This window comes from Arachis hypogaea, chromosome 20, assembly GCF_003086295.3.
Source record: "Arachis hypogaea cultivar Tifrunner chromosome 20, arahy.Tifrunner.gnm2.J5K5, whole genome shotgun sequence".
In the NCBI taxonomy this organism is placed as follows: domain Eukaryota; kingdom Viridiplantae; phylum Streptophyta; class Magnoliopsida; order Fabales; family Fabaceae; genus Arachis; species Arachis hypogaea.
The window spans coordinates 126,610,352-126,682,440 of NC_092055.1; the positions used below are offsets into that span (position 1 = coordinate 126,610,352).

General features: G+C 36.1%; 3 protein-coding genes, 1 non-coding gene and 1 pseudogene across 4 annotated transcripts; 3 read left to right on the forward strand and 2 right to left on the reverse strand.

Moving 5' to 3' along the window:
• Positions 1 to 20,806: 20,806 nt before the first annotated feature.
• Positions 20,807 to 20,914, forward strand: LOC112787449 (small nucleolar RNA R71). Its single transcript, XR_003194863.1, has one exon. It is a non-coding gene; the product is annotated as a small nucleolar RNA R71 (small nucleolar RNA).
• A 7,262-nt stretch (positions 20,915 to 28,176) lies between these two features.
• Positions 28,177 to 31,116, reverse strand: LOC112786315 (sugar transport protein 10-like; annotated as a pseudogene).
• Positions 31,117 to 49,457: 18,341 nt separating this feature from the next.
• LOC140183216 (uncharacterized) lies at positions 49,458 to 52,232 on the forward strand. Its single transcript, XM_072231241.1, has one exon. It carries the CDS (start codon positions 49,458 to 49,460, stop codon positions 52,230 to 52,232), a length of 2,775 nt encoding a protein of 924 aa, XP_072087342.1.
• Positions 52,233 to 60,582: 8,350 nt separating this feature from the next.
• Positions 60,583 to 62,218, forward strand: LOC112783460 (auxin-responsive protein SAUR72). The gene has a single exon (XM_025826421.3). The coding sequence runs from the start codon at positions 61,506 to 61,508 to the stop codon at positions 62,031 to 62,033; it is 528 nt and encodes a 175-aa protein (XP_025682206.1). The 5' UTR covers positions 60,583 to 61,505; the 3' UTR covers positions 62,034 to 62,218.
• Positions 62,219 to 63,738: 1,520 nt separating this feature from the next.
• Positions 63,739 to 65,663, reverse strand: LOC112783461 (uncharacterized). The gene is made up of 3 exons (XM_025826422.3): positions 65,340 to 65,663; positions 64,385 to 64,516; positions 63,739 to 64,080 (listed from the first exon to the last, which is right to left on the reverse strand). Exons 1-3 carry the CDS (start codon positions 65,481 to 65,483, stop codon positions 64,003 to 64,005), a joined length of 354 nt encoding a protein of 117 aa, XP_025682207.1. The 5' UTR covers positions 65,484 to 65,663; the 3' UTR covers positions 63,739 to 64,002.
• Between the last annotated feature and the right edge of the window lie 6,426 nt (positions 65,664 to 72,089).

Genomic DNA, 72,089 nt, shown 5'->3' on the forward strand with positions numbered 1-72,089 from the left:
ATAAAGATAATCAAAATCGTCCCCGAAAGATACACGATTGGTCACGTTAGTCCTTTCGTTAGTTGGATGATGATGTGTCACGTTAAGTGCCACGTGGCATATGATGACGTGGAGGGCTAATGCCACGTGTCACAAGATGATTGGTTGACATGTCAGATCGATGACACTTTAGGGTAACAAATACATACATATATATATATATATATATATATATCAGCAAAATATAATAATGTAAGAAAAATATTTTAGAATAGAAAAGAATAAGAGATATTTTGACAAGAATTAAAGGAGAGAGATAATTTTATTGAACAAATTTTTAAGAAGAAAAGATACAATTACTAATTTTTTGATTGTCAATTACATTTCTATTAAAATTAGTAGTATCAAAAAATATTTTAAATTTAATATTATCAAGAAAAAATAAAAAAAATTATATAAGGACTAATTTGATTAATTTTTAAAATTTTAGGGATGAAAATGACTTACGTCTGAACTTTCAAGGACTATTTTGATTATAAATAACTTTTTTACATGTCAAGTGCCACGTGGCATGCCAAGTGTCACCGATCTGACATGTCAACCAATCATCTTATGACACATGGCATTAGCCCTCCACGTCATCATATGCCACGTGGCACTTAACGTGACACGTCATCATCCAACTGACGGAAGGACTAACGTGACCAATCGTGTATCTTTCGGGGACAATTTTGATTATCTTTATCTTTCGAGGACCAAAATGAAAATCGGGTATCTTTCTGGGACGATTTTAGCTATTTACTCGTTTTATAACCTCTCCTTTAATTGTGCTTAAGAGTGAAAACATGCTTTTTAGGACTTAGAATAGCTAAATTTAATTCACCTTGATTCCATTAGATGCCTTGATATGTTTGTTAAGTGATTTCAGATTTAGGAAGCAAAGATTGGATCAAGGAAATGAAGGAAAAGCATATAAAAATGGAGAACTCATGAAGAAATGAAGGAATTGCAAAAGCTGTCAAGCCGACCTCTTCGCACTTAATCGGTCATAACTTGAGCTACAGAGGTCCAAATAATGCAGTTCCAGTTGTATTGGAAAGCTAACATCCGGGGCTTCAAAACGATATAAGATTTGTTATAGTTGCTACACGTATGGTGATACGTACACGCACTGTACGTGCACGTGTCGTTGCTGCCATATGATCCACTTAAAGCAATACGTGGCCAGCGAATTCTAAAGCCTTGTGGGCCCAATCCAACTCATTTCTGATGCTATTTAAGCCAAGGATTGAAGTGGAATCAACATACTTTAGATAATTTTGATCATTAGTTTAGTTTAGAGTAGTTTCTAGAGAGAGAAGCTCTCACTTCTCTCTAGGATTAGGAGTAGGTTTTAGATCTAGATTAGGAATTCTTAGATCTAGTTTAATTTCATGTTTTGATTTACTTTTCTTTTATCAATTCTTCTTCTACATCTCCTCTCTCTAGCTTTGCATTTAATTCATTTAATTCTTTACTTTTATGTTGATGCACTTTTGTTCTTTCCTTTTCCTTTTAATGCAATTTATGTTTTCATGTTCCTTTATTGTTGATTTGATTTGTTGTTGTTTAATTCCTTGCAATTGAGTAGTATAGATTTACTTTCCTTACAATTTTACTATGCTTTCCTTTTATGCCTTCCAAGTGTTTGATAAAATGCTTGGTTGGATTTTAGAGTAGAATTTTATGCTCTTGGCTTGGGAAGGTAACTTAGGAACTCTTGAGTTACTAATGTCCAAGTGATTGACGATTGGGAGCCATTAACGCTAGATCTCACTAATTGACTTGGTGGAGAACTAGGACTTATGGACTTGGATTGACATAGCTCATTTGACTTTCCTTGGTGGAGAGCTAGGACTTATGGACTTGATCCTTGCCAATTCTCATGTTGTGGTTAGTGATTAGGATAGAGATCCTTGACCACAAAATCTTGCCAAGACCTTTGTAGTTGTTAGTTTATTTTCATTGCCATTTATCTTTCATGTCTCTTATCAAAAACCCCAAAACATGCTCCATAACCAATAACAAGACACTTTATTGCAATTCCTAGGGAGAACGACCCGAGGTTCAACGCTTCGGTTTAAAAATTTTATGGGTTTGTTACTTGTGACAAAAAAATTTTTGTATGAAAGGAATATTGTTGGTTTAGAAACTATACTTTACAACGAGATTTCATTTGTGAAATTCTAAACCGTCAAAAGTCTACTCATTAGATAGCTTTTTAGATGTAATAATCATGGGAGTTGGGACAGGTTTGGCATCACTCATTGCTGCCCTTGACAAGAGATCCTTGATGTATTTGCTTTGGCAAAGATGAGAAGCTTCTAAAGGTAGTTTTTCTGCTTCAATGCCTAAAAAATAGTTAAAAGTTCCAAGACTCTTTATAGAAAATATGTTATCTAGATTGTGCATAAGCTATAAAATATGTTTTGGATAATTCTGTGAGACTAAATTGTCATCAACATACACAAGAATACAAATAGAAAAGGATGAGGAATGATGCACAAATAAAGATGGGTCAGAACAAGTGCTTTTGAAACCAAAATTTGCAAGAGTTGTAGATAAAGTAATATACCAAGCTCAAGAAGCTTGGCATAATCCTGATATAGCTTTATGAAGTTTACACACTTGACTAGGATTATCATTTGTAAAACCTAGAGGTTGCTATAGATAAACAACTTCATTTAATTTTTCATTCAAAAAGGTATTATTAAAACCAGTTTAATATATTTTCCAATTAGAAGAAATAGAGTTATAATTACTTGAATAGATGTTGGTTTGATGACAAGAGTAAACACCTCATCAAAATCAACTCCTTCAATCTAATGATTTTTCAAAGTTGCTAACTTTGCTTTGTGTTGAAGAATAGTGCCATTAGGGTTCCTTTGATGGCAAACACCCATTTTGAGCTAATAATGGTGCTATTAAGAGGTGGAGTAACAATGCCCAAGTATTTGTCTTGTGTATAGCCTCAAGTTTAATTTGCATAGCTGATTTTCAATGAGGAAGAATGAAGAAAGTCTTGATTATCTTTGAAACATTCTGTAGATATTGAGGATCATAAATGGATATTGTTGTTGTATTAAGCAATGATTTTGGTTTTGAGTTTTCAAATTTTGACCGTGTGATTATGTGATGAGTATTTGTCGAAGAACTACTGTGTGATATTAGTAAAAGAATAATTTCAAAATCCAAAATGAGTATAGAGGGTGTTGAATTTTGTTATGAGGGTGGAAGTGGTTGAGATATAGTAGTTGAGGATGGATAATTAGAACAAGAATAAGGGATTGAAGTGTTATGCTGAGGTGATGAGACCAAAAGAGAATCATTAGAATTATTAGTACTCTGATTAGAGGATGGATGATGAGAATTAATTGGCTACAAAATAGGCAAAGGCAAAGAAGTATGAGTAAATTTTTTAGGAATAGGTGATGTAGTATTCAATGGAAATAAAGTAGAATATGAAAACTTGTTCTCATCAAATAAATTATCTGTGTGATAATGATCTTTTCAGGTTGTGTAAGACACTTGTATCGTTTATGGTTGGATGCATAACCTAAGAACATTGCCATTTGAGATTTGTAGTTCAATTGTTGTCAATATATCGTCTCATAAGAGGAAAACATGCACAACTAAAAGTCTTTAGAAATAAATAATCTGGTGCATGATAATGAATCATCTCATAAAGTGATTTATTAGAGAGAGTTGGAGTAGGAAGGCGATTAATGATGTATATAGCTGATAAAAAAGCATCATCCCAATGTGATTTAGGGATAGATGTTGTTGCTAACAATCCCAAACCAACTTGAACAATATCCCTATGCTTCTTTTCGACCTTACTATGTTGTTGGTGGACATATGGACAAGAAAATCTATGACATATACCATGGTTAGTGAGAAAGAAAACAAAAGCTTGAGAGAGATACTCCCTTCTATAATCTTATTAGAGTGCCTTTGTCCTACGTATAGTGCAATTTTTCATTTGAAATTTGTATTGCATAAATGCTTGTACACCTGTGATTTTAAATGAATCAAGAAAATTCAAGTATATCGTGTAAAAGCATTGAGAAAAGAGATATAATATAAAAAATATGGTGTGAAAGAGATGGAGCTGGATCCCAAATATCTATATACAGCATTTTAAGAGGTTGCTAAGATTGAAATTTATCATTGGAAAATGGGAGAGCATGCATTTTAGCCATACAACTAAATTCACACAAAGTATCATTGCTTGTTGAATAAGAAATTGGTATATGACAACTTGAAAGAATCTGATTCAGTACTTTAGATGAAGCATGTCCTAGACAATCATGCTACTGTAGATATTAAGAATACTTTGTACTATGCACCCTAGGAGCACACAAATCTGTAGAGATAGGTGGCATTAAATTACAAGAAAAAGAGAAAATCTGATATACATCTTGATCTTATTTAACAAGATTATCACTACTATGTGATTTATTACAAGAAAGAGTAGAAAATTGAATATAAGCACAATCAGTTTTGTGTGGACATGAAATAGCAACAAATTCAAAAGTATAGACTCCATTTCTATGTACTCCTTATAGGAGAATTTGATGATTGGCCTGTGAAATTACAAAGCGACGATCATCATGAAATTGAAAATAACAATCATTATCCTTTTTGAATTTTTGAACACTAATTAGATTTTCACACATTTCAGGTGCATGTATAAGATTTTGAAGTAAAAGTTTTTTACTAGTATCCAAAAAAATCAAATAGCTATGTCTAATATTAGCAATTTTAGTACTGGATCCATTATCTAAAAGGATATGGTCAGAACCTATGAATTCAGAAGCAGTGAGTAAATTTTATTGATCTAAAGTTATGTAATGCGAAGCACCTATATTCGGATTCCAGGATATTTCAGAAAAAATGGAGTGAGTTACCATATATGCTCTAGGATTGTTGTATGAGGATGGTGGTGGTGGTGGAAGAGCTCAAATTGAATTTTGAGAATCTATGCTAGGCTGATTTGATTAGAATTAATGGCCAAATATGTGAAAACATGAAATAACTGTCTAAATTTTCTATAAACTTGACATTGAATTCTTGATGGAGATGATCTTTGAAATCTGAAAAATCTATCTGCACCTCTTTCTGCTCTTCTAGCTCTTCTTCTAGAAAAGCCTCTACTATTTTCTCTAGCATAAGAATTATATGTTTGGGTGAAATTAGATTGGATATCCCTGTTTCCACTTTTCTAAATCTTTCCAGCATGTCTTCATGACCAAGAAGTAGTGATTCAACTTCAAGAATGCTTATTGAATCACATTTAGACATAACCGAACTAAGAAACAAAGCATAATCTTTACCGAGTCCCTGTGAAATGGTTTCAATATGATCATCAATGGACATCACATGTCCTAAAAAAGAAAGAATGTCCACGATCTTTTCACTACAAGAAAACCATGCTTTTGCTATGCTTTTAAAGTATGGTAAAAAGTGGGAAAAAGCATAGCAACAACTTCTCGCCATACTTTTTGAGCTATCGGCACATTTTTAAAACGGTCACATCTACAAGCGTGTCGGTTGCTCTATCGTCACGTTTTTGTCAATCTATTGACACACTTAATTTTTTTTGTCTCGCTTTTATCGATCGACCCGCTTAAAAGCGTGATAGTATGTATAACTCTGTAGCCATGATTTTAGAGCATGCTTTCTGGTGGACATATAGCTACGTTTTTAAAGCGTGCTAATAGTCGAAGATATGGCTACACTTTTAAAGCGTGCCAGTATTCGAAGATATGGCTATGCTTTTGACGCGTGCCAATAGCCGAAGATATAGCTACGCTTTTGAAGCGTTCCAATAGTGTGGTTATGGCCATGTTTTTTTAGCGTGGCTATTGATGACTACTGTATAATATGGCCACTCTTTTTAAGCGTGACTATAAGTTAGTTAAAAAAATCTATTGTTCTTTTTTATTAATCTTCCTAATAAAACCTTGCAAAATTCATATATAATTTTAAATCATAGTTTAAAAGAGTAATACAGACAATGACCAAAAAATTATTTAAATAATTTTAAATCAATCAATCCAACATACATAAACTTGTCACCCAAAAAAATAAATTTTGATTACATGATAGCATTCTAACAAAGTACCAAAAATCAAAGTCATAACAACTACCCATGAATTTTTAATGCAAGAATTACAATTCCAACAACTATCACATCTACTTCCTTTACATACTTTTTTACAACATATAAAACTTCAGGATAGTATTATCATCCATTGTGAGCTCCATTGTTTAATTTTCACCACTGTGCTGCATAATTTTAAATATTGTTATATTATTGCATCTTGTATTTTACCAAAAAAGTAAGAGCATATATTGAAGATGACACGAGGTATTCTCCAGTACACAAAAAAGAGGTGGTGGTATAAGATATATATAATTTTATTAAAGTTTTAGCACATTCAGAAGAGTCATGAAGGCTACAAAGAAAATTTCAAGTAATTGTAATTTATTGAACTTTTGGCTTTTGCAACTTGATAAAATATTAATATGCCAATCTATTAGTGAGCCATGAATAATATCGTCTTTTTAATTATCCTATTTATACACTAACAACATAACTAACACATATTCTACCACACAATGCATAAACACCACTAACTAACAATTAACTGATTCCTAACATAATCAAGTAACAGAAACAGTTGCACACTCTAATCCATTCTCTTGATTTTTTAATGCATTAATACATAGGTTTAGTCAACTTTATTATTTGCAAGAAAAACCAAAAATCAGCAATGCACAACCAGAAAATTCAATAACCAACAATGCATATTCAGCCAGCAACAGTAGCATGAACTACAAATAGAAAATTCAACATGGAAAATAGAATTCTATAGTCCAGAGCAACAAGGCAGTGACCACCTCTTTTTTTTTTATCAGTATCTCTCTGACAATAATATAAAAAAGATAGTTACTTACATTATTGTTGGGTAAAATGTGAGTTGATTCGGAGGAGCGGGGAGTATTTCTTGGTCTGCTACTTGATGCATCCAAAGGAGAATTTCGGGCAGCTTACACTAGGGCTGCTACCTCGTCGTCACTCATTCCAGGGTTGATTTGGTGCAACATTACCTTTAATAGACCACATACGCCATCCATCTTCTTCTCTAAGAAAAATTATATATCTATGTTTAGCCTCTACTTTAATTTTTATTTCAAATATTTTATTTGAACACATAACCTATCCTTACACATGTCCCATATTATTTGATTTATTTCTCCACAAAACTAAATTATACTAAGCAATCTAGCAGCAGATTAATTAAGTACTACAACAACAGTAAAGCAGAAGCAGAATAATAAAGGTTGCAGCGAATAGCAATTCGGCAATAGATAATTAGTATCACAGCAGTAGCAAGGCAGCAAAGCAGCATCACAGGAGCAGCAGAATAAGAGAGGTGGCAGCGATAATGAATAGAAAACTATTGAAAGCCTGAAATAAAATAAACTTCGACTTAAATAAATACTAATAACTAATAAGTAACTTTATTAAAAACAACTGCAGCATAACAACAGAGTTCAAACAAATTTCTAATTGTTTTATACAAGACCAAACCACCAGAGCCATTTACAGGGTCATGCATATTGCATACCCCCAAACCAGACCAGAATAGCAGATTATTAAAAATGCATATTGCAGGACCAGACCAGACCATATTGCATATATAACAAGCCTTATATATCCGCAAGTAAATGAAATTTTACCACTTTCTTATTCTATATATACCAGATTCTACCATTGTTGAATCCGGGTCACGTGTGATGGAAATGAAAAACCAATAGAACGGTATTTTGAATTACAACAACAATTAATAACGAATTATTTAAATAACTTATCCCATGTAACATGGCAAAAAAAAAAAGGAAAGAACTAAAGTATAATGTGCTCAATTGTATAATGTTCTCAACTCATCAACACATGTTCTCCTCCATTCTGATATCTCAGTAAGAATAGTGTAACGACCCAACTTCCAAAACGTCATGATCGTACCAAAAGTAAGGCCTTACTAACATGCTTTCCTTATTAACTATTTAATATTGAGCCTTTAGTTCAATATCGCGTTTCAATCTTTAATAAAATACTAGAAAATTGTTTTCAACTCATTAAAAATCATATATCAAACATCACCAAGTAATAATATTCATTTAATTAATAATAACAATAAATCTTATACAAGTAAATCAAATCAAAAATAAAATTCAGATACAACACCTATCCCTCTGTATAAAATAAAAATCTTAAGCAACAAGCGAAGGAACTCTATGAAAGTAACTTAACTTATAAATAAAGTCAATAATCACCCGCAGCTTCAAACCGAGTCTTCGAACCTGTGTCACTGAAAGGGTGGAAGATATTGGGGTGAGAACAAACTCCACGTTCTCAGTAGGGAAGGGAATACCATCAAAGCAAAGAAATATTTGCAAATAGAATTAATTTTATTATAAAAACAGTTTATCCATAAAACAACTTTTTGGAAAAGTTGTGTAAAAACTTACTTTGAAAAGTCGTAAAGTTTTCTTTAATTTACAAATTAGTAAAGTGAAAAGTTTAAAGGAATGAAAAGGACTAAAGACATGCCAAAGAACTTTCTACCCACCAACTTACTTCGCCCAATTCTATCTAACTAATACATAAATTAGAATAATAAGACAATACCTAATCCATCCCACCTCAACCTCCATCACCACAAATTAGAAACCATCCTCATCACGCCTCCACCAAAGAGGATCTCACAGGTAAACAAACACATACAAGGCAAACAAAGAAATCACAGATAGAATTCAGGTACATCAAGTAAAACAAATAGCAGATAAACATGGCTAAGCAATTAGGCAAACCAAAACAAATGCACACTCAATCAAAACATACGAATACATATGATGCATGCCTATCCTATGGCTGATGAGTCTCATCTGTCGGTTATCAAGCTAACTCGACAAGTCCGGTTTGCTAAACCCTTGAACTGTCCCCCGATGCCCATCCCCATGAGTCTATGCATAGTTTTTTCTCATATATATATATATATCAAATCGCTCAATGGGGGTACCAATCCTGAGAATTTATAAGTGCTCGGTCACCCTTACGTTGTAGGGTCAACAGAGTATCAAGTCTCAACCTGGAAAACGTGGTGGCAAGGCACGATACTTTACCCAGGGAAACTCGCATCTCAGATAATTCAAATAAATAAGCTATATGAATATTTCAATCATAATTCATCAATATCCACACCATTCTCAATCATGTCTCATTCATCACGAGTCTTGTCGTCAATATCATAACCAACGTCATCAATCACAGTCATCGTCCCACATCACTATAATTAACCAGAATCATCACCAGATCTCAAACAACCCAATTGTCACTAAATCACACCTCAATTTCAAAGACAACATTCAAACAACTCACTAAACTCGCCTCCAGATCAACACCATACATTTTTCATCATATTTCTTAAAATAACTTTCTTCCTCTTAACTGTTATGTTCAATTTCATTAAAAACCTTAAACTTACTTTCCTATTCCCAAACCCTTGAATTTATACTCAATTTACTATTTTAAAGTATTTTGCTAGTTAATCAAATCTCTTTTCATCGTTAGAAATCAAATGAGTTTAAAACCACAAGTTAACCAAATCATAAGAATCCAATTCTCTTTAATAATCTTTAAAAACATTCAAAACATACTTCTTTTATTAAATTTACTTAAATCAAAATCATTTTCGAAATCACAACCAAAACTTCTTCAAAATTCTTAGAAAAATTCCGGCAGCACCTCCCCTAAAAACTGGAGTTTGCCACCCATTACGGGTCTGCTCTTTTCAACATCGACTCAATCAAAACCAACATTTCAAATTAACGTTTTCAAATCCATTTTTCATAATCAATAAGAACCAATTTCAAACAAAGGTTCAAAATCAACATATTCAATCATTTTTGCCAGAAACTCAAAAATTGACAAATCAATAATCAATTAAGCCACAACTTCAATCACAGCAGGAAATCATTTCAAGCACAGAAATTAATTCACTTGCATTAATCCATTAAACTCATCAGGTATTCAACCCCAAAATATTTTAACTTTAAAACAATCCCCTACCTCAATTAGCCAAAATCGTGGAATTTAAATGTGATAATCACCTTTTCTTCCTAATTTGCAGCAGTGTCAATTTTCCTACGGTAATGACAATGGTTGCATTAATTGTAAAATTATCCTGGGAGAGAGTTTGACAACACAACATAGGGTGCTCGTCATGAATTTTTGCGTTGAGCAAAAGTTGAGGAAAAGACATCATACGAAGAACCCAAGGACGAGGTGGTGGCGGATGAAAGGTGAGGAACAAAGAAGCTTCCTAAGATGGGTAGGAGAAGAGGCAAAGTGGGATGTGAATGGAAGCGTGGAAGAGATGTGGAGGGAGATGGTAGAAGTTATTAGAAGAACAACAAAAGATATGTTTGGTGAATCTAAAGGAATAGGACTAAGAGACAAGGAGTCCTGGGGTGGAATGCGAGTGTACAAGAAAAGATAAAGATAAAAAGGGAGTGCTTCAAAGAGTGGTCTTTATGTCACAATGCAGATAATTGGGAAAAATATAAGGCGGCTAAGAAAGAGACAAAAGTGGCTGTAAGTAAAGCAAGAACAAGAGCATATGAGGGTCTCTACCAGTCTTTGGACACGAAAGAAGGGAGAAAAGGTATATATAGAATCGCAAAGAGCCGTGAAAGAAGAACGAGAGATTTGGATCAGGTTAAGTGCATAAAGGATAAGGATGGAGAGGTGTTGGCTCAAGAGGAGAAGATTAATGAAAGGTTGAAGAGCTACTTCTACGAGTTATTTAATGAGGGACAGAAGACTCTTCCAAGCCTTGGTCGGTTATGCACAAGGAAAGAAGATCAAAACTTTGACTACTATCGAAGGATTCGAGACTTCGAGGTAAAAGAGGCTCTAAAGCAGATGAAAAATGGCAGGGCAGTAGGACCTGATAATATTATGATTGAAGTTTGGAAGGGTCTTAGAGAAAAAGGCATCAACTAGTTAACCAAGCTTTTTAATGAGATTTTAAGGTCAAAGAAGATGCCTGATGAGTGGAGAAAGAGCACCTTGGTACCTATCTACAAGAATAAGGGGGATATACAAAGTTGTGGAAACTATAGAGGGATCAAGCTTATGAGTCACACAATGAAGTTATGGGAAAGGGTGATAGAATGGAGGTTGAGAAAAGAGACACAAGTAACAGAGAACCAATTTGGATTTATGCCAGGCAGATCTACCACTGAAGCGATATACCTATTAAGAAGGATGATGGAGAGGTATCATAGTAATAAAAGGGATCTATATATGGTGTTTATTGATTTGGAAAAAGCGTATGATAGAGTACCAAGGGAGGTCTTATGGAAGGTTTTAGAAAAGAGGAGAGTAAGGATCGCCTATATTCGTGCAATTAAAGACATGTATGATGGGGCCACAACTAGTGTGAAGACTCAAGGTGGTGTGACAGAGGAATTTCCTATTGGTATAGGATTACACCAGGGATCATCCTTAAGTCCATACCTTTTCACGTTAGTCTTGAAAGTACTCACAGAGCACATCCAAGAGCCTGTTCCATGGTGCATGCTTTTTGCTGATGATATCGTCCTTATGGGAGAGTCAAAGGAAGACCTAAATAAGAATTTGGAGTTATGGAGAGAAGCTCTAGAAGTGTATGGTCTGCGCATAAGCCATAGCAAGACGGAATATATGGAATATAAGTTCATTTTGAGAAGGGAAAACCCTAATATAGAGGTGAAGATTGGAGAAAATATCCTACGAAAAGTTAAAAGTTTTAAGTATCTTGAGTGCATCATACAGGATAATGGAGAAATTGAACAGGATGTAAATCATAGGATCCAAGCAGGTTGGTCAAAATGGTGGAGTGCATCTGATTTTATATGCGACAAAAAAGTGCCTTTAAAACTTAAAGGTAAATTCTATTGCACCGCTATAAGACCGGCTATGCTTTATGGTACGGAGTGTTGGGTGGCTAAAGGGGAGCACAAGGATAAGCTGAGTGTGGCAAAGATGAAGATGTTGAGATGGATGAGTGGTCATACGCGATTGGATAAAATAAGGAACGAAGATATAAGGGAGAGAGTTGGAGTAGCACCCATTGTGGAAAAGATGGTTGAATCGCATCTCAGGTGGTTTGGACATGTGATAAGAAGACCGATAGAACATCCAATCAGGAGAGTGGATGAGATGGAAGATGGACAAGGGGCAAAAGGCAGAGGAAGACCTAAGAAGACCATCCATGAGGTGGTCAAACGAGATCTACATGTAAACGGTCTCTCTGTTAACATGATACATGACAGAGCACAATGGCGTTATTTGATTCATGTAGCCGACCCCACTTAGTGAGACAAGGCTTTGTTGTTGTTATTGTAATGACAATGGTTGCAGCAGGATTCGAATTTGATGAAATCAAATGCAGAAACAACACTGAAAGTTCAAGACAACACCGAAACTAAAATGGAATTAAAACCAGAACAAATAGATAAATGAAACCAAGGCAGGTTAGCGTGTAAAAGTGAAACAGAATCAAGGAAAAAGGCTAGACTAGGGTAGTGACATTGAACTTGAATTGGGGAAAGACAATAGAAATTCCAGGGCATTCGGGCGATGACTGTGACGGCAGCTACAACCACCACGACGTAGCCACACAAGCAGCAGTCCTAACAACCTCCACGGTGGTTCTGGCAGCGGCAAAATCTCCACCAATGCTTCTAACAATAGCTTACAACTCAGTGACGGTCAGGCAGCAGCAAAGGACCCACTTCATCCTCTCTCGTCATCTCCCTTTCTCTTGCGAAGGACTCTCAGCGATGGCAGCGTCTCTAAGGCAGCGTGGTGGCGTTAAACCCTAGTGGCGGCGAATAGGTGAGAAAATGGTAACGGGAACGCTCCCATCCCTCTCATCTGTCGCGCTTCTCCCTTTCTCTATGTCATTCATTCTCTGCCTCAATCTCCCGACTCGGCGGCGGCTCGGCAGGAGCGGTGCGACGGTGATAGCGACAGTCTGAGGCGACAACGACGGAGCACGACACCAATGGCTTCGTGGCACCAGCGGAGTTCGGCAGCTTCTCACTTCTCCCTCTCTGCGACAGCGTTGACGCCCTTCTTCCTCTCCTCCGTCGATCTTTCTCTTTCGTCTGGCTTTGCTTCTTGCCGGTGACACAGTGCGGCGACGGTGGCAATGACGCCCACCAGCGCCGCCTTCCCTTTTCCCTTCTCCTTTGGACTCCCCCCTTTCTTCTTTCTTTCTTTCTTCCCCGTTTCCATGTCTCCCTCTCCGTTCTTCCCTTTCTTTCATTTCTTTCTCTTTTTCTTTTCTTGTTTCCTGAAGCAATTATGTGTTAGGTTTGGGTAAGGGAAATGTGGTGGGGGTAGAAGGTTAGGATTAGGGTAGTTTATGTAATTTTAATAAAATTAGGGGTACAGAGTATTAATTAAAAACCTAATTTAATCTATTAAAATGATTTTGAAAATATTATTTGATTATTAATTTACTAATTGACTTTTAATCAAATATTTTAATTTAAAATTAAAAATAATATAATTAATTTTCTTTGTTTATAAAATTAAAGTATTAAATTCTAAAATCTCAATTATTTAACTAAATTGTATAAAATTCTTATTCTTTTACAACTGTTAAGCTGTATAATTTAAATATAAAAAATTATTCAATAATTATAAAATTAAGTAAAATTTTTAATTTAATTGTCAAAATTTGATTTATTACTTTTAATAAAATAATTTCTAAAAATAAAGTCTTTAATGAATAAATAAATTGAAATTAACTATGGCAAGTAAAATAATAACAACAACAAACAAATTCAGCATAATGACAAATATCCATAACAGAGTGACAAATATCCATAACAGTATTTTGAATTACAACAACAATCAATAACAAATTATTTAATTTTGTGACAACTCACAAAATGAATTAAAAAAAAAATTAGCTAGAACAACAAACCTTTTCTAATGCATGCCGAAAATGCTCCACAGGGGTAGCAGTTCTCGATATTTGATGAGAGAGTAAGTGGTACGCGGAATCGTGATTACACTTTAATTATGTAAAATTTATTGCTCTTTCTTTCCCTGGAAATGGCGCCAAAAACATGATGCCAAGACCATGGTTCACAACTCCGTGTAACTAACCAGCAAGTGCACTGGGTCGTCCAAGTAATACCTTACGTGAGTAAGGGTCGAATCCCACAGAGATTGTCGGTATGAAGCAAGCTATGGTCACCTTGCAAATCTCAGTTAGGCAGATATAAATTGATAATGGTGTTTTCGAATAATAATTAATAGAATAGGGATAGAAATACGTATGTAATTCATTGGTGAGAATTTCAGATAAGCGAATGGAGATGCTTTCGTTCCTCTGAACCTCTGCTTTCCTGCTATCTTCATCCAATCAGTCTTACTCCTTTCCATGGCTGGCTTTATGTGATACATCACCACTGTCAATGGCTACTTTCGGTCATCTCTCGGGAAAATGATCCAATGCCCTGTCACGGCACGGCTAATCGTCTGGAGGCATCACCGTTGTCAATGGCTTCATCTTATCCTCTCAGTGAAAATGGTCAACGCACCCTGTCACGGCACGGCTATTCATCTGTTGGTTCTCGATCATGCTGGAATAGGATTTACTATCCTTTTGCGTCTGTCACTAACGCCCTACAATCGCGAGTTTGGAGCTCGTCACAGTCATTCATTCATTGAATCCTACTCGGAATACCACAGACAAGGTTTAGACTTTCCGGATTCTCTTGAATGCCGCCATCATTCTAGCTTACACCACGAAGATTCTGGTTAGGAGATCTAAGAGATACTCATTCAGTCGAAGGTAGAACGGAAGTGGTTGTCAGGCACGCATTCATAGGGAATGATGATGATTGTCACGTTCATCACATTCAGGTTGAAGTACGAATGAATATCTTGGAAGTGAAACAAGATGAATTGAATAGAAAATAGTAGTACTTTGCATTAATCTTTGAGGAACAGCAGAGCTCCACACCTTAATCTATGGAGTGTAGAAACTCTACCATTGAAAATACATAAGTGAAAGGTCCAGGCATGGCCGAATGGCCAGCCCCTAAAACGTGATCACAGGATCAATAATACAATCCAGGATGTCTAATACAATAGTAAAAGGTCCTATTTATAATAAACTAGCTACTAGGGTTTACATGAGTAAGTAATTGATGCATAAATCCACTTCCGGGGCCCACTTGGTGTGTGCTTGGGCTGAGCTTGAGTGTTGCACATGTAGAGGTTCTTCTTGGAGTTGAACGCCAGTATTTGTGCCAGTTTGGGCGTTCAACTCTGGTTTTGGATCCTTTTCTGGCGCTGGACGCCAGATTTGGGCAGAGAGCTGGCGTTGAATGCCAGTTTGTATCATCTAAACTTAGCCAAAGTATGGACTATTATATATTGCTGGAAAGCCCTGGATGTCTACTTTCCAACGCAATTGGAAGCACGCAATTTCGAGTTCGGTAGCTCCAGAAAATCCACTTTGAGTGCAGGGAGGTCAGAATCCAACAGCATCAGCAGTCCTTCTTCAACCTCTGAATCTGATTTCTGCTCAAGTCCCTCAATTTCAGCCAGAAAATACCTGAAATCACAGAAAAACACACAAACTCATAGTAAAGTCCAGAAATGTGAATTTAACATAAAAACTAATGAAAACATCCCTAAAAGTAACTAGATCCTACTAAAAACATACTAAAAACAATGCCAAAAAACGTATAAATTATCCGCTCATCACAACACCAAACTTAAATTGTTGCTTGTCCCCAAGCAACTAAAAATCAAATAGGATAAAAAGAAGAGAATATACTATAAATTCCAAACTATCAATGAAACATAGCTCCAATCAGATGAGCGGGACTTGTAGCTTTTTGCCTCTTGAATAGTTTTGGCATCTCACTTTATCCATTGAAGTTCAGAATGATTGGCTTCTATAGGAACTCAGAGTTCAGATAGTGTTATTGATTCTCCTAGTTCAGTATGATGATTCTTGAACACAACTTCTTTATGAGTCTTGGCCGTGGCCCTAAGCACTTTGTTTTCCAGTATTACCACCGGATACATAAATGCCACAGACACATAATTGGGTGAACCTTTTCAGATTGTGACTCAGCTTTGCTAAAGTCCCCAATTAGAGGTGTCCAGGGTTCTTAAGCACACTCTTTTTTTGCTTTGGACCTTGACTTTAACCGCTCAGTCTCAAGTTTTCACTTGATACCTACACGCCACAAGCACATGGTTAGGGACAGCTTGGTTTAGCCGCTTAGGCCAGGATTTTATTCCTTTAGGCCCTCCTATCCACTGATGCTCAAATCCTTGGGATCCTTTTTATTTGCCCTTGCCTTTTGGTTTTAAGGGTTATTGGCTTTTTGCTCTTGCCTCTTAGTTTTAAGAGCTTTTGGCTTTTTCTGCTTGCTTTTTCTTTTCTATTTTTTTTTGCCTATATTTTTTTTTCTGCAAGCTTTGTTCTTTGCTGCTTTTTCTTGCTTCAAGAATCATTTTTATGATTTTTCAGATTATCAAATAACATGTCTCCTAGTCATCATTCTTTCAAGAGCTAACGTATTTAACATTCTTAAACAACAACTTCAAAAGACATATGCACTGTTCAAGCATACATTCAAAAAACAAGAAGCATTGTCACCACATCAATATAATTAAGCTAAGTTCAAGGATAAATTCGAAACTCATGTACTTCTTGTTCTTTTGAATTAAAACATTTTTCATTTAAGAGAGGTGATGAATTCATAGGACATTCATAACTTTAAGACAAAGTTACTAACTACTAATGATCATGTAATGAAGACACAAACATAGATAAGCACATAACATAGAAAACGAAAAACAGAAGAAATAAGAACAAGGAATGAATCCACCTTAGTGATGGTGGCGTTTCCTTCTTGAGGAACCAATGATGTCCTTGAGCTCTTCTATGTCTCTTCCTTGTCTTTGTTGCTCCTCCCTCATTGCTTTTTGATCTTCTCTTATTTCATGAAGCATGATGGAGTGCTCTTGATGTTCCACCCTTAGTTGTCCCATATTGGAACTCAATTCTCCTAGGGAGGTGTTGATTTTCTCCCAATAGTTTTCTGGAGGAAAGTGCATTTGAGGCATCTCTGGGATCTCATGGTGATGAGCTTCATACGCCTCTTGAGCTCCATGAATGGGCTCTCTTGCTTGCTCCATCTTCTTCTTAGTGATGGGCTTGTCTTCTTTAATGAGGATATCTTCCTCTATGTCAATCCCAGCCAAATTGCATAGGTGGCAAATGAGGTGAGGAAAGGCTAACCTTGCCATAGTGGAGGACTTGTCAGCCACCTTGTAGAGTTCTTGAGGTATAATCTCATGAACTTCTACCTCTTCTCCAATCATGATGCTATGGATCATGATGGCCCGGTCTATAGTAACTTTAGACCGGTTGCTAGTGGGAATGATTGAGCATTGAATGAACTCCAACCATCCTCTAGCTACAGGCTTGAGGTCCAATCTTCTTAGTTGAACCGGCTTGCCTTTGGAGTCAATCTTCCATTGAGCTCCTTCCACGCATATGTCCATAAGGACTTGGTCCAACCTTTGATTAAAGTTGACCCTTCTAGTGTAGGGGCGTTCATCTCCTTGCATCATGGGCAAGTTAAACGCCAACCTCACATTCTCCGGACTAAAATCTAAGTATTTCCCCCGAACCATTGTAACATAGTTCTTTGGATCCGGGTTCTTACTTTGATCATGGTTCTTGGTGATCCATGCATTGGCATAGAACTCTTGAACCATTAGGATGCCGACTTGTTGGATGGGATTTGTTAGAACTTCCCAACCTCTTCTTTGAATTTCACGTCGGATCTCCGGATACTCATTTCTTTTGAGTTTGAAAGGGACCTCAGGGATCACCTTCTTCTTGGCCACAACATCATAGAAGTGGTCTTGATGGGCTTTGGAGATGAACCTTTCCATCTCCCATGACTCGGAGGTGGAAGCTTTTATCTTCCCTTTCCCCTTTCTAGAGGATTCTCCGGTCTTAGGTGCCATCAATGGTAATGGAAAAACAAAAAGCTTATGCTTTTACCACACCAAACTTAGAATTTTGCTCGCCCTCGAGCAATAAAAGAAAGAATAGATGAAGAAGAAGAAGAAATGGAGGAGAGGGAGAGTGGGGAGTGTTTCGGCCAAGAAGGGTATAGAGGGGTGTGTTGTGTGAATTTGAGGAAGAATGGAGGGCTTTATATAGGGAAGGGAGGGGGGAAAGGTTTCGGCCATATGGGTGGGTTTGGGTGGGAAATTGGTTTTGAATTTTGAAGGTAGGTGGAGTTTATGAGGTATGTTTATAGGGAAGAGTGGATGGATGTGAGTGGTGAAGAGGTGATGGGGAAGAGAGTTTGAGGTGATTGGTGAAGGGTTTTTGGGGAAGAGTATTTATGGGGTTGTGTGAAAGAAAGTGGTGAGAAGAAGTGAGTGGAGGTAGGTGGGGATCCTGTGGGGTCCACAGATCCTGAGTGGATCTTGTGGGGTCCACAGATCCTGAGTGGATCCTGTGGGGTCCACAGATCCTGAGGTGTTCAAGGATTTACATCCCTGCACCCATTAGGCATGTAAAAATGCCTTTGCACACAACTCTGGGCGTTCAGCGCCAGGTTGGTGGCCATTTTGGGCGTTCAACGCCCATTTGTGTGCCATTTCTGGCGTTGAACGCCAGAACCATGCCTGTTCTGGTGTTCAGCACCCAGAAGCTGCCCATTTTGGGCGTTCAGCGCCAGAACCATGCTCTGTTCTGGCGCTGAACGCCAGAGAGATGCTCCTCCAGGGTGTGATTTTTCTTCTGCTGTTTTTGATTCTGTTTTCAATTTTTATATTTATTTTGTGACTCCACATGATCATGAACCTATAAAGACATGAAAAACAATGAAAATAAAAATTAGATAAATAAACATTGGGTTGCCTCCCAACAAGCGCTTCTTTAATGTCAATAGCTTGACAGTGGGCTCTCATGGAGCCTTACAGATGTTCAGAGCATTGTTGAAACTCTCCAACACCAAACTTAGAGTTTGGATATGGGAGTTCAACACCAAACTTAGAGTTTGGTTGTGGCCTCCCAACACCAAACTTAGAGTTTGACTGTGGGGGCTTGGGTTGACTCTGTTTTGAGAGAAGCTTTTCATGCTTCCTCTCCATGGTTGCAGAGAGAGATCCTTGAGTTTTAAACACAAGGGAGTCCTCATTCATTTGGAGGACTAATTCTCCTCTGTCAACATCAATCACAGCTCTTGCTGTGGCCAGGAAAGGTCTTCCTAGGATGATGGATTCATCCTTTTCCTTTCCAGTATCCAGGACTATGAAATCAGCAGGGATGTAAAGGCCTTCAACCTTTACTAACACGTCCTCTACTTGTCTATAAGCCTGTTTTCTTGAACTGTCTGCCATCTCTAATGAGATTTTAGCAGCTTGCACCCCATAGATTCCCAGTTTCTCTATTACAGAGAGGGGCATGAGGTTTATTCCTAAACCAAGGTCACACAGAGCCTTAAAGATCATGGTGCCTATGGTACAGGATATTATGAACTTTCCAGGATCCTGTCTCTGCTGTGGCAATGTCAGTTGATCCAGATCACTTAGTTCATTGATGAACAAGGGAGGTTCAACTTCCCAAGTATCAATGCCAAACAATTTGGCATTCAGCTTCATGATTGCACCAAGAAACTTGGCAGTTTGCTCTTCAGTAACATCCTCATTCTCTTCAGAAGAGGAATACTCATCAGAGCTCATGAAGGGCATAAGGAGGTTCAATAGAATCTCTATGGTCTCTAGATGAGCCTCAGAGTCCTTTGGTTCCTCAGAGGGAAGCTCCTTATTGATCACTGGACGTCCCAGGAGGTCTTCCTCCTTGGGATTCACGTCCTCCTCTCCTTCTTTGGGTTCGGCCATGGTGCTTATGTCAATGGCCTTGCACTCTCCTTTTGGATTCTCTTCTGTATTGCTTGGGAGAGTACTAGGAGGGATTTCAGTGATCCTTTTACTCAGCTGGCCCACTTGTGCTTCCAGATTTCTAATGGAAGACCTTGTTTCATTCATGAAACTTACAGTGGCCTTAGATAGATCAGAGACTAAATTTGCTAAATTAGAAGTATTTTGTTCAGAGTTCTCTGTCTGTTGCTGAGTAGATGATGGAAAAGGCTTGCTATTGCTAAACCTGTTTCTTCCACCATTATTAAAGCCTTGTTGAGGCTTTTGATCCTTCCATGAGAAATTTAGATGATTTCTCCATGATGAGTTATAGGTGTTTCCATAAGGTTCACCTAAGTAATTTACCTCTGCTATTGCAGGGTTCTCAGGATCATAAGCTTCTTCTGCATAAGAAGCCTCTTGAGTACTGTTGGATGCAGCTTGCATTCCATGCAGACTCTGAGAGATCATATTGACTTGCTGAGTCAATATTTTATTTTGAGCCAATATGGCATTCAGAGTATCAACTTCAAGAACTCCCTTCTTCATAGGCGTCCCATTACTCACAGGATTCCTTTCAGAAGTGTACATGAACTGGTTATTAGCAACCATGTCAATGAGTTCTTGAGCTTCTGCAGGCGTTTTCTTTAGGTGAATGGATCCACCTGCAGAAGTGTCCAGTGACATCTTTGATGGCTCAGATAAACCATCATAGAATATATCCAGGATGGTCCATTCTGAAAGCATGTCAGAAGGACACTTTTTGGTCAACTGTTTGTATCTTTCCCAAGCTTCATAGAGGGATTCACCTTCTTTCTGTCTGAAGGTTTGAACATCAGCTCTAAGCTTGCTCAGCTTTTGAGGAGGAAAGTACTTGGCTAAGAAAGCCGTGACCAGCTTATCCCAAGAGTTCAGGCTGTCTTTGGGTTGAGAATCCAACCATAATCTAGCTCTGTCTCTTACAGCAAAAGGGAAAAGCATGAGCCTGTAGACTTCAGGGTCTACTCCATTAGTCTTAACAGTATCACATATCTGCAAGAATTCAGTTAAGAACTGAAAAGGATCTTCAGATGGAAGTCCATGAAACTTGCAGTTCTGCTGCATCAGAGAAACTAATTGAGGTTTCAGCTCAAAGTTGTTTGTTCCAATGGCAGGAATGGAGATGCTTCTTCCATGTAAATTAGAATTAGGTGCAGTAAAGTCACCAAGCATCTTCCTTACATTATTATTATTTTCGGCTGCCATCTCCTCTTCCTGTTCGAAAATTTCTGAAAGGTTATCTCTGGATTGTTGTATTTTAGCTTCTCTTAGTTTCCTTTTTAGAGTCCTTTCAGATTCTGGATCTGCTTCCACAAGAATGTTCTTATCCTTGCTCCTGCTCATATGACAAAGAAGAGGGCACAGAAAAATAATAATAATAGTAGAGATCCTTTATACCACAGTATAGGGATCCCTGTGTGAGTAGAAGAAGAGGGGGAGACAAAGAATGTAATGTAATGGAAGAAACACAACTGTGAGGAGGGTTGAGATGTGAGATGAGATGTTAGTAGATGAATAAATAAATAGAATAAGATGGGAGAGGGAGAATTTTCGAAAATAATTTTTGAAAAAGGGTTAGTGATTTTCGAAAATAGTTTTTGAAAAAGGTTAGTAATTTTCGAAAAATTTTGAAATCAAAAATAAAAATAATTAGTTAATTAAAAAGAAATTTTGAAAAAGAGGGAAGATATTTTCGAAAATTAGAGAGAGAGAGAGTTAGTTAGGTAGTTTTGAAAAAGTTAAGAAACAAACAAAAAGTTAGTTAGTTAGTTGAAACAAATTTTGAAAAGATAAGAAGTTAGGAGGTTAGAAAAGATATTTTGAAACCAACTTTTTGAAAAAGGTAAGATAAGAAGATATTTTAGAAAAGATATAATTGAAATTAGTTTTTGAAAAAGATTTGATTTTTTTTTAATCACAATTAATGACTTGATCCACAAGAAATCACAAGATATGATTCTAGAACTCAAAGTTTGAATCTTTCTTAACAAGTAAGTAACAAACTTGAAATTTTTGAATCAAAACATTAATTGTTATTGTTATTTTCGAAAGTTTGATATAAAAATAAGAAAAAGATTTTTGAAAAATATTTTTAGAATTTTCGAAAATAACTAAGAATTTTGAAAAAGATTTGATTTTTGAAAAAGATTTTGAAAGAGATAAGATTTTCAAATTGAAAATTTGATTTGACTCATAAGAAACAACTTTAATTTTTAAAATTTTTTGAAAAAGTCAACTCAATTTTCGAATTTGATGAGAGAAAAAAAAGGGAAAGATTTTTTTGATTTTTGAAATTTTTATGAAAAACATGAAAATTATGCAATGCATGAAATTTTTAGATCAAAACAATGAATGCATGCAAGAATGCTATGAATGTCAAGATGAACACCAAGAACACTTTGAATGTCAAGATGAACATCATAGACACAATTTTGAAAAAAAAAATTTATGCAAAGAAAACATGCAAGACACTAAACTTAGAATTCTTTAATGCTTACGCACTAAGAATTCAAGAATGCATATGAAAAACACCATACAACACAAAACAAAAAATCATCAAGATCAAACAAGAAGACTTACCAAGAACAACTTGAAGATCATGAAGAACACTATGAATGCATGAATTTTCGAAAAAAGCAAGATGCATATGCAAGTGACACCAAACTTATGATATGACTCAAGACTCAAACAAGAAACACAAAAAATATTTTTGATTTTTATGATTTTCTAATTTTTTTGGATTTTTCGAAAAATTAATTGAAAAAGAAAAATAAGGATTCCAAAACTTTTAATATGAATTCCAGAAATCTTGCATTCTTAGTCTAAAGCTTCAGTCCAGGAATTAGACATGGCTCACTAGCCAGCCAAGCTTTCCATGAAAGCTCCGGTCCAAAACACTAGACATGGCCAATGGCCAGCCAAGCTTCAGCATGTAATTCAGACATGACATGCCTGACATACCCTACAGTCGTATAACAGCTGATGGTTGGAAGCCTCAGTCCAAAAGAATTTAGACATGACTTTACAGCCAGCCAGGCTTCACATGCTTCATGAAACACTAGAATTCATTCTTAAAAATTTTGAATCTAAATTTTTTTTTTGAAAACATTTTTATATATTTTTTTTCGAAAACAAAGGAGAAAATTTTGAAATATTTTTGAAAATTTTTTTGAAAAGAAAACAAAAAGAAAATTACCTAATCTGAGCAACAGGATGAACCGTCAGTTGTCCAAACTCGAACAATCCCCGGCAACGGCGCCAAAAACTTGGTACGCGGAATCGTGATTACACTTTAATTATGTAAAATTTATTGCTCTTTCTTTCCCTGGAAATGGCGCCAAAAACATGATGCCAAGACCATGGTTCACAACTCCGTGTAACTAACCAGCAAGTGCACTGGGTCGTCCAAGTAATACCTTACGTGAGTAAGGGTCGAATCCCACGGAGATTGTCGGTATGAAGCAAGCTATGGTCACCTTGCAAATCTCAGTTAGGCAGATATAAATTGATAATGGTGTTTTCGAATAATAATTAATAGAATAGGGATAGAAATACTTATATAATTCATTGGTGAGAATTTCAGATAAGCGAATGGAGATGCTTTCGTTCCTCTGAACCTCTGCTTTCCTGCTATCTTCATCCAATCAGTCTTACTCCTTTCCATGGCTGGCTTTATGTGATACATCACCACTGTCAATGGCTACTTTCGGTCATCTCTCGGGAAAATGATCCAATGCCCTGTCACGGCACGGCTAATCGTCTGGAGGCATCACCGTTGTCAATGGCTTCATCTTATCCTCTCAGTGAAAATGGTCAACGCACCCTGTCACGGCACGGCTATTCATCTGTCGGTTCTCGATCATGCTGGAATAGGATTTACTATCCTTTTGCGTCTGTCACTAACGCCCTGCAATCGCGAGTTTGGAGCTCGTCACAGTCATTCATTCATTGAATCCTACTCGGAAAACCACAGACAAGGTTTAGACTTTTCGGATTCTCTTGAATGCCGCCATCATTCTAGCTTACACCACGAAGATTCTGGTTAGGAGATCTAAGAGATACCCATTCAGTCGAAGGTAGAACGGAAGTGGTTGTCAGGCACGCGTTCATAGGGAATGATGATGATTGTCACGTTCATCACATTCAGGTTGAAGTACGAATGAATATCTTGGAAGTGAAACAAGATGAATTGAATAGAAAACAGTAGTACTTTGCATTAATCTTTGAGGAACAGCAGAGCTCCACACCTTAATCTATGGAGTGTAGAAACTCTACCGTTGAAAATACATAAGTGAAAGGTCCAGGCATGGCCGAATGGCCAGCCCCCAAAACGTGATCACAGGATCAATAATACAATCCAGGATGTCTAATACAATAGTAAAAGGTCCTATTTATAATAAACTAGCTACTAGGGTTTACATGAGTAAGTAATTGATGCATAAATCTACTTCCGGGGCCCACTTGGTGTGTGCTTGGGCTGAGCTTGAGTGTTGCACGTGTAGAGGTCCTTCTTGGAGTTGAACGCCAGTATTTGTGCCAGTTTGGGCGTTCAACTCTGGTTTTGGATCCTTTTCTGGCGCTGGACGCCAGATTTGGGCAGAGAGCTGGCGTTGAACGCCAGTTTGCGTCATCTAAATTTGGCCAAAGTATGGACTATTATATATTGCTGGAAAGTCCTGAATGTCTACTTTCCAACGCAATTGGAAGCACGCCATTTCGAGTTCTGTAGCTCCAGAAAATCCACTTTGAGTGCAGGGAGGTCAAAATCCAACAGCATCAGCAGTCCTTCTTCAACCTCTGAATCTGATTTCTGCTCAAGTCCCTCAATTTCAGCCAGAGAATACCTGAAATCACAGAAAAACACACAAACTCATAGTAAAGTCCAGAAATGTGAATTTAACATAAAAACTAATGAAAACATCCCTAAAAGTAACTAGATCCTACTAAAAACATACTAAAAACAATGCCAAAAAGCGTATAAATTATCCGCTCATCAGTAAGCTACAGGGGAGGGCTTACAAGAGAGAGTGAGTGTCGAGGAAGGAGGCATTGTCAGAGAAAATCACCGCCGGTTCACAGTGTTGGAGCATAGACAGATGGAGCGCCGACAGAGCGAGTGTCGACGGAGACTTTACAAGAGACAGTGAGCACCAAAGGTGGCCCTGCCATAGAGAGTCACTGCTGAAGGAGGGTTAGGGGTTTACAGCGTATAGAGGAAACAAAAGGAGTAGTGACGGTGGGAGCACCGGAAGAGGAAGCGCCGACGGAGGCATTGCGACAAATGAGAGAGTGCGAGTGCCAGCGATGAGCTCTGTGTGATTGAGGAGGGTTCTTCGAAGATTTTTTATTAGCTTTGTGTGTTTCGAAGAAAGGAAAGAGTGTTAGGCATTATTGTGTAACTCTCTCAGTATTTCGAAGAAAGAGGGGTGGAAAACCTTTTTTTTGGGAACGTTGTGCCCACGCTTTTTGGGGTGCCAAAAGAGTTAAGTGAAACGGGCACGCTTCAAAAACGTGATGATAACAACAATATTTTGCCATGCTTTAAAAGCATGTCTGTTGTTCAAAAGCGTAGCCTAATCACTAATAAATCATCACCTCATAAAAGCGTGACTGTTGACCCTTTCGGCCACGCTTTTGAAGTGTGGCAAGAAAAAGTGTGGCCAAATCTCTAATCAATCACCACCCTCATAAAAACGTGGCCGTTGACCCCTTTTGGCCATGCTTTTAAGCGTGGCAAGAAAAAAGTGTGGCGACTGACCTTTTTTCTTGTAGTGTTTGAATTTTACTAAGATAATCTGCTACTGAAAGACCTTCTTTCTTGATCATCTTGAGCTAAGATTTGATATGTTTGATTTAAGCCTTTGAAGATTTCGAAAAGAATTCTTGAATCTTCTCCCACACTTGATAGGCAAAATTACAATTAAGCATCTGATTCTTGAGAGGCTCATCCATGGATGTAAGTAACCAAACTATAAGGTATTGTTCGAGACTTTCATTCCTTGTACTTTTCTAATTCTGTGCCAGCAGTTCTTTCTAGCTCAGTACTGAATTGTGGAGGACTTTTTGTTTGAATGAGATGATCTTCCAAACCATTTGCTCCAATTGTGTGTAATGTTAATTTTTGCCAACTACAAAAGTTATTCTTGTTGAGTTCATTATCAAGAACTGGTATAGATTTTTTTTTTTTTTTTTTTTGTGAAGAAGTATTTGTGGGTAGTGGTATAATCTCTGTTATGGATCATTACTGAGCTCTAGATACCATGTAAAAAAAGTGAATTGAGTGATCTAGTTGTTATCACTCTTATCATCCGGATATTATCCTTTTGTAAAGAGTATTACTATTTGTATACTTAAATTGATGCTTATTTTGTATATATATATATATATATATATATATATATAGATATATATATACACCCCCTTTAAAGATTAAAAAAAGATAAGCCAAAACAAAAGAAAAAAAAATAGAGATTATGGTCTAATGAATTATTATAAATATAATTTTAATATATTATTAATATATACATATAACATCTAGTAAAATATTAGGTTAACAAAAATAATTATTGTTTACTTATATAAGGCATGCATATGACATCAAAATTATTAGACTCATTTTGATTCCAAGATAATGGAGTACAATTCATATTGGTGACATATCCATTGCATGAGGTATATATTTATGGAGCTAAAGAAAGTCTATTCTTGGTTGGTTTATATGTTTCTTTTAAATAAAAAAAAATTGATGCCATTTCTTAATGTTGGAAGTGATATCGGATCGCACTAGTATATATCACTAAATAAACATGCACGGGAGATTTGTGGCCATTTTTTAAAGTTTAGTAACGATTTTAACCGTTACAATATGGTTGGACGACACGTAGCAACCACTGTCCCTGTTTTCTGGCCATACGATTAGCAGCGATTTTCATCGTTGGAGTAACCATTGCAAAATGACAAAATTAATTGTGGCAATTTTTCATATAAAAAATAAATTTATGACAGTTTAAAACCGCTGCAAACTAAACTACGTTTTAAAAAATTTGTGAAACTTTGAAATCACCGAAATCTGCTACATAAGATTAAAAATTAATAATAATGAAATAGTTTGTACCATTTTCCTCATCACATCACATTTCCTTTACATCATGATTGATCAAACTTTATATCTCCATTAAAAAACACACGCAATACTAAGTTCATAGGTAATTCAAAATTATTAACCATTATCATTAATAAAATTCTTTTAAAAAAACACCATACAAGCACTTTCTTGTAAAACTTTTTTGAGATAACTTACATTAAATTTGGAACTACTAAATATTTTGATAGGAGCAATATTATATATATGACCAACAAAATTAATTGTTTTTTATTAATACTTAAACAATAAATTAATAAAATTAAAAAATTTAGAAATAAAATTCTAAAACTATTTTTATAGACACTAATCAAAATAATAAATGAGAACAATATATAACAAATAGGTCTCTAAAAATTTTTTATAATGGACTTATTATAAGTTTCTAAAATAATAAAATAAATAAAATAAATTCTTGAAAAATTATAATGCGAAGCTTTCTAAAAAAAATAGCAATAACAAACACATTATTTGATCTTTCTTTTGGTCGTCCTTAAGTTCATTTCATTCTTTGAAACAATTATAAAACTCCAATATTTTTTTTAGATAAATAAGAGTAGCTCTCGTCCATCTAAACAGTGGGGGAAGGATAAAGGTTCAATGTTAATTTTTTTTAAATTTATTTGATATTTTCTTCTTTTTTTTTTTAATGAACATATAACTTTATCGCAAAATTAAATTTCTGATATATTTTTTTATTTATTTGGTAATTTTTTCATCCTTACAAATAAACTTATATGTTTATTGCAAAATTTTCCAAAGATCCATTTGTTTTATTACTCAATAAATTAACATGATATAAAATAAATATTTGAAGTTTAATATATCATTTAAAATTAATTACTATTTTAATTTTCAATAAATAATTTTGGTCTTATTAAACTATTATATACTATAATTAAGATTAGAAGAGAAGTAGCAAAAACATGTGCTAAATATTGTGAATTGTACTAAATGATATATAGTTATTTGTAGCAACAAAAGATAATACAAAAACCAATCTAATTAAATGAAAGAAATTAAACTAAAGATCCTCAAGATGAGCATGGCTATTAACCATGTCTTGAGGAATGAATCTGGCCCAAAACCAATGTGATCTCCACACACTATTCATTTCTTCAATTGGGACATTCTTTGTCTCAGGAAGGAAGAAGGCAATAAAAATAGTCATGATAACTACAAAACCACCAAAAAAGAAGAAAAGACCGAATTTCAAGTGACAAAGCATCATGAGAAAAACTTGGCCTATGATAAAAGTGAAGAGCATGTTAACCGAAACATTGATGGCTTGTCCTGCGGATCTTATTTCAAGAGAGCATATTTCACTGGGAACCAACCATCCAAGTGGACCCCATGACCATGCAAATGATGCCACGTATGCACATATAAAGAACAAAAGAAGGTTCACTTCTCCATTGCTAAATGAACCTACACCACTCACCCCAAACTCCTTAGCGATCATAGCTCCAACCGCAATCTGCAAATTAAACAATCATTCTCACTTATTTTCTAAATTAATTATGTAGTAATGTATTGAGTTATTCAATCCCCAAATGATTTCTCAGATTGCCCTAAAATAGTTCATCAAATCTCAATTATATCAATTAAGTTGTTAACATCGATAAAAGTGCATTACATTAGTCTTTTCTTTTTCATAAGTGACTCATTACATCGTTAAACATTAATGTAGTACATTTTTGTCAATTTTAAAAAGTAATTGGTGTAATTAAAATTTTTATACTATTTTAGTGTGTGCAACTAATTAGAAGACTATTTTAAAACTTAACTTGTATGTTATAATCAACTTTTTTGAATACATCATCTCAATTTTTATTTTAATTAACTTTGTAAAATTTAATTACATATACTATACAAGATATAAAAAATATTATGTATGAACTAAAAATTAACCACTAAATTATGTATTTATATATAAATATATATTTTGTATTTCAACACATGCACACACATATATAAATGACTGAGCGACTAATGTTTGATATACAAATAGCAAAGTTGATACAAGATTTAAGTGACAAATGAAAACATACAAGAGAAAGTCTTGTATATGATACATCACACTTTATAAGATCAAGTAGAAAAATCAATTAACAGAATCCATTCTTAATTTTCACCTGACAAATAAGAAACAAAAATCTTCTTCCAAATTTATCCATGGAAAGAATATAGTAATAATGAATGATCAGTAAACTTTTATTTATACTCATAAAAAATCATAATAGTATCAAATTTATTCATAAATAAAAGAATTAATTTTGTATCTATAAAAAATAATCTATGTGATAAAAATGATAGTTTTTTACAAGTAAATTTATTAATGAAAGATTTCTCAGTATTAAGAACTTTTATAAGTAAAAATAATAATTTACTCAATTTTCATAAGTGCAAATTAAATTTAGTTAATTCTATTTATTCTTGGATAGATTGGATGACATATATTCTGAACTTTCACCAATACAAATGCTAGTTTATATATGATAATTGATAAATTGATGATAAATTGAAGCATGCATGTTGTAACTAACTTTTACCTGGCAAAGTAACATTTGGATGCCACCTTCAAGAAACAAAATTCTTCTTCCAAATCTATCGACAGAAAATATAGAAATAATGGTGGCAACAACATTGACTCCACCGGTGATGACAGCAGACATAAGAGAAGCATTACTCCCAAACCCTAAAGTTTGGAAAAGAACGGGCGCGTAGAACATAATCACATTGATCCCAGTGAATTGTTGAAAGAATGGAATCAACGAACAAAAAACAAGTTGAGGCCTATATTTTGCTTCTATAATATTCTTCCATGCATTATCCACTTTTTTCGCTTCCTCACTTGCATTCACAAGTTCTTGAAACTCCTCATCCACATTATCAATGCCACGAATTCGTTGCAACATTTTTCTAGCTTTTTCTTGTTTACCTCTTTCGATCATGGAGTTTGGCGTGTCATCTAAGAAAATTGCTCCCAAACACAAAATAATTGCCGGAACTGCCCCTATTCCCAAGGAAAATCTCCATCCATTCTTAATCTTGGCAAGCTTGTAGTTGATGAGATTCGCGATTAAGATTCCGATTGTGATCATCAATTGAAATCCGATGTTAAGTGCGCCTCTAATCTTCGGAGGCGCCATTTCGGATAAGTACAACGGAACAGACTGTTTGTTTGTTCAAAAAAAAAAAAACTTTACGCATTAATTAGATGATAAATGATAATAATTTTATCCATAGTTATATAGAACGTAATATGTTTCCATACGAAAATAGATATGCACTATATCATATGTGAAAAATATACATATGATATTCTACAAATGAATTAGTATGCAATATAAGCGAATTTGCATGCAATACGCTACCTGATTAGTGAATTCATGTAACTATGATTTTACCTGATTACAAAATCCGACACCAAAACCAAGCAACAAACGACCGATGATAAGCATGGCAACGTTGACGGCGAAAGCGTCTAACAAGGAGCCGATAAGAAAGAAGATTCCGCCGATAAACATAGAAATCTTGCGGCCCATGATTCTTGTTATGGAGGAAGCAAAGAAAGAAGCAACCAATGCCGCGAGATATAAAGAAGATGTGAACAATGTGAGCAATGGATTGTCGAATTTGCAGTATTGACTCTGATGATGAACACCGGATTGGTCTTTCATTTGGATGTAAACATTGGGAAAGAATTTGAGTAAAAATTGGTCCATGGAAGTCACGCCTCCTGTAATGCCAAGATCATAGCCAAGAGTAAGCCTCCCATGGCGGCAACAATGCATGTGACTATGACGAATAATGTGATCTTTCCTTCGTGGTGGGTTCCACCTCCTGTTGCGACAACACCTCCTGCCATATTTTGAACTCTGTGTGTCTTTCTTTACATACATTCCATGCATGTTAATTCTTAACGTCCCTTTCCCAAGGAGGAAACTTATATGCACCACTTCTGCCTAGGATGTGTTTTATTTTTAGTATTAAGAGTGGTTGATAAGAAATCGGATAATATAAAATAATAAAATATTTATTTTTATATTAAAAAAACATAAAAAAAAAGTATAGTAAAAAATGATATATAAAAAATTATTTTTCTTTTTTATATATGCATTTACTAATCTTAGAATCATAAAAGATAAAGCTAAGTCACAAATAATAATGATAATAGTAGTAGCTAGTAGAGGATTGCCTTTAATATTTATTTAGGTTTGTAAACTAATTAAATTGGAATAAGATTTAGATTCCATAAATATAGAGAATATAGACACCAATAAACTCATATAGTACATGCTATCACTATAAATATAAACTCTTTAGGGTATACAAACATACTAGTTTAATAACATTTTCATATCAATATTACTCATCTTAAAAACTATTTTATGCTCTCTCCATCTTCCAATCATTTTTAATTCTCTCATCTTTCATAATCTCCACAAAGTATTTAGACCATTGATTTGATCTATGATTTTACTTGTGAATTCAGCAAATCAAAAAAATTTTTTTGTTCCTAACTATCTTAGATAAGCATAGAAGAAACAAATTTTGTTTTTTGATAACAACTAGCACTCTTCACAATCAAGGGAGAGAATCTAAAAGATCACATATAGTTAAAGAAAAAATACCTGCTAAATTTAAATTTAAAGAAACAAAGGCTGTTGATAAGATTTCTTTAATATATTCAAAATAAATATAACAAGACTATAATCTGTATTCTTGGTTCTTAGCATATGTAGATTCTTCTTTCAAGAATCGAATTATCCATTATATTATTTTTTAGCTTTGGAAAAATTTGGCAAAAACTTCACAACTATTATGCAGAATCACCTAAAATAAAGACCAAGCAATCAAGGAATCAATTGAAGATGACCAAGAAAAAGAACCTTATCATAATTGAGTATTTGTCAAAAATAAAAATAAAAAATTACAAATTCATTAATAGCAATTGATTTTTAGCTTAGCAATGGAGATTATATTGAGGCTATTTGTGAAGGCTTGCCAGAAGAGTTTTCTAGCTGCATCACCCTTATCCAAGCTAAACCTGAATTGTTTAGCACAGGTGAGATTAAAAAACTCTTACTATCCCATGAAGCTACCATTGAAAAATTCAAACAGAATTCTTTAATAACGGTTCAAACAAATCTTACTCAAACTAATTTTCCAAATCCAGAAAATTTCAATCGTCCTTATGAAGGTAGAAGGCATGTTAGAAGTAGCAGATTCTCTCATGAAGGCAGAGTCTCTTAAAAAATCAATAATCGGTAGATTTGTCAAGTTATTGGACACACGGCCCTTCAATGCTTCTTTTGATATGATCATAGTTACCAGGGAGCTTCTACGACAAATTCCTGAACCTCCTCTCCAACTATCAATCAACCACCTCCTCTACCAACCTCATTTCATCAACCATAATCATTTCTTACATCTTCTTCTCAAAATTCAGATATGTCTTGGTATCCATATTTTGGTATCTCTCACCACCTCACTAATGATACATCAAGTTTGATTTCAGCCTTAGAATACACAAGACTTGATCAATTATACATAGTCAATGATTCAGGTTTGCTTATCTCTAAATCTAGTTATTCATATATTAAGAATTCATCTAACAATCATGTTTTCATTTTAAAGAATCTGTTTCATATTTCTCAAATAGTTAAAAATTTAATTAGTGTTTAAGATTTTATTTGGACAATAATGTCTTCTTTAAATTTTATCAATTTCATTGTGTAGTTAAATCACAAGATACTAAACAAGTGCTCCTTCAGGGACAACTTAAACATGGGTTATATGTGTTTGATCAAGTTTGTATTCCAAAATCATGTAATAATAATTCAGATTTTCATGCCTTTTTAGCTACTTGTAGGACAAATTTGGAGTTATGGCATAAACACTTAATCTCCAATTATTATTAAAACTGTTCTTAAACAGTGTAATCTTCCATTTTCTAATAAAGTTGATTCAACATCTTTTGTTTGTGAAACATGTTGTAAAGAAAAAATGCACACCTTACCTTTTTCTTTTTCTGAAACCACTTATACTGCACCCTTACAATTAGTTTTCTTGGATATTTGGGGTCTGTTCCTTCTATATCTCATTCTGATAATCTTATTACTTGAGTATTGTGGATACCTTCACTAGATACGCATGTGTTTACTTATTAGCTACCAAGTCTCAAGTGTTTACAATTTTACAATAATATAAATCTATGATGGAAACTCAGACAGGTCAAATTCTTAAATCTATTCAAACAGATAATGCTAAAGAGTTCTTATCAAATGAATTCAAAACCTTTCTTAATACCAATGGCATCATTCATAGATTGTCATGTCCTTATACTTACCATAAACAAGATGTTGTAGAGATTAGAGAAGAAGTATAGACATATCTATGAAATGGATTTACATTTCTTGCTGCTGCACATTTGCCAATAGAATACTGGGAGGATGTCTTTCTTGCTGCTACTTTTCTTATCAATAGATTGTCCACCAAGATCCTTAATATGAAATCACCCCTTTGAGATTCGTCATTCTAAGTCTCCAGATGATTCTATTTTGAAGTTTTTTGGGTGTGCTTGTTATCCAAATTAAACTTAATGCCTTTTAATAAATATAAATTAGACTATAGGTCTAAAAAATGCAACTTTCTTGGTTATGCTCTTTTTTCAAAAGGGTGTAAATGTTTAAAATAAGATGGTAAAGTTGTTATTGGGCGTAATTTTTTTTTTTATAAAAAAATTTTTATTTTCCCTATTTTTTCATAAGAATGTTGTCTCTGATTCATCACTAACCTTTTTTTATAAGCATAAGATGTTACCTTAGATTCCTATTTTAAATTTTGGTACATCACAGTTACTTTGTATCCCAAGTAAAGCTCCAACTACATCAACTATGTTTACTAACTCCAATACAGGTTCTACTCCTCCAACTAACAATGCTTCATCATTTATTAATTAATCACCTTTTGAAGAAGTTATTATAGATTTTGCACCGATACCAATTTTTATTTTGAAATCCAGCTTCCAAGGTTAGTGATATGGTAACTCGTTCTAAATCTGATGTCTTTAAGCCTAAGGCTCTTATTGCACATTCTAATAATATTGACTTGGTTAATAATGTTTCCAGTATTGTGTCTCAAGCTAAGAACTCCTCTCATTGGTTTCAAGCCATGAAAAAGGAATAAAACTTGGTATTTAGTCTAGCCAGCACCCAACTACACAATTATTAGGTCTAAATGGGTGTTTATTTGCCATTAACCGTGGACCTGATAACTCTATTAAAAAAATTATAAAGCTCACCTTGTGACCAAGGGATACTATTAAATTGAGGGCATCGATTATTCTCAAATCTTTAGCCCAGTTATTAGACCAACAACTATTAAAGTCATCTTATCCTTGGCTTTATCTAAAGGTTAGTCTCTTAAGCAATTTGATTTTAACAATGCATTTTTCAATGGAGATCTCACTGAGAATAATGTGTACATGGCACCTACTGTCAAATGGGCTAGCCAACTCGTTTAAGCCCAGACCATTTAGCCCATGGGTTATACGGGCTAGCCCATTTAAGCCCACTTTGTTCGCGGGTCAAAATTTTATAGCACAGACCGTTTATGGCCAGCCTGACGGGTTAAATAGGCTGGCCCATTTATTTGTTGGCTTTTTTTTGAAATTTTTTAAAAAAAAAAACTAAAAAAGTCCAATTTTGAGGAGAAAAACTAGTGTATATTTTTGGACAAAAATATTTTGTTTGGTACAAATAAAATTAAAGTTCCACTAAACAACTAAATACATTTGATTTGAGTAACAGTTATGCTCTAAACTTGTTCTTTTAACTCAAAATAGAACCACATTCACATCCAATTAGTGATTCTATATTTCTAATTCTAATATTTCTAATTAAAAGAGTATTTCTAATTCTCCTTATATAGTTAACAAAGTATTATAAATCAACATAGCAACATCATAATTCTACCAAAAAACCACACAAATATGAAAAAAAGTATTTAACAGATTACATGGCATGCAAATATATTACAAAAGCAGCAAGCAATGTAATTCTAAAATTTTTTATCCAATCTACCAAATTAGTCAACACCTGCAATGGAAAGAAAAATAAATTATCAAATAAAAGTTAGTGACTTAGTGACAGAAAAAAATTTCAATAGAATTGAATTAAAAAATGCATTGTTTAAAATAATTAGACAATACTAATAAAATACCAGGCATCATATTAATTAAATCCACTTTATCTTTATAATGTTCTTTGTCACTCTCATTTCACACTCAAATTCAGCATCTACAATTTAAAATTAGTTAGTAAAAAACTAAATAAATACAATATGCAAGTCATTCATTAGTTATTGCCAATAGAAGTTAACAAAATAAATTTAAAAAGTAAATTACCATCATCTTTAAATCCATATATCCAATTAAGAGCACAAATAAGAGCTTGCACATTTTTATCCAAAATAGAATTTCTATACTTATTTAGGATATGTGCACCAATGAAAAATACCGATTCCGAAACTATCGTAGTTATTGAAATACTAAGCACATCACAAGCCATGGAAGCTAAATCAGAAAAGTGATGGGCTTGAGATCTCCAATATTGCAAGACATATATTTTAGAGTTCATATCAAGAATTGACTTTTCCAAATAGATATCTAAAGAAGACTTTCTTTATGAAGCATTAGCTTGAAAACTTATATTTCTCAACTCCTACAATATTAAAAAAATAATAAAACAGTTAAAAAAGTAACATATTGACAGAAAATATAAAAAAAATTATATTAATATAATGCACAACAGAAATAAAACTTACATCAGGCACATCAAATGAAAGTGAATCATCTTCTCTAAAAGTTGGAATTCTTAGTTGACCACTAGAAGCATTAGAAGAGGCATTATGTGACAAAGTTTCTGAATACGCTTCACACAATAAATACAGCTTCTTCTTGATGGTGGTCAATTTCTCATTAGCAGTACATAGATCCACTTTATTCAAATAATACTCCAAAACATGAAATTTCATTTGAGGATCGAGAATAGCTCCTAGAGAGAGAATCATGGAATAATCGCTCAATTACTTATCGAATTTGGCTTTCATTAGTTGCACCATTTTTCTTATGACCTCATCCTCACTAATAAAGTATTCTTTCAGCAAACACCCAATCCTCTAAATTTGCATAAAATATAAATTTAAAGTAGGATAAGATTGACCAAACATCAAGGTAGTAATTTTATAAAATGGATTCAGAAATTTACAGATTTCTCTTCCTCTTTTTCACTCTTTTTCGGACGGACAATCTTTGAAATTGTTATCCTTTAAAGAGAGTCTAACAAAATCACGCTCACATCTCAAAGCACTCTCCAAAATCAAGAAAGTAGAATTTCATCTATTGGGCACATCTAAGTTCACTCTAATGTTAGGAATTTCAAGTGACTTAAGAACATCTCTAAATTGGATAGCTTGTGCCTCCGATGCTCTCACATACTTGATACTCTCTTTGATATTATGAAAAGTAGAACTAGCAACCTTCAACCCATCTTGAACTATCAAGTTTAAGATATGAGCACAACACCTCACATAAAAAAAAGTCCCCAATACAAAATAACCCATCACTTAAAAGGAGGTTTCACTTGAGTAAAGTTTCCATGCTATCATTAGATGAAGCATTGTCTAAAGTTATTGAAAATATTTTCTTCTCTATCCCCATTCAGATAACAACTCAAGCACTTTATTTGCTAATTGATGTCCCGTATGTGGAGGGGGCATGTGAGAAAATGAGAGTATCTTAGAATTTAATTTCCACCTAGAATCAACATAATGGGTAGTCAAAGTCATATAACCCTCTGTTGTGCATGAAGTCCAAAGATCAGTAATTAAACATGTCCTACTTCAAAGTTTTCCTAACTGGCATTTTAATTTTTCTTTTTCAGCAATATAAAATTTGAAAATATCAGCTACAGCAGTGTTTCGAGAAAACATCTTAGCATCAGGATTCAAGTACTTAAAAACATCCCTAATTCTCCTATACTCAACAAATGAGAAAGGCAAATCATGTTCTATGATTGTTATTGTAATTAATTCACGAAAAACTATAGGATCAACTTGTCTAACCCTTAACATCCCAGCTTCATCAAGCATCATTTTTCCCAAATCATGAAATTTGGGGAGTTCACGACACACAGGGATATGTCGTCTCAATGTAGAGGTACCATGAGTACTATCCCCACCTTTGTATTCTTTTCTACACTCTTTACATTTGCACCTTGTTTTGCCATCTTCCCCAATTATTTTTATAAAACTATCCCAAACATTAGATGTAGTTAACCGTTTTCTCTTTTTAGAATTTAACCCATCAATAGCAGTAAGTGAAATACTTACAAGAGATGTCACTTGAGTTACTTCCAGTGGGACTTTATCGTCAACAAGATCATCAAAGTCATCATTAGAGTCTGAGTCCAAGAAAATTTGTTTTACCTCAGCATTTGGATCAACAATATCTCTTGCATAGTCATCCATAACTCAAAAATAAATCACTAACAAAAAATAAAAATATAGAACCAAATTAATCTTTACTAAAACCCAAAATAACCCAGAACAAAACCGAATAGATAAATAATTGATGTCAGTGTCAGACTATTCATCTAAATGTTGAGAACCTAAGATTTATGAGAAAAGAAATAACATGCATATTTTATTATTAAGACAAAAAAGTAATCTTACAATAGTTGGCTGAAAATTGATGAGTGATGACCGAGGGCTACGAAAACTAAAGAAGAGTAGAAGCTGACTGGCTGAGTAAAAAATGGATGAAGTAACGAAAACTATGGAGCTAACGGTGATGAGAGCCTTGCAAGGCTCTAATGGTGGGGATGCTCATCGATGACACCGACAAAGAAGTTACTGTCGTCGGAAGAAGGATGGACACACGCATAAATTTGTGAGGCTGTAGTGCTATGCAAAAGAATTAGGGATTTATGGCTACTTCAGAGTACTTTCTCTTTTTCCTTTGTACGTTTGCTATGTAGAAGAATTAGGGATTTAGAGCATATCGCTACTCCAGATTGCTTTATCTTTTTCCTTTGTATGTTTGAGTTTTAGTGAATGGCTGTTTGGTTTGTTTGGCTTAGAGTTAGAGAGACTTTTTTAATTTTGTACTCTTATATTGTATATGGGTTGGGTTATTTTTTGGGTTGATTTTTTTAGCTTGCATAGTATTGGACTATTATATTTGGTCAATTGGGCTTATGGTCCATGGTTTATTGGCTTAATAATTCTCTAAATCTGTTATTTTGTACTGGTCGGGTTGGGTTTTTTCGAATGCCGTTTGGCTGAAATCTAAAATTTTGGTTTGAGAAAAAAACCAAATTTTATGCGGGCCCGCATTTAGCCTGCAGGCTAACCCGTTTAACCTGCAATTTTTTTCGAGTTAATCGGGCTCAGTCCGTTTAGCCCAAAATTTAAATGGGCCTCAATTAGAGGCAAAATCCCGCCCATTTAAATGGATAAATGGGCCAGCCCGATGGACTTGGCCCATTTTAACGGCCCTAATGGCACCACCTCTGGCCTCTTCAGTTTTGATTCTGGTTTAGTATGTAAACTTGACAAGGCCATTTATAACCTCAAGTAGGCTCCCAGGACTTGGTTTTCTAAACTATGCACTATTCTATCTATTTTTGGTTTTCAAAATACTTCATCTGATCCTTCCTTATTTGTTCGTTTCACAACCTCTTCTACTTTTTTCTTCTTGCATATGTTGATGACATAGTCATCACAGATAGTGATAAATCTGAAATAGAATCCATTATCTCTCAGTTTAATCAAATTTTCTCATCAAAGGACTTAGAGACACTGCATCATTTCTTAGGCATGCAATTTAATTTTTTGCTTTTTAGTGACATGCATATCGCATAAACTAACTATGTTTGTGATCTCCTTAAAAAGGCATCCATGGATAAGTCAAACTCAATTCCCACATGAGATGGATGACCAGAAAGGCAAAAGGATGATTAGTATCGACATGATTACGTAATGAGATGGATGTTGTTGAGAGATATGAGAAGAGGCGCTGTCTTTGTCGTTAGAAAAGTCATATGAGGCAAGGATGTCTTAACACTCCAACATTAGATCAGTGATATAGTACTTTAATAGGATAGTAGTGTTGTTTCATGTCAATTTCAAAAAGTTTATGTAATTTTAACATCTATGTCTAAATATTTACTCATTTGAATAAAGTGTGTTGTTTCCATTTATCTGTTAAGTTTTCATGTTTTCAAATATAGCATTCAGATAAATAATATAACATACATAGCAAACATAAGCAACTGCTACATAATTCAGAAAGTAACAAGATTTCTACAGGCTATAAGTATCAAAAAACAAATAGAAGATGAATACACAATATAAATCACTATATAGAGTTATAGTGAAGTCACTATTACTGTCTAGGATGGTGATCAAGCCGGTGGCCCGTCCCACATGCAGGTGGATGTGTTGGTGCAGAATTTTTAACCACAACTTACCAATAAGTGCACCGAGTCATACCAAGTAATAAACTCACGGTGAGTGAATGTTGATCCTACGAGGATTAATGGATTAAGCAAGTAATGGTCAATTGATTATTCTAGTCAGACAATCAAAATATAGGGTTTCAATAGTAAATAATATGAAAACAGAAAATTAAACAAGAACAAACTAAAATTGGTTACGAAAGTAATATGATAAAGATAGTTAAGGTGTCAGAGATATTTCAATTTCAGAATTAATAATTATATTTATCTACTTTGATTATGCAAAGATATAATTCATGACAAACCCTAGGTGATTGAACTCCTATTCCTAGGCAATTCAATCTCCTCTAACCCAACCAACCGTCAATTCCTTTATCAATCAATTGTGTTAGAAGGTTAAGTTCAGAATCTGATTTATAAGCCATATAATCCCTAAGAATCCAAAATAATCCAATTATATGTAACGTATCATATTAAATTCAGACATTTAAGGAATTGTGAGAAAAGAGTTTCAAGCTTTAATTCTAGTGATGTAACTTTTCCAATATTCAAAAGAATTTATTTTAGATTAGGGTTATTTTCCAATACACACTAATCCGTAGGATGAAGAATAAAATTAATTCTTAAACATAAATCAATGCATTAATCAAGAGTAGAAGAATAAATAATTATTAATCTATCAAAATAAACAGAGCTCCTAACCTTAACAATAGAGGTTTAGTTGCCCATAGTGCAGAGAAATTGAAATCCTAATCTAATGTGCAAAACCTAAAACTAAAAAGAATGAAAGACGGAAGAGAGAATGTCTTCACGCTGCCTAGTCCCTTTTTTTTCTTTTATATAAGCGTGGTTGGGCTTTAGGCCGTGTTGCTGGCATGGTGGCACTAAATGTCACTTATGATACAAATCACGTGCTCCTTTCTGCAGGTCTAGCACTAAACACCAGTTTCTTGGCGCTAAACGCCTGGAGTCCCGAGAAGATGGTGATGCTGGACGCGGTTTAGCGCTAAATGCCAATGTTGCAGTATTTAACTCTGTGATGCCAGAGAGCAAGTATAGACTAATATATATCTTTGAAAGATTTGGAAGTTGGCTTTCTAATGCCACTATAACTGCATCATTTGGGCTTTTATAGCTCAAGTTATGCTCATTAAAGTGTGAGGAGGTCAGGGTTGACAGCATCCACGAATTCTCTTTGCTTCAATTTTTGGTTCCTCCTTGTTCTTTTGCTTCTCTTATCCTAAAATTTCTCTATAAGAATCATGAAACCAAGAAAATAAAAGTACTAATAGGATAGCCTTGAAAATTATATAATTATCAAGTAAAATTCATAACTTTTCTATAATAAATGCCAATAAATCATGGCATAGTAAAGAATCATGGCATCACAACACCAAACTTAAGCTCTTGCTTGTCCTCAAGCAAGCAAAGAATCATGGCATAGTAATTAAACTTCCCAACCTTAAAATACAAGGGTGAATGGTTGCAATTCAAATGACTTTGGTTAGCCGTTTCACATATGCACAACTCAACACAATTGGCTATAATTTTTTAAAGCCTCTGTCCGGATTAGATTATAGAATCCTTCATTGAATCATTACCTTGAAGCAAGCTAATTTACTTTCCTTTCACAGCTTATTTTCTTTGGGTGCTTTGTACCTTGAGCCTAGCCGTGACTCTAAATGGTTTGTCTCAAGCTTTATTGGACACAGAAACACCATAAGCACTTGATTCGGGAGTGCTTCGAGCTTACCATGTCCTTTTAATATTCCCCATAATTGATGCTCGGAGCCTTTGGCTTTCTCTTCTTTTGGGGGGATTACTTTGCACCTTGAGCCTAGTCGTGACTCTAAATGTTTTATTTTCAAGCTTTTGCTTAATACTTAAGCACCACAAGCACTTGACTCGGATCCTTAGTAAGTGGTACTCAGAGCCTTTGCCTTCTCTTTCAACCCTTTTTTTTTCTCATTACGTGTTTCTCCTTCAAGGCTTTGTCAAGTATAAAGATCCCATAATAGTCCTCTAGACTAAGGCCTCAAGCAATTTGGCTCAGTTTGTCTTGAACATTCTTAGTTAATTTGGCCTTCCAAACTCACATTGTCATACTCTTTATGATCAATCTCCTTTTTCTTTTTGTTCTTTCTTGACACATGATCCTTGCCCACATTTAGGAACAAGCACAATTATAATTGTGGATTGTGAAAGACAAGTAATGATATGTACTTGACTAACAAGACTCACAAATGCATTATATAGGATAGAACAAGATAACATATGCATATAATTAAAAAAGAAGGAAACAAATAGAAGTCAATAACCTTAGTTCTCATTGCCATCATCTTCCTCATCTTTCTTTTCATCATTTTTTTAGGCTATGTAGAGCATAGCCTCCAACACCAAACTCAGAATGATTGTTTGTCTTCAAGCAACAAAGAAAAATAGTGGTGACGGAAATATGAATAATCATGATTGTCTAGTAGAAATAAGGAAGCAAGGTAAAAACTCATTCAAATAAAACAAGAAAAAATTAAAAACAAAGCAAAAAGCAAGACAAAATAAAGAAAAATAAATATGTTGCTAATGTATTGGCACAGGAAGAGTGGACCTTGCATGGGTGAAGTGGGACAATACCAAACTTGGTGTGAGAGCACCAAACTTAGTGTGACGCAATCAATGAGAGGCTAGACCAAGTACCCATTGAAATGGAAGCATCATGTTGGTGTAGCAACACTAAACTTAATCCTTGAAATACATATGCAACATGAAGCAAAGTAAAAAGAAAAATAAAAAAATTACCTAATGTTAGATTACCTCCCAACAAGCGCTTGTTTAATGTCACTAGCTTGACGGTTGGTTCTTGGATTTTCTTCCTCTTCTTCCAATTTGTTAAGAGAAATGACTTCAATGGACATGAGGAGAAAAAGAATATCCACCAAAAATCACCCCCCATACAAATCTCTGATTCACTAGGACTAAGGAAAGCATATTCAAGTGTTAGGAAAGAACACTTCAATTTAAATGTAGGCGGTGCATTCAGAATTTTCTTCTCAGAAGCTTGCATGCATAGAGTTGAAGGGACTTATATGGCTACCTCCTTAATTATTAGAATGTGCATGGCTTCCTCCTTTTTTTGAGCATCATCCTCCTCTTCCATGTATGAGGATGGAGAGCTCTTTAATTCCCTGGAGTGTGAACTCCTTTGATTGATTTCTTCACATTTTTTCGTAGGATCTTGCATTGTATCTCTTAGGAAGGAATTTTTCTTATTTCTCTGTCAAATGTTTGGTAATCAACTTCACGTGTTTCTATATATTTTTGACACTCATTTTTATATCATGTGTGCAACTTTGAGTAGTATTTGCCAACTCTTTCATGGCAAGCTCAAGAGCTGATGGTTCTTGATATGAATAAGGAGATGATGATTCTTGATATAAATAAAAAGATGATGATCTTTGGTATAAATATAGAGATGGTGGTTCTTGATATGAATAGAGAGATGATGATTCTTGGTATGGGTAAGGAGATGATGGTTCTTGATGGATGAAATATGGAACATTGAAGTTTTCTTGGTCTTGACTTTTCCAACCAAAATCCGGATAGTTCCTCCATCCATAGTAATATGAATCATTCCTTGAGTGTGAGTAGTAACCCATGTGATCTCTTTCCATTATTTTTCTTAGCACAAAATACCCAACAGAATTAAACGCACCAAGTGGTAAACAGAAAAGCAAAGAAGAAAGAACAGAAAGTATTTTATTTTTAATTTTTTAATTTTTATTTTTATAATTATTTTTTTTTGAAACTGAAGGAAAACAGAAAAAGAAAAAAATGTCTAATCTAGGAAATCAATCAACTGATAGTTTGTTAATCACAATTAATTCACGGCAACGGCGCCAAAAACTTGGTGCAAAATTCCTAACCACAACTTACCGACAAGTACACTGGGTCGTACCAAGTAATAAACTCATGATTAGTGAGTGTCGATCCCATGAAGATTAATGGATTAAGCAAGCAATGGTAAATTGATTATTCTAGTCAGACAATCAAAATTCAGGTTTTCAATAGTAAGTAACATGAAAACAGAAAATTAAACAAGAACAAACTAAAATTGGTTAAGAAAGTAATATGATAAAGATAGTTAAGGTATCAGAGATATTTAAATTTCAGGATTAATAATTATATTTATCTACTTTGATCATGCAAATATATAATTTTTGGCAAACCCTAGGTGATTGAACTCCTATTCCTAGGCAATTCAATCTCCTCTAACCCAACCAACCATCAATTTCTTGATCAATTAATTGTGTTAGAAGGTTAAGTTCAAAATCTGATTTATAAGCCACGCAATCCCTAAGAACCCAAAAATAATCTGATTACATGTCACGTATCACATTAAATCCAGACAATTAAGGAGTTGTGAGAAAAGGATTTCAAGCTTTATTCTAGTGATATAACTTTTTGAAGATTAAGAAAAATCAATTTAGATTAGAGTTATTTTTCAATACACACTAATCCGTAGGATGAAAAACAAAACCAATTTTTAAACATAAATCCATGCATTAATCAAAAGTAGAAGAACAAATAATTATTAATCCATCAAACTAAACAAAGCTCCTAACCTTAACAATGGAGGTTTAGTTACCCATAGTGCAGAGAAATTGAAATCCTAATCTAATGTGTAAAACTTAAAACTAAAAAGAATGAAAGACGGAAGAGAGAATATCTTCTCGCTGCTCAATCCCTTTTTTTCTTTTATATAAACATGGTTGGGCTCTGGGCCATGTTGCTGGCATTTAGCGCCACTTTGATGGAACTAAATGCCACTTCTGATACGAATCACGTGCTCCTTTCGTGTCATTTGAACCTCTGTACCTCAAGTTATGTGCGTTGGAGTGTAAGGAGTTTAGGGTTGACAGCATCCACGAATTCTTTTTGCACTTGTTTTCGATTCTTAGTTCCTCCTTGTTCTTTTGCTTCTCTTTTCCTAAAATTTCCCTACAAGAATCATGAAACCAAGGAAATAAAAGTACTAATAGAATAACCTTGAAAATCATATAATTATCAACCAAAAGTCATCATTTTTCTATAATAAATACCAATGAAAAGTGTTTAAGATGCTCATGCATCACGTGTCTGTCACTGAGGTCGGTTGGGGCAAAGATAAATGACAGACTGGTGCTGTGAAGGGTGAGAGAGTGACTGATATCTTGATGGCGGGAGTGACTAATAACCTAGAGGTGGAAAAGGTGGCACAATCACTTAGTACGCTCTTATAGGTGGTACATGTGGATATATTCAAGCCGCCTGTGTAGCTTCATACATCAGAAATTCCTGGGTATAGTTCCACTGTGCTAGAGTCTATTGCTGAATGACAGGACTCACCATGTGCCCAAGTCGATATGTAGGTTCCCCAGATGTGAAAGACTGGTCTTCCTGATGAACCAACAAATCTCTCCTACCACGATACCTATCTACGAGGGCATTTATGATATCTATCGGCACACGCATGAGGTCACACAAATCATTGAAGTCAATCTAATCCATCACATCGATGCCATCCTGCTGTCCTACTATGAATGATGGATCATGTTTCTGTGCTCCTGAGGAGGGGCCAATACCTCATCCCCAAAAAGAAAATGAATAGTACACGCTCCTTGCCACCATAAGTAGTCCTTCGTGGGCCGAGGATCTGGGTCGCTCTCAATGGTGGCCATCCTATGCTGATGACTATGCTTCCTTGATAAACCACTATTTTATGGTTTATCTTGTGCTAATTTGAGTGGTTTTTATCAACTCTCTACTCACTTATTCATATAATTTGCATGAGTTTACATTTTCCTTCCTAATTTTGTGCTATGATTGAAAACATGCTTCTTTGGCCTTAATTACTAATTTTAATCCTCTCTTATTACCATTTGATGCCTTGATATGTGTGTTAAGTGATTTCAGGGTTTATAGGGAAGGAATGGCTTAGAGGATGGAAAGGAAGCATGCAAAAGTGGAAGGAATGCAAGAAGTTGAAGGAATTGCTAAGCTGTCCAGCCTGACCTCTTCGTACTTAACTGACCAGAACTTGAGCTACAGAGATCCAAATGAGGCGTTTCCAGTTGCGTTGGAAAGCTAACATCTGGGGCTTCGAAATAATATATAATTTTTCATAGTTTCCCTGAAGATAAGCGACGCGCACGCGTGCATCACGCGCACGCATCGCTTCTGCGAAAATCCAGCGTAGCAGAATTCGCCCCCAGCAATTTCTGGGCTGTTTTTGATCCAGTTCTCGGCCTAGAAAACACATATTAGAGGCTACAAAGTGGAGGAATCAAGGAGACATTCATACGCTTTCCATTATTCATAATTTTAGGTTTTAGATGTAGTTTCTAAAGAGAGAGGCTCTCTCCTCTCTCTAGATTTTAGGATTTCTCTTAGTTTTAGGTTTATTTCTTCTCAATTCCAAGTTCAATGTTCCTTTAATTTAATTTCTCTTCTACTTTTATTTGTTCTAGATTTTTAGTTTATTTAATTCCCATATTGATTACTTTATGTTGCTATTTGGTTTATGAATTCTCATGTTAGATTTGATTTTCTAATTAATGCAATTTGAAGTATTTTATATTTATGATTTTAATCTAACTTTTTATATTCTTAGCTTGAATTGATTAACTGGAGACACTTGAGTTATCAAACTCCTTGTTGATTGATAATTGGAATTTGCTGGTTAGTTTGGATCCCTCTAAAGCTAGTCTTTCCTTAGGAGTTGACTAGGACTTGAGGAATCAAGTTGATCAGTCCACTTGACTTTCCTTTATTTAGTAAGGGTTAACTAAGTGGGAGCAATGAACAATTCCCATCACAATTGATAAGGATAACTAGGATAGGACGTCCAGTTCTCATACCTTGCTAAGAGCTTTATTAGTTATTAATTTAATTTCTTGCAATTTTATTTCCTTCTTCCTTATTTCAAAAATCCAAAAATATACTATCTCATAACCAATAATAAATTACACCTCCCTGCAATTCCTTGAGAGACGACCCAAGGTTTAAATACTTCGGTTTATTTTTATTGGGTTTGTTTAAGTGACAAACAATTTTTTGTACGAAAGAATTCTTTCTTGGTTTAGAAACTATACTAGCAGCGGGAATTTATTGTGAATTCTTTACTAGCGAAAAATCCGTTCGTCATCCCTCCACATATCATACCAAGCACAGTGTGGCTCAGGCCACCACACATCGTCACCTCGGGTCATCCTGAACAAGAACTCATCCATATTGACCGGGCCCTCTAGTCGATGTTGCTGACCTCCGAGCTGTCTATTTATGCTGTCCACACGATGGAACTCCACAAAATGAAAGCACACTAATGGCACCATGGATCTCCATATACGAATCTCTCTAGCGTTCCTAATCCAGTCAGGTGTCATCTGTTGTAACTGGGAATCATCGTACAGTGTCCACTAGAATTGGAAATACGCATAATACTATATTTAGCACTGGAAGAATAATTTGTGTATAACATAGGAAGATTCCAGATGTCGTACCTCGTCAAACCTGAGCGTATCCAGCCTGTGCCACAATCTAAGGTCTCTATTATGTTGGTGGTCCCGAGTCTACTATTCAAGTCCCGCTAACCTAATAACAAAAAAAAAATTACAGTTAGTTTTTAAATTACACATTCTTATTATTACAACAAAGATATTAAATAATTACCTCAAAGCAAATGAAAATATGAGAATATCGTATCTAGCATGACAGAAAGTCAGAAACCTATGGTAGATCCACGACATGACTAACGGCATGCACCTGGCAATGTCCGCCATATCACGCCGAGCAGTGCTACACAACGAATGATAGGTGTATGATAGCAACGCAGATCCCCATGATAACCATCTGCAACTATCAAAGTCCTCCAGAAGTGGCAACCATCTGAGGGAGACAAGGTTGGCTGACTTGTCTGTAAACAAGTATCCCTTGATCAATATAAGTAACATCTGGCATACTGGCAGAGAGCATCTGCATCAATTCCTGGTGGAATATGGGCCACCTTATTTCTAAGCCAAGTCATCTTCAGCTCGAAATTATGTTTCTTGTCCTTGGGCTAGGGTGCAAGCTTATCATTGAGAAAATCCTCAACCCACTGCCATGTGGGATGCCCATGAAACTGTTGGAAATCTCTAGTGCAATCGCCTATCAAGTCACCATCTGTGTGCAATCCAAGATGGTATGGCACATCCTAGAGTGTGATGGTGACCTCGCCCCACGGAATATGGAAAGTATGGATCTCTGGTCTTTACAGCTCCACAAATATAGAGAGTAAGGTATTGTCGAAGATGAAATCCCTTAACTCTACTGCATGTCCGAACCCAGCCTTCCTAATATAAGGTAGTAGCACCTCAGGCGACGGGAGCCCCACAGTAACACGACGTGCCAAAAGCAACCGAGGTGACTGTACAACTCATATTCATTAGTCTTTTGCCTATCGCCTATTGCTTTACAATAAAATAACTAAAAATATTACTATACATAAGAGAATGCATTATTTACTTAATAATCTAATTTAATTAAATTTAAGCATGACACATTACCTAATTTAATGCATAAAAGAATATATTATTTAATTAAAAATAACAAATAAAAAATATAATTATTTTATAATAAACTAACACGATAGATAAAAATTATTTCATATATACCTAATCAAATTCTAATATTCTACTTTTTTTAACAAATCTTATTCAAATAAACATTAAACATCTAATTAACATATAAGTAATATCAACTAAAAACTATATAAATTAAAATATATTAACTAATTAACACAAGTTGACTTCAAAATTCAGTGCTCTAATCACATATCAAATTGCATTCAGCCTACTAATATTTTTTTTATCGAACATAACTCCCTTGTCTAGCCATGTATGCTTTTAAAACTATCCCAAACTAAAACAAATTAGAATGAAGTTTATACAACGTTCTAACGTATCTCAAGTACTATGCCTGCTTTTTTGTTACATACGTGTCTCGAGTACACCATATTTGATTACTATATTTTGAGCGTATTCCGATAGCACTCAAGTTGTGTTTTGCCTGTTTTATATCTAAAATATAGTATATCTAAAATGTGCATAATTTAATTTAAGACTAAGTACGCAAAATATGAACTATTTTGTATATACATAAATATACCACATGTACTATGCCCTATAACTCGGAACTGCTCGCCTATATCTCGGCCACGTCAGCCAAAACGGATGAAACAAATAATGGATAAACACATAACAATAACGATCACCAAGAATCTCGGCTAAAAACCGAGATCCACTCTAACAAACTATCAAAGAGAATCAATCCACGAATCTATAAAACGGCTGTTACCAAATCAAATAACACACTGGAATACACTCGTACATACTTCTCCACGCTTATACTCTGTTTTATAACTACTCTCCACTAACTTGATCGTCGGAGTCCTTTTTGCAGGTTCTCCGCCCGGTTCGTGCTCAAGCTAGGCGTTTCTCCGCTGCAGGACAAAGTCCCTTTCATCAACCACTGGAAGCCGACATCTAGCACGGAGCCGCACACCCTTGCACGAACATTTGGCGCCCACCGTGGGGCCGACCATCCCCACCTCGCTCTTTAAGTTCCTAAGGTCAACAGCGTAACATCTTGCTTTCTACTCAGGTGCCAAGCCATGACGGACCACTCAGTGACGCCTTCTACCAACCCGACCAATGCTGACCTCCTAGCCGCGAATGCCGCCCTGCTTGCAGAAAACCAGCGGATGGCCGAGCAATTGGCGGAGGTACAGAAAAATGATGAACAGAAGGCCAATAAGAAAATAGCCACGGATCAGCATGACGAACGTCAGTCAGAATCCAATGTGAAGACAGGGGAAACTATCCCCAAAACGGCACGCCGACGAACGAATCCTTTTTCAGAAGAGATAATGAGTTTTAAAATGCCCAAAAGTTTTACACTTCCAATGACCCTAACGCCGTACAAGGGGATCGGAGATCCTAAAATCCATGTCACGAAATTTGAATCAATGATGTTTCTTAATAGTGACTCCGATCCCATCTTGTGCCGGTCTTTTCCTACTTTCTTAGATGGGGCAGCCCTATTATGGTTTTCTAACCTACCTGCAGGTTCAATAACAAGTTTTGATGAATTCGCCAAATTATTTATTAATCATTTTGCAGCTTCTAAAATTTATGTGCGGGACTCAGACTACCTCAGCACGATCAAACAAGGACAACACGAGAGTTTGAAGGAATACATGATGCGGTTCACAGAAGCAGCAATGCAGATCCCCGACCTTAATCCCGAAGTACAACTGCACGCCATCAAGAGCGGCCTTCACCCCGGGAAATTCCAGGAAGCAATCGCGGTAGCAAAACTGAAGACACTAGAGGAATTCCGAGAAAAAGCCCAGGGCCAGATCGAAATCGAAGAACTCAGGGAAGCACGGAGAAGCGAAAAACCAATGAGGAAAGAGGAAGAGAGGCCTCATCGGCCCATAAGCAAAGACTCTAGGAAATCATTCAAACTAGCACCGAAATTTGATACATACACAAAATTCAACACAAAAAGGGAGGAAATAATCAAAGAGATCCTGCACAACAAATTGATCAAACCACCAGTCCGAGCAGGATCATACCAAGATCAGAAGTACGTGGATAAAAGCAAACACTGCGCTTTTCACCAAAAGTTCGGCCATACCACAGACGAGTGCATTGTAGCAAAAGACCTACTGGAGAGACTGGCCAGGCAAGGACTCTTAGACAAATATATCTCGTCAAGAAAGCAGCGAGACACAGAAAAAGAAGCAGAAAGGGACAGCAGACACAAACAGGTCGAAACACCCCCATCTAAGGGGATCATAAACTACATCTCAGGAGGCTTTGCCGGAGGCGGAACCACCGCCTCGGCCAGGAAAAGGAATTACCGAGCAATGATGACAATGGAAGGATCTCGCCTGGAACGACAAGCACCCAGTCCGACCTCACGCATCGACTTCAGCACGGCCGACCTTAAAACAACCTATCCGAATCTAGATGATCCAGTTGTCATCTCGATTCACATGGGGGAATTAACAGTAAAAAAGGTCTTGCTCGACCCAGGGAGCAGTGCCGACGTCTTTTTCTACTCCACCTTCAAAAAGATGCATTTCAGCGACAACGCACTACAACCGTCGCCCGGAGAATTGGTAGGGTTCTCTGGGGAAAAGGTATCGGTGTCCGGGTACATTTGGCTGAGGACAACAATTGGGGAACCTCCAAATAGCAAAACACTGGATATCCAATTTCTAGTGGTCGATTGCCCTAGCCCTTATAACATCATTCTCGGACGCCCATCATTAAATGCTTTCGGCGCTATTGTTTCAACTGTTCATCTTTGTGTGAAATTTTCCTTGCAGGGTAACACGGTGGGGACAGTTTACGCCGACCACAAGGAGGCAAGGCAATGCTACAACGCAAGCCTCAAAACAGTAAAGAAGGAGGAAACACCTCGGATTCACACTGTTTATAACTCGGAACACATACCAACGCTGGCTGAGCTAGATCCCAGAAACGACGACAGTCGTCCAACACCAACAGACGACCTCGAACAGGTAAAAATAGGTTACGATGAGAAATTTACTAACATAGGATCGGCATTCATTGCAGGACGAAGGACCGACCTTATCACAATGTTACAAGACAACGCCGACCTGTTTGCATGGACGCCAGCTGACATGCCCGGTATCGACCCTAATTTCATTTGCCACAAGCTGGCTGTCAATCCAAACTTCCGACCTATACGACAAAAGAAAAGAAACCTGGGAGACGAAAGGAGAAAAGCGGCAGAAGCAAAGACCAAAAAACTCCTGGAGGCAAGGTTTATCCGGGAACTTCGATTCTCAGCATGGCTAGCAAACGTCGTGATGGTACGAAAAAACTTGGGAAAGTGGCGCATGTGTGTAGATTTCACCGATCTAAACAAAGCATGCCCTAAAGATGGTTACCCCCTCCCCAACATAGACAGATTGGTAGACGACACCTCGGGATTTCCAGTGCTCAGTTTCATGGATGCCTATTCAGGCTATAACCAAATTCTCATGCATCCAGATGACGAAGAAAAAACAGCATTTATCACAGACCAAGGAAATTTTTGCTACAAAGTCATGCCCTTTGGGCTGAAGAATGCGGGGGCAACATATCAGCGGCTTATGGACAAAGTCTTCAAAGATCAGATAGGCAGAAACATTGAAATATACGTGGATGACATGGTGGTAAAATCAACTTCGGAAGAACAGCACAAACACGACCTGGACAAAGTATTTACACAGCTCAGAAAACACAACATGAGGTTAAACCCAGAAAAATGCGCATTCGGAGTCAAGGGAGGCAAATTCCTCGGCTTCTTGCTGACAAACAGAGGAATAGAGGCGAATCCAGACAAATGTTCAGCTGTAATTAACATGTAATCTCCTAGAAACAAAAAGGAGGTCCAACAGCTCACAGGTCGGCTGGCAGCTCTTTCTCGGTTCTTGCCAGCAGCAGCAGAAAAGTCATACCACATCTTCAACACCTTAAAGAAGTCGAACCAATTTGTTTGGACCAAAGAATGCGAAGAAGCCTTCACCAAATTCAAAAACACCTTGGGATCACCGCGCATATTGAGAAAGCCAGAGCAAGGTAAGCCCCTGCACCTATTTCTTTCAATTTCCACTAACACAATCAGTTCGGTACTTGTAACAGATGACAGCAAAGAGCAACAACCAGTATATTTCGTAAGTAAAGTACTACAGGGTGCTGAAACAAGATACCCGACGATAGAAAAATTAGCATATGGATTAATCGTCACAGCTCGAAAACTTCGGCATTACTTCCAGGGATACCGAATTATAGTTCGGACAAATCAACCACTTCGGCAGATCCTAGCCAAGCCTGACCTAGCGGGAAGGCTAACCAAATGGTCGGTCGAACTCTCAGAATTTGACATCACCTATCAGTCCAGAGGATCCCCCAAGGCCCAAGCCCTAGCCGATTTCATCTCAGAATTCACAAATGAAGTAGAAGAAACAAAACCATGGGAATTGTATGTGGACGGAGCATCCAATGACAACGGATGCGGGGCAGGAATACTGCTAAAAGACAACCAAGGCGTATATGCCGAGCAATCGATCAAATTTCAATTTCAGGCAACGAATAATCAAGCCGAGTATTAGGCGTTATTGGCGGGACTAAGACTCGCGAAAGAAGTCCAGGTGCCGAGCTTACAGGTATATTGCGATTCCCTGCTCATAGTTCAGCAAGTAACCGGCAATTTTCAAACCAAAGATACACTCTTGGAAAAATACTTACACATTGCTAAGAACATGATAAAAAACTTTCAAAAATTTGAAATAACGCATATACCACGGGAACAAAACTCTAGAGCAGATATATTATCTAAATTAGCAACACACAGGGAAGATCAGCAGTCAGGAAAATTGATGCATCTCACGCTAACAAAACCTAGCCTAGATTTGCAGTATGTCTTGAATTTGTCACAGGGCGAAGACTGGCGAACACCAATAATACACTACCTGAAGACAGGAATAACACCAGAAGGCGACCCGAGGTCTTTCAAAAGGAAAGCAACCGAGTTCACCCTAATCGGAGATAGTCTATACAAACGTGGCTTCTCCCGCCCACTACTTAAATGTCTTGCAGGAGAAGACACTAGATTAACAATAGACGAAGTCCACGAGGGCATTTGCGGACATTATATCGGAAGCAGAAGTTTGACTACAAGGATCTTACGGGCGGGATACTATTGGCCGACCTTAAGATCGGACTGCACAGACAAGGTCAAAAAGTGCGAATCGTGTCAAAAATGCTCGCCACTGATACACAACCCAGCCGAGGTGTTACATACATCGGACGCAACCTGGTGGTGCACGAAGTTGTGATGTCCAGGCTCGAACAATCCCTGGTAATGGCTCCAAAGCTTGGTGCTTTGATCTTAATTCATAATTGTCACAACTTCGATACAACTAACCAGCAAGTGCACTGGGTCGTCCAAGTAATACCTTACGTGAGTAAGGGTCGAATCCCACGGAGATTGTTGGTATGAAGCAAGCTATGGTCACCTTGATGATCTCAGTCAGGCAGATATAAAGTGATAATGGAGTTTTCGAATATTATATAATAAAATAGGGATAGAGATACTTATGTAATTCATTGGTGAGAATTTCATGTAAGAGAATGGAGATGCTTTTCGTTTCTCTGAACCTCTGCTTTCCTGCTATCTTCATCCAATCAGTCTTACTCCTTTCCATGGCTGGCTTTATGTGATACATCACCATTGTCAACGGCTACTTTCGGTCATCTCTCGGGAAAATGATCCAATGCCCTGTCACGGCACGGCTAATCGTCTGGAGGCATCACCCTTGCCAATGGCTTCATCTTATCCTCTCAGTGAATAATATGCTCACGCACCCTGTCACGGCACGGCTATTCATCTGTCGGTTCTCGATCATGCTGGAATAGGATTTACTATCCTTTTGCGTCTGTCACTAACGCCCTGCAATCGCGAGTTAGGAGCTCGTCACAGTCATTCAATCATTGAATCCTACTCGGAATACCACAGACAAGGTTTAGACCTTCCGGATTCTCTTGAATGCCGCCATCATTCTAGCTTACGCCACGAAGATTCCGGTTGAGAGATCTAAGAGATACTCATTCTAGCTTATTTCATGTAGAACAGAAGTGTTTGTCAGGCACGCGTTCATAAAGGAGAAGGATGATGAGCGTCACACATAATCATCACCTTCATCACGTTCTTGGGTACGAATGGATATCTTAGAAGAGAAATAAGAAGAAGAATTGAATAGAAAACAGTAGTACTTTGCATTAATCTTTGAGGAACAGCAGAGCTCCACACCTTAATCTATGGAGTGTAGAAACTCTACCGTTGAAAATACATAAGTGAAGGTCCAGGCATGGCCGAGATGGCCAGCCCCCTAAACGAGATCAATAGTCTCCTAAGATGAACAATGGAATAAAACTGAGACCAAAAGATCCTAATACAATAGTAAAAGGTCCTATTTATACTAAACTAGTCACTAGGGTTTACATGAGTAAGTAATTGATGAATAAATCCACTTCCGGGGTCCACTTGGTGTGTGTTTGGGCTGAGCTTGAGTGTTACACGTGCAGAGGTCATTTGTGGAGTTGAACGCCAGTTTCTGTGCCAGTTTGGGCGTTCAACTCTGGTTTTGGATCCTTTTCTGGCGCTGGACGCCAGATTTGGGCAGAAGGCTGGCGTTGAACGCCAGTTTACGTCGTCAATTCTTGGCCAAAGTATGGACTATTATATATTTCTGCAAAGCCCTAGATGTCTACTTTCAAACGCAATTGGAAGCGCGCCATTTCGAGTTCTGTAGCTCTAGAAAATCCACTTTGAGTGCAAGGAGGTCAGAATCCAACAGCATCAGCAGTCCTTTTTCAACCTCTGAATCTGATTTCTGCTCAAGTCCCTCAATTTCAGCCAGAAAATACCTGAAATCACAGAAAAACGCACAAACTCATAGTAAAGTCCAGAAATGTGAATTTATCATAAAAACTAATGAAAACATCCCTAAAAGTAACCAGATCCTACTAAAAACAATGTCAAAAAGCGTATAAATTATCCGCTCATCACCTGGCCATTCCACAAGTGGGGCATGGACATCCTCGGACCATTTCCAATAGCGTCAGGTCAGGTAAAGTTCCTTTTGGTAGCCATCGACTACTTTACCAAGTGGATAGAAGTACAACCACTTGCAAAAATAACCTCGGATAAGGTACAAAAGTTTATTTGGAAATTTATCATCTGTAGATATGGTATTCCACGAGAACTTATCTCTGATAATGGTAGGCAATTTACTGACAAAAAGATTGCATCATTCTTAACTAGCATGAATATTAGACATTGTTTCTTCTCTGTTGAGCACCCACAGACAAACGGGCTCGCAGAGGCGGCTAACAAAGTAATTTTGCAAGCCCTAAAGAAAAAACTGACCGAGGTTAAAAGTCACTGGGCAGAGCTAATACCAGAGATACTATGGAGTTATAACACAACTCCCCAATCAACAACTAAAGAAAGCCCCTTCCGCCTAGTGTACGGATCAAAATGTGTGATCCCTTTGGAGATCAGCCAAGGGTCAACAAGGACCGAGCACTTCAACGACAACTCTAACAAACAGACTCGACGAGCCGAGCTTGACATCATCGATGAAGAACGCAGTCTCACACAGTTAAGGCAACAATCAATGAAACTAGCTATGAAGCGTCAATACGACAAGAAAGTGAGACCAAGGACCTTCCAGGAGGGAGATCTAGTGCTCAGGCAGCTAGAAGATGTTCGGAAGCCACCAGGCCATGGAAAATTGGCAGCAACATGGGAATGACCTTTTCGAATCACTAAAGTGGTCGGAAAAGGAGCTTATCGTCTGGAAACATTGAATGGGACAACATTGCCAAACACGTGGAACATCTCATCACTCAAATACTATTATATTTGAGACAATATTGTAACATACAGGGTGGTCAGGTACTCTTTTTCCTAGCCACGAGGTTTTTCCCTAAGGAGGGTTTACTCGGGAAGGTTTTAACGAGGCCGACCATCCTGTACACCTCAAGCGTGAGGGACGATTCTATCTATATAAAAAATCATACGTTCGCTACATGACATACAGAAAAACAACAATAGCCATAACATATTAACAAAAAACGAACTCCGAAGTCATAGATCGGAGAAACAGTTGACAGGTTTGGATACAAACCAACAAGTTTTCAAAATAGCATACAAGTTTAAGACTACTTCCTAAAAAACAACAATAGAAAAACTTCAAATAGGAGGGGGTACGTTCTCATCGTGATCCTCGCCAGCCTCATCCTGAACCAGCTCGCCATTAACGACTATCTTCGTCACATCAAATTGACGAACATCAAACTCAGGATCAAACAAAGACACCTGAGCAACAGCTCGGTCGAACCCCGAAGTAAACATCTCTATCCCTTGATCCTCCAGCTCATGGATCCGAGCAGTCATCTCGCCTTTCGTCTTATCATTATCTCTAATTTCGGCCTGAAACAAACGAATCTGATCTTGGAGGCGAACAACCTCCTGATTTTTCTCTTCCAGCTTAGCAGAGACCTCAAGAACAGATTTTTCTTTTTCCTTCATTTTCGTCGTCATTTCGGTAATTGCCTTTTCTTTCTCTTCCACCAAGCGTTCCAGAGTCGCAAACTTATCAGTCTCAATCTGCCTCTCTGCTCCAAGCAGTTTAGTAGTACGGCCAACACATAGTAGGCGGGAGGCAACGACCTGATCAAATCAATTAATGTAAAACCCAAATAAGGCAAAGGAAAAAGACAAAGAAAAGACAAACGAAAGAGATACCTGAACATATTTGCCCAGAGCTTCCAGGCCAACACGACGCGTGAGCGCCATATCCCCGGGAAATTAAGATGCCCGATCAGCAAGCTTGGTCAAAGGAAATTGATCGCTCCACAAAGAATGAACATTGGCACCAGGAATGAAACCATGAAGCTTGCGCTAACGATCAAAAACAGCAGTAGTAACCTCGGCCACTGATTTATCTTCCTCGGACAGCACCTCCAAGGAATCATCAGGCACTCCCCTCTTCCTTTTTGAGGTAACAGGCTGTGCAGTCGAAAAAGCAGCACCTCCCTCATCAACATTCAGAGCAGCAGAGGCACTAGCACCTTTTTCTTTCTTCCTATCAAGAAAAGACTGGAGCCTGGAGGAATTAAGATGTGGTACTCATCCACCTACAAGCAAAGTAAAAGCATCAGCCTCACAAATAGAAAATTAATACCAGAAACAAACACATACATTACCTATATAAGCACGCAACCCCTCCCTATCATTATCTTTTTCAAAACTTAACATCTCAGGGATTGAGAGGCACTCGCCGGAAGCAAAGTTTCTCACCAGAAAATCAACAACCAAATCTTCCTCGTCACTCCTATATGCCTCGAGTACTTGCCTAGGCTCGGAACACCAATACAACGGGAATTTTTCTATCAGCTCTTCATCAAGATAGAAAGGGTATTCCGTTTCTATAGATCGGACTTTCACAAACAGAGACTTGAAATTTTTAAACGACGACTTATAGAGAAGAAATATAGAACGGCCAGGAAAGCTACTCAAACAAACCCACAAACCCTTCCGAACCCCTTTCGACTGAAACAAAGAAAAGAACACACCCAGAGAAGGAGGATACTCAAGAAAGGTCATTAAACATTGATAAGCTTTTAGGAAAGCCCAGGAATTAGGGTGTAACTGGGAAGGAGCAGAATTCAGATTAGTCAATACGTCACATTCAAAGGAAGAAAAAGGAAACCTAACATTTAATTCAGAGAAACACGGAGTGTACATATAAAAGTAAGCCCAATCACCCCTACGCTCAGAAACCCTATCCTCGTTAGAATAAGGGAGAAGCTCTACAGCGACATTGGTGCCACCCTTAACCAACTGCATCGCACGAAATTCTTGAAGAGAATCGGAGCTACCGTACGAAGAAGCACGGGTCTTAACATCATCATGAACCCAATGATAAAAGTCGTCTTTTTTAACCTCAACAACCTTCAACTTTTCCCTTTCCATTACAGACTACAATCGCGAAAAGATGTAGAGAAAGAACGAAGTGAAAAATCTAACCTTTGGAAGTCATTTTCTTTCAAGACAGAGAGAAAAGGAGTGACTTTTCCCAAGAAAACCAAAGAATAACAGTCTATTACAACCCACTAACAAAGTGGGAATGCAAAACCAAAAACCACAGAGAAATCAAGGGTCAAAACCGGTTCAGTTACAGTAATTAAGTGACATAATGGCAGCACGTTTCCCTACAAATATGGGATAACATCCCGCTCAAACCAATTATTCCAATAAACATTTTTTCAACAAATTAATTATTTCAAGATCAAAAGGCGCGCCACGTTGAGCTTGGGGGCTGATAAGACTAACCGAAATATAGGTCGTTTTAAAAGCTCAACTTGCTAAAAACTCAAAGCAAGTCAAGCTTGGGGGCTATGTACTGTGCCCTATAACTCGGAACTGCTCGCCTATATCTCGGCCACGTCAGCCACAACGGATGAAACAAATAATGGATAAAGACATAACAATAACGATCACCAAGAATCTCGGCTAAAAACCGAGATCCACTCTAACAAACTATCAAAGAGAATCAATCCACGAATCTATAAAACGGCTGTTACCAAATCAAATAACACACTGGAATACACTCGTACATACTTCTCCACGCTTATACTCTGTTTTATAACTACTCTCCACTAACTTGATCGTCGGAGTCCTTTTTGCAGGTTCTCCGCCCGGTTCGTGCTCAAGCTAGGCGTTTCTCCGCTGCAGGACAAAGTCCCTTTCATCAACCACTGGAAGCCGACATCTAGCACGAAGCCGCACACCCTTGCACGAACACCACATATTACAAATTTCTGTTAATATTATATTTAAATAATTTAAACAAAAAAAACCCTGAAACAAACCATGTTACTTTTTTATTTTTCTAATAATGATTTATTCCTTCTAGGTAAAACCAAGCATGGTTTTTCGAATTCCAATAATTATTTATTCGTTCTAGGGTTTAAGTAACGTGTCACCAAATTATTAAATTAATAAAACTTTGAAAATAATATCACCGACCACTCAATTATTATTATTATCATTTAGTAATTAAACGTTATGGGTTGCAAAATTACTCTATCTATAAATTAATAATAACTACCAATCAACTATTATTTAATTGTATATATTTATATATAATCAACTAAATAATTAACGGTTACAATAATCAAACATATTATAATAAAACAATAAAAAATAATTAAATTTATTTATAATAATATAATAATTCTTTCAAGATGCTAAATATGCATTAATATACAATTAATGGATGGTTTTTTATTTTTAAGCATAGTCGGTTATTACTTATTAATATCTAAAACGGTGCAACTGCGTACGGATCATGATCGGAGCAACTTCCACGATAATGTATTAATTTTGGAATTAAACTAGATAAAAATTATAAGCCAAAGTCAAATGGCTCATACTATAATATTAAAAATACAAGAATAATGCTAGAGAAAAAATAGTATACAATTTTTTTTTATGTAACTTAACCTTTATATATTGTTTCTCACGGTATCCCCCAACTCGACAGGTCAAGGATTAATTCGTTGCGGATCTGAACTCCATTTAAAGGTCTGCCGCTGGCCAATGGGTTACTACATGCACAAAGTAAAATTTGAACCCCCAACACTTGCTTAAACGAGAGTGAGCTGATTACTCGACCAACCCAAGTTGATTACCTTTATAATTATATTATTAGGAAGAAATTGCAAGCTCTAATGCTAGAAAAGGTTCATTGTATATATTCTATGCATATGCAAGCACGGAAGCACCCTTTAATTCTCTTTCAAAAATGTTATCTTCTATTTGAATATTATAAAATAAGTTAATAAATTAAGTAGTTACCTACATACGTGCATAAGGTGCATCATTATGTTATTGATATTTCTTTTAATCTCTTCATATATGGAAAGAGAATAATGTCGCCAAATTTTTCCATTAGATTGACATGCTTACAATCAAGTAATTAATTTACTCATCTATTTAAATAAATATTAAAAATTCAAATCCTGTTTTGTATATACATTATACAACAGCCTATTGGTCAACCTGCTAAGTCAAAAAATACCATGAAAAACAAAGAAAGATTGACATAGCCACATACATTTAGAAAGCCTTAATTCCAATGTTAATTTCCTTTAAACAGTAGTGAATGAAAGCTGCATGGGTTGAGCCAGAACTTTCAATATTTCTTGTTTCGTTGGACTTATTATTATTATTAACCCCTCCCCAAAGATTAGGTATATATTCTTTTCACCTTCTGTTCAAGGATGCAATGAATCTGCAAAGAAACATTTTAGCTTATGGTTGAAGTTGGACCTTGAAATTAACCCATATATATATTATTCATGATTTTTGAGAATACACTCTTTTACATTAGTCTAGCACAACAAAAAAGGACCTAATTACTTCCGTTTCCGGTACATTACTAATATAAATAGTAATGTACCCTTGTACTGTATGATTCACCAATGAGCCAATACCTGTCACTGAGTTTAACATAGAAAAATATGTTCAATAATTGCAAATTCACTAATAATATATCTAAAGTCCTAGTCACACTTGATATAAATTAGTCCAAAACCATATGGATTTAACTTTGAAAACAAAGTATTGTGAGTGAGAAAGAAAGCTCATCAAACCTTAACACATACACTAGTCACTCACATGCAAAGTTTTGGAGAACACAACTTGAACCATTTCTTAACCTAACCTTGTGACAACATCTTCTGTTAGGTTTTGTCATGCATGTGACATAGAAAACACAACAATTATTATAGAATTATATTCTTTGTTTAATAGAAATGTAATTTTAATATTGAGCTACCAAGTTCTCTTACTCTTCTTTATAAATTGGAGGCATGCACCAACCACATAGCCAAGAGTTAAAAGCTAACCTGATTAAAGAGTGCTTGATTTCTAAGTCGTAACCAAAAAAAAATGTGGGAAAGGGGTTCAGTTTCAATTCCTCTAGATACTAGCTACCAAAATAAAAGGAAGATAGAAAACTGAAATTACCAAAATAACCCCAAGAAAGAGAGAAACTAGTATATCCATGGATCCACCAAAGAAATCTAACAAGATCAAGGACATTGTCAGGCTTCAACAGATCCTCAAGAAATGGAGAAGGATTGCCAACTCTTCAAAATCAAGTGACAACAACAACAACAACAATCATAGCGGCAGCACCAGCAGTAAAAGCATCAACTTTCTGAAAAGGACACTTTCTTTGTCCGAACGTGACAAAGGATCGTCGAGCAATGCAGTTCCAAAAGGCTACTTAGCTGTTTGCGTCGGACTAGAGCTCAAGAGATTTGTCATACCCACTGTATATTTGGGTCACCAAGCCTTTCACATGTTGCTAAGAGAAGCTGAAGAAGAGTTCGGGTTTGAGCAGACCGGCGTTCTGAGGATTCCTTGTGAAGTATCTGTGTTTGAGAGTGTCCTGAAGATGGTGGAGGAAAAGGACAAGTTTTCGGCTCACAATTGCGGATTATTCAGTGTAGAAAAGATGATGATGGGGTACTGCTCCTTCAATCAGCTTACTTATTCGCATCATCCTCAAAGTCCTATGTGCAGATAGATAGATAGATAGATAGATAGATAGATAGATAGTATAGGAATCTGACATTGTCCATTTTTTTTTTTTATAATGTTCTTTCTATCTGAAAGTGAAAGTGAAAGTGAAAGTGAGGGAGAGTGATTTAACTAGATGTAAGATAACCCCTTTTGGGGTATTATGAAGCAAATAATGGTTGTTTTATAGAAGTGCTACTCTTAATCATATATAATTCTAGAATGATCTAGAGTTGAAAGTTTTTCATATTTAACAATCAAGTGCTACTCTTGATCATACACATGCAGTATCATATACAGATTATAGAACTTGGAAATAACTCTTCTTTTCAAATTGAACTCACTACCAATTTTTCAAAAGCAAAAGGAGTCAAAAGGTTGTAAAGGACACAATTATTGAACAATAATGATGAAGGAACAGAAAAAAGAAGAGACATTCAAGTATCCTTTGAAATCTGAGAGCTGGAGATCAAAAGTTCCAACACTTCCAGAACAGAAATAGGCAAACAACTATTCCAATGATGGAATAATGTTTAACAATGTTAAATTGCACTTGCTCGCCTTAGAGTCATGTCTATCTAGTGTTTCTAATAGAGATGTCATTTATACATAGTTATTTGAGGGGTCAATTGACACTAGAGATTGTGCAAATGAGTGGAGAATTCACATACACCACTAGAATTGGGTGACCATTGACACTAAATATTCATGTATCACCCAATTCTCTACTAAGGTATGTGAGTTCTCTACTTATTTGGCACGTAAATCATTAGCGCCAATTGACACATTAAACGATTTATGTCCATATAACCAGATTATACTTCTAAATCTTACACTACATAGTTCACATGGGAGCATTCATTTTCAGCAGTTAAACACACATGTAAACATTAAAGCTTGCAAATTCAGCTCTCGTTATACGTGGTATATATGATCTAAGCTAGGGACTTAAACTACTCTTCTATTAAATTCAATAAAAGTTATGTGACCTGTAATATTATAGCACATGCCCAAACAATACAGAGGAATAATTATATGTACTATACATTCATCAATTCAGCAGCAAGGTATAAATGTACAATAAAGATTACTGGCAATTTAATTTCTCAATAAACTGTAAAATCACATTTCATTTAAGATGAAATAGATTCCAGTCAAACAAGGCACAGTATGTCAGTATCAGAGAAGTCAAATAGCTATCCTTAGATCCAAATTCAACCACACATATCATATCTATATTTGGGTCCATGTGTAATCAGTCAGCTAGGAAAGAAAAATCCCAAATAAGTTCTACTTGGAAGAAATAGTGGACAGGTTAATGATGGCATTCAAACAATGTTCCTTTTTATCCAAATTCTTTCTGTTTAAACATAATTAATTTGAATAAAGTGATATGTTAAAAATCAATCTACCTGTATTATCCATTATCTAGATACATTGGACTTCCTGATAAATTTATTTTAACATACCACTTTGTCCAAATTGACTGTTACTCCAAAACAAAGGGAAATAAATGTATTTGGATAATCCAGTAATACTTTGTCCAAATTGATAGTTATTTTGACATGGATACAATATTTGTTATTTGTCACAGGAAAGATCGACTAACTGACTAAACATTTCACAGCATTAAACAATAAACTGAGAAGGCGGGGATGGCATTAGAGTGACAGAGATTAATTGGATTCATTGCAAATAGTGTGCTTAAAGAATTGAACAGAGAAGAAGACTCTTTTGTATTATTACTATGAATCTCAGCTAGTGATAAGGAAAGTTGAGTATGAAAAGAAATAAACAGAAACTAAAGTCTTCAAGTGATAACACCAGGAATGAAAAGAAATGAAAATTGCATTTTCAATCATATCATATTCGGACACAATCATGAGAAATGTCAAAGAAAGATTCAACCTTCTATCCTTTAACTCTCCAACAAGTAGTTGGAATTGAATGCTCCCAAAGTAAGTCCCCAAATCATTTCATTCCTCGCTGTCATCGAAGTTCGGAAAAGTGACACACTTAAAGACCTTGCACCTTGAGCACAAGATATATCCAACCTACACAAATAAAATTACAAAAACACAAGAAGAAAGCTATAAATTCTATTATAACAACACCAACTATCATCTTTAACATCATATATTGGTTTCATTGTCATTTTCCCATTGAGTTAAGTTTTGCATAGTCACCTAATCAAATAATTCTATTGGATGATTATTCAAGTAGCGAGTTTTGCTGAAAAGATCATATGACACTTAGACACTACGTGATTGGATGTCTACGTAAAACACCGACAATGCAGACAAATTGAAGGCTTTTCATTTCCATAGCATGACATTAGTGATAGTGAGAAGTAGTTACAGCTCTGCAGGTAGGACATCTACGGTAGAGGCGCTTGTTTTCAGCTCTGACATTTGTCTTTTGGCCTTTGCAGAAGTCACATAACAACCACCCTTTCCCATTGCAAGGCTCACACATTATGGTGCCATCAACCTTAACACCAACACAACACAACACATTATTTATTGTCCAAAGGAAATAAACTAATCAACCATATTTGTTTGTTAAACACCCTAAATTATGGTGTCCATTCACAACTAACATGATCCAAAAACAAGAGTTTCAATGTTGGATCATAGTTACATGAATTCACCAATTAGATAGTGTACCGCATACCAATTCATCTGCGTACCAAAACGTCATATGTATATTTTTCACATAACTATGTGTTGGAGGAAAGATTCATACTCACCCTTCCACCAAATCTAATATCACATGGGAAATTTGATACATTTCTAACTCCATATATTTACATAAAAATCTAGCATTTGAAAGTTATTTTTGTGACACAAATACAGACATTATAAATAAGTAAACTTGATTTTTTGAAAGGTTTTAACAATTTTTTTATTAGATAAATACTTCTTATATTTTCTATCCAAATGGAAAATTGTCTTTTTTAATAAAAAAGATTTTTTTTAAAAAATATTTTTACTAAAAGCTAATACAAATTCCAACTCATATTTGCATACCACGATTCACGCTTCAAGATCAAGAAAAAGCGTGTTAAATATATAAACAATTATTTAATTTAATATACCTCTACCTATGCTATGCTTTTGAGACAAACGGTTCGACGAAAAATTAAAAAAATAAAAAAGTATAAATCAAAATTTCAAAATGGCAAACACCAAAGAGGAAAGAAAATATCAAAATTGAGGAGTATGAAGACGCAGAAGATAAAGAAACATTTCGATTGATGAAAGGATAAAATATTAACTAAATTAATAAGCATGGTAGCATCAGTAGCATGTACCATTTGTTGCTGAATAGGGGCACACTGAAGTGGCTTCGTGTGAACTACACGGGTGTGCATGGGAGCTGAAGAAGAAGAAGAAAGGGAACCCCAATTTCGCAGAGATGGTGATGTGATTGCAGTAATATTGAACATAGTCGCCATTTCTGGGTTTTGAGCTTCGCTTCTGGTTTTTCCCTTCCTTTCTTCCTTCCATCGCGTTATCCAAAACCCGAAGCCACGTAACACAACTCTAACCCTCGGTTGTGCCAAAATAACATTTATGCCATTGCCACATTAGCCGTAGTGCCTTACAAAGAAAACTATTAATTTTGGATCATGCACGAGAATTTGTGTTTACTTTTTATATATAAGGAAATTATGTGTAGCCAATGAGTAATAGTTCAAATGGCATAGTCTCCTCATACTCAATTAAGAGATTGCGAGTTCGAGTCTCCTATCTTTGATAAAAAAAAAAAAAATTACATGTAATGATCCTTGAAGAGAAAAATGAAAATTGCCAAGCTTAGTTTTATAAAAATATTATTAACATTCAAAAATTGATAAGTTAGCTTAATGAGATATTTGTAATTCTATTGGAATATAAAGAAGATGAAGTATATTAACAGGATATAAGTGGAATATATTGTCTGTAATAATTTAGAATTTAATTTTGATGGACTATCAATGTAACGTAATTTTATACGTGCTTTTAATTATATAACGTTCATCAGTAAAAATAACTATTTTTCATATTAACGTATGTATGATCATCCAAAAAAATGGATATGATTATACGATTGTGTAAAATATTTTACACTGTCAGTACATCAAAATTAAACTCATTAATTTAATGTAATATATACCAATCTATTTTACAGTTACTTTCAATTTAAACTAAGAATTCATATATGATTAAACTGTAAATTCTATTCTTAATTGTGTCGTTTTGGTTTTTTAGATTATTAATTTTGTTGATTGGTTTTCCTTGATGCACCATCGCAGCATCGGCTGTATTTTCTGCATTTAACTTCCTTTACATTTTTTGTCTTCTATTAAAAACGTTATTACTATATGGTGATACTTAATGATATGGTTGTATTTATGTCTTATGTATTATACATTTTTCATTATATAGACATATGTCTCTTTGTGTAATTTTCGTGATTTTTAAGAGTAATAATAGGTAGTATATAATAGGTTTAAATTTCATTCTAAATTTTTTTCGAGATTTAAAGGTGCCATGCACATAAGATATAAGGTCCTGAGAATATCAGAGGCAATCCTAAAATGCCAACACTCAGATTGTGAAACTTAAAGAACTAAAACAGAAACCATGAATCAAGGAGGTTCTCTAAGACTTTCTAAACTTAACCAAGTCCTTAAATCTAGCTAAAACTTAACTAAAATCCTAAATCTCTCCGCCTTTCTTCTGTTCTTTCATCTCCAGTGAAGTTACAAAGACAAACAAGCAGACAATGACAAACACAGGTAGAATACAAGTAATACAGATAGCAAATACAACAAATAGCATATTATAACCACTTAGGCAATCCCAATTAATGCACAATCAAACAAAGCACACATATGCATATAATGAATGTCTATACTACTGGCCGTGAGCTCACGTGTCGGTTAAATCGCCAGAAACCCGACACATCTGGTAGCTAACCCAGATATTTGTCTCTAGGTTGCGCATCTCCAGGAGGATCATAAACGAAAGAGAGTGCCTTTCCACATCAAATGAGTGTGCCTTTCCACCTTGCAACCAGAGAAGAATGTGGGGAAATAATACGAAGGAGAGTGCCTTTCCACTTTCCCCACACCCTCATCACGACAAGAGAGGGAACTTCTGTACTCAACTTGCCATCCGAATACATTTTTCAAGTTAACGAGCAAGCGGGATCGCACCCAAATCTTGCCCTCTCGACCATTCCGGCCACACACATCTCGACCGTTCTGGCCACACACACATCTCGACCATTCCGGCCACACATAGTCATCCCCAATCTCATCATTAACATCTCAGTTCAGTTACTCTAGACCTTCCTTTACTTCCAAGTAACCTTGCTTTCCATAGCCTAATCTCATCACTACACTTAAAACTAGTCTTTAGGAGTTAAAAGAATGAAAATAGAAGATTAGAGGTTTGAATTTGAGCTTTAAAACACAAGATCTATTTTTGCTGAAACAGAGGCTACGCGTATGCGTGGGTACGCGCTTGGACCAGGATGCGTACGCATGCCCCATCTCGCGTACGCATGCAAATCAGGCAGTAGCTACCATATGCAAATGGATGGTATGCGTACGCAAGAATTCCGCATCACACGTATGTGTGGGCGTACGTTTTGTCAAAATTTTTACTTAAGTCTGAAAAGCTGCAGAATTGCAATTTAAATCCCAAACTTCCGACGCGCATAATGTTTTTATTTTAAATCATTTTTCCTCCGTTCTTCGAATGCATAAACTTCATGGACCCGATTTTCATATAAAACAAGTTTGAAATGATTTGAGAGTCCGGAAGCCAAGTTCTGACTCGCCGAAGTTCGGCCTAAGAACCAATTTTTTACACAACCTCAAAATCTCTATTTTCTTTAAAACTCAACTTACCATCTTTATATCCATCAACACAACACATCTATATCAATACCACAACAATCTCCTCATCCTTACCATTTCTTAATTCACCCATATCATGCATCAACATCTCAAATAATTAACAAGATGAGCATATCCCTTATTCATTATATATATACAAACACATATCATTATCAACTCATCACTAAACTCTTATCCAACCAGCATTAAGCTCACAATATATCAATTAACACTTATCCAACAAGCACCAAATCCATATCACAATTCTTATCAAAGCCACTAAGCATTAAATATACTTATATGTTCCAACCTATCCTATGGTCACCTAGCCTAAGTTTTCACAGAACATTATATATTAAATACATGAAACATAAACCATACCTTGGCCGATTTCTACATATAATCTGAGACACCAATAAAAGGCACTAAACACAGCCCCAAGGGTCCAAAACTTCCAAAGCAATAACTTCCAAGCTCCACCAAGTCTCAAGTGTCCACAATTTAAGCTCCAATTTACAAATACATACACCTAATACACATTACCACATATATATACAAATTTCAATACCCAAAAACTCACATAATCAAGGGTTTGACTAGGGTTGAAGATCCTTACCGTATATGTGCTTCAATTAAGCCAAAACCTACCAATTCCTCAAGTCAATTTGATCCTAGAACATCAAATTAACCAAAATCTCAATACCCAAAACCCTAACATTTTCGAACTGAAGAAGAGGGAATAGGAGCTGAGAATGTGATTTTCTCACCTTGAAAGGTACCGGACTTTGTAGAGCTCGTCTCTGCAGATACGTGGCCGCAAACGGTGCAGCGATCGGAGTTCTGGATTGAAAGATGTGGCAAGTTGAAATTGAGCAAGGGTTTGGAATCAATTTTCTTCTTCCCCTTTTGCATGCTCAGCGTGAAAACGGTGATGATGAAGTGAAATGAGCTGAAGCTCATTAGATCATGTATGTTGGACTGGGCCTTGGGCTCAATACGGGCCCGGTTCGCCCGGTTCAGCCCGTTCGGCCCAATCTTGGGCCAAATTCTTTAAAATTAGTGTCAAAATTCTCGTTTTTAGTTTTCTCTATCTCATTAAGCTATAAAATTCTATTTTCTAATTTGCTTGATTACTAATTAAGTTATTAGTTAATTATTTACTAATTATTCGGGGTTCACAGTCATTCTGGGAATAAAGACCTTATTGACACAGTTGTCAGAATTTAATAATCTTGCCTCGATAACTGATAAACCACTATTTTATGGTTTATCTTGTGCTTAATTGAGTGGTTTTTATCAATCATTTGCACACTTGTTTATACAATTTTATTTTACAATTTCTTTTCAATTTTGTTATATGATTGAAAACTTGCTTTCCGAGCCTTTAAATTGTATATTTTTAACTCCCCTTTATACCATTCGATGCCGTGATCTGTGCGTTAAGTGTTTTCAGGTTTTATGGGGCAGGAATGGCTTAGAGGATAGAAAGGAAGCTTGCAAAAATGGAAGGAACACAAGAAATAAAGGAGACGACCAGCGAGGATCGACGCGTGCGCGTACCTGATGCGTACGCATGACTAGCGCAGAAAACAAGCGACGCGTACGCGTGACCAGGATTTTTGTCAATCGACGCGTACGCGTGACTGACGCGTATGCGTGACATGCGCTACCTGCAGAAATCGCAGAAAATGCTGGGAGTGATTTTGGGCCAAGTTTGGACCCAGTTTTCAGCCCAGAAACACAGACTAGAGCCAAGGGACAAGCAGAGACTCAACAGACATTCTCATTCGCATAGTTTTTAGTTTTAGATTGGAATCTTAGAGAGAAATTACTCTTCCTCTAGGTTTTTCTACACACTCATAGTTCTTATAGTTTATGCTTTTGCTTTGGATATTAAGAAGAGTCACTACCTCCGTTGAAGTTGCTATTATTCTAGTTTGCTTTCTTATTCCTTTACTCCTTTGATTACTTATTAACCCTGTTCAGATAAGGATGTTGCATTTTGGGATTTATTAATGCAAAGAACTATTTTTACTTTTAATTAATTTTCAATTCCTGTTTTATTTAATTTATCATGTCTTCTTCTTATATTTCTGTGAACGCTATATTCTTGACAATGGAGTAGACTTCCAACTTGACTTGGGGGTTGATTAAAAGGAGACCCTTGAGTTGGAATGCTCAAGTGATTAGTTAAATTGGAAGTTGTTGGCTAACTCTCTAGGCACTAACGCTAATCCTTCCTAAGGGAGAGGATTAGGACTTGTGAATAAGAGTTAGCTCAATCACTTGACTTTCCTTTATTTAGTAAGGGTTAACTAAGTGAAAACAACAACCTCTTGATACTATACTTGGAAAAATCTAACAAGGATAGAACTTCCAATTAATCTTCCCGCTTTTTATTTTGAATATATAAATCTATTTTAATTCACATTGCTTTAATTTACCATCATTTAATTTTCTGCTCTTCAACTCTTAAAATTCCTCGAAAAACTCCTGACTAATAAAATGGCACTCTTTTGTCAACTCATTGGGAGACGACCTGGGATTTCTACTCCCAGTATTTTCATTCTAATTTTGTGACAACCCTTCTAAATTGATAAGCGGATTTTCGTCGGTTAAGAACTGTACTTACAACGCTGTTCTTACTATAATTTCCTAATTGGCTAATTTCCGCTCCGTCAATAACTTTATCTCCAAGTCTTGTAATTATCAATCTAGTGCCATTGCAAAGCCCTGAAGAGCGATCAATATTTCTAATAAGCATGACAGGGCAACCAACTCTTAGCTTCAATTCATAATTTGGAACCCCAGAACATTTAATTGTTGCTAAAATCTCCGGTGTGTGCATGCCTTCAATTTCATTGTTACCTCCTTCGAACAAACATTTATTGGAACTAACATAAGACTTGCATGCATTGTTGTTCAGTTCGATCATGTAATCATTCACCTCATCTACCGCATTAATTGTAGGAGCCAAAATAGCTCGACCTTTCAAGTGGCCTTCGTTATCCATGTCAGCAATATAATCAGAATAGATTGCTTCAACGATTGCTTCAATTGGATCATTATAATAGGTGATAAGGAATTCAGGAAGTATGCTAATCAAATTGCACTCGTCACTCATTCCTTTCGATATTCCATTGTCGACATGAAGAATCCATTCGGCAAATTGCTGCAAATCTTGTATGCCACTATCTGCAGCCATGGATTCCAGCTGCATGTTTATGGTTAGCTTTAATATTTCACAATGCTGCCATAGATATGATGAATTCAAAGACGCATTGACGATGTCTTGTCTTGTTCCCTTTGGAATCACTGGCAAGATTTGCCTAAAATCTCCACCAAAGACTATTGTTTTTCCTCCGAATGGCATCTCTGGGCTTTCATCATGTTTGAACCTCATCAAATCTTTCATTGTCTTATCCAGTGCTTCGAAACAAAATTTGCTCATCATATGAGCTTCGTCCCAGATTATTAGCTTTACTCTTACAATTAACTCTGCCAATGGACTTCCCTGCTTGATATTGCAAGTAGAGAATTCATCTGGGGTTAATGGTATGGCAAATCTAGAATGTGCAGCCCGACCTTCAGGTAACAATAGAGAGGCAATACCGGTAGAGGCAACAGTTAGGACTATCTGTCCCTTTGATCTCAATGCTGAAGCTAAAGTTTTCCAAAGGAAAGTCTTTCCTGTACCTCCATGGCCATACAAAAAAAACATACGTCTATGTTGACTTTCTACAGCATTCATGATCTTATCATATACTCTCCTTTGCTCTGTAGTTAATTTGGACAGGCATTGAATGTGTTGCCTTTGTAATTCAACACGATCATAATTTAACTCATCAAAGATCATCTTGTTTCATGTTCTAAGATGGTCAATATCCCCTGATGGAAATGGCATTATCGGATAATCCTGCAAGCTTTTGGCATTACTGTTCAAGATTTGTTCAATCTCAATCAAAGTTAGGTCCTTTAATTCTTCATCGCTGAATGATGAGGGCCAAAAATAGGTTCGAAATTTCACAAAATAGAATTTCTTCATTGCAAGTATAGTCCAAACCGATAATTGACCAGCATCAAGGTTTAATTCAAAGATGTTACAATCAACACAAAATAACCGAGAGTATTTAAACTCTTGGGTCGTTCTTCCTAGGAATTGCAATGAAGTAC

What these genes read in the sequence shown, in the direction of transcription:
- LOC112783460 (XM_025826421.3), top strand. Translation starts at nt 61,506, where the DNA reads ATGGATCCACCAAAGAAATCTAACAAGATCAAGGACATTGTCAGGCTT.
- LOC112783461 (XM_025826422.3), bottom strand. Translation starts at nt 65,483, where the DNA reads ATGGCGACTATGTTCAATATTACTGCAATCACATCACCATCTCTGCGA. An exon ending in CCCCTATTCAGCAACAAATG is followed by an intron (nt 64,517 to 65,339) that starts GTACATGCTACT and finishes GTTGGTGTTAAG; the next exon opens with GTTGATGGCACCATAATGTG. An exon ending in GATGTCCTACCTGCAGAGCT is followed by an intron (nt 64,081 to 64,384) that starts GTAACTACTTCT and finishes TTATTTGTGTAG; the next exon opens with GTTGGATATATCTTGTGCTC.
- LOC140183216 (XM_072231241.1), top strand. Translation starts at nt 49,458, where the DNA reads ATGACGGACCACTCAGTGACGCCTTCTACCAACCCGACCAATGCTGAC.